This window comes from Mixophyes fleayi, chromosome 2, assembly GCF_038048845.1.
Source record: "Mixophyes fleayi isolate aMixFle1 chromosome 2, aMixFle1.hap1, whole genome shotgun sequence".
NCBI lineage: Eukaryota > Metazoa > Chordata > Amphibia > Anura > Limnodynastidae > Mixophyes > Mixophyes fleayi.
In genome coordinates, this window is record NC_134403.1 from 7,161,066 (window position 1) to 7,223,233 (window position 62,168).

Here is a 62,168-nt window from a genome sequence, read left to right on the forward strand (position 1 = left end):
TAGGAAGTAGAAAAACCATAGCTAAGATGTAGAGATATATAGATAGTAAGTAGCAATATATACATAGGAAGTAGAAACACATAGATAGTATGTAGAAGTATATAGATTGTAAGTAAAGATATACAGAAAAGGAGAAGAGATATATAGAAAGAAAGAAGAGATATATATAGATAGGAAGTATAGATATATAGATAGAAATTTGAGGTATATTGATAGAAAGTAAAAATACATATAGAGGAAAGTAGAAATACACATAAAAGAAGCAGAGATATATGGAATATGATATATGGAATAGGCTATATAGATAGGAAATAGAGCCACATAGATAGGAAGTATAGTTATATAGAGAGGAAGTAGAAATATATAGATAGGAAGTAGAGATATATAAACGTATAGGAAGTTGAGATGCATAGATAAGAAGTAGAAATACATAGATTGCAAGTGGAGTTAAATAGATAGGAATTAGAAACACATAGAAAAGAAACAGAAGTATACAGATGGGAAGTATAAATACATAGGAAGTAGAGATATATGGACAAGAACTGGAGGTATATGGATTGGAGACAGATACACATAGATAGGAATAATATATATATATATATATATATATATATATATATATTTATAAAGAGAGAGAGAGAAAGTAGAGGTATATAGATAGAAAGTAGAACTATGTAGATAGGAAGTAGAGAAACATAGGTAGGAGGTAGCAAAATACATATATATGGAGTAAAGATTTATATATATAAGATTTAATATACAGACACAGACAGACAGAGACTAGGGTCAATTTGATAGCAGCCAATTAACCTACCAGTATGTTTTTGGAATGTGGGAGGAAACCGGAGCACCCGGGGGAAACCCATGCAAACACAAGGAGAACATACAAACTCCACACAGATATGGCCATGGTTGGGAATCGAACTCATGACCCCAATGCTGTGAGGCAGTAGTGCTAACCACTGAGCCACCGTGCTGCCCATGCCCATACAATCTGTTAAAATATAGACAAACTGCATGAGTAATGCTAACAGAAAGTTTTAGGAAATCACAGACTTATGTGAAATTTGTTAAATTGCGTTAACTTCATGTCATCATCATCATTTATTTATATAGCGCCACTAATTCCGCAGCGCTGTACAGAGAACTCATTACAGTCTAAATTCCCTGATATAGACACACACTCAGACACAGACAGACAGAGAGGGAGAGACTAGGGTCAATTTTGATAGCAGCCAAACCTACCAGTATGTTTTTGGAGTGGGGGAGGAAACCAGAGCACCCGGAGGAAACCCACACAAACACAAGGAGAACATACAAACTCCACACAGATAAGGCCATGGTTGGGAATCAAACTCATGACCCTAGTGCTGTGAGGCATAAGTGCTAACCATTAGGCCACTGTGATGTCTAGAGAAATATCACATCCTGATGTTCAATCATCTACTGTGATATCAGACCTGTTGGTGCCAGCTAGAATCAGGGGGACTGGATTACCTCCTGTCAGCATGTGTGTGTACATCTGTATAAAAGGAGCACTGTCTTACCATGTTATCATTCCATCTGTAACTCTTGATAGACCGCTAGTACCACAGACTGGCGTTTAACTGTCCTTATTAGGATACTTGAGCTAATAAACCACTGCTTCAAGATCCTGCTTTGATGACTACTTGCCTGCTGCAATTCCTGTGACCACAGATTAGACCAACTCTAATCCATTCTCCGGCTGTTCTGAGGTTAGGACCCAGCATCCAGTACCAATGCTCTGCCCGCCACCTGCAGCTCTGGCCAGTGTGATAGGCCAGGTGGGAACTATCCACAGCACCCTGATCTGAAGGCAAGAGGTCAGGGGTACCAGCCCAGGTGCCCGGCGAGAGTTACCCAGAGGAACGTGGTTCTGGATGCCGCTAAGGAGTCCAGTGGTGGCAGCAGCTTAAGCCCCTTCTACTACGGTTAGAGTGCATAATTTGCGAGAAAGAAAGGGACAGTGGCAAGTTAAGCTCAGCTGGTCCCCAGCAACAACAGACAGGATGGCTTGGTATATTCTTCCTAATTGCTGTTACTTAGTAATACATGTCACACACTGCAAATGAACAATAAATATAATATAGAAACAATAATAGAAAATAAATGTCATAAGGAAAACTATAGTGCAACAATCATTTAAAGTTAAAACTCAAACTATAAAGATTTATTTAATCCGGAGCAGACATACTATACCAGAGACATTGGCACCTGACATATGAATTGATGCCTTTGATATATCTCTATGGTGAGCAATAAAAGGCTCACCTAGATAACAGTGATACCACTTTCCTTCATCACAGATCTCAATGGCAAAACTCCACCATAAACTAGAGACTCATATTACCTGTAGCTCTGGACCCAAAATGGACCTGTTTTTGGGACCCTTGTTGGTTTGATATGTTAAGCAGATTATTGCAAACTGCATCTATTGTGTCCCCAGAAGTGTGATACACTGACACCGGGGTCCCAGAAAAGTGACACACTGACACTGGGGTCCTAGAACACTGACACTGGGGTCCCAGAACACTGACACTGACACTGGGGGTCCCAGAACAATGACACACTGACACTAGGGGTCCCAGAACAATGACACACTGACACTGGGGGTCCCAGAACAATGACACACTGACACTAGGGGTCCCAGAACAATGACACACTGACAATGGGGTCCCCAGAAGAGTGACACACTGACACTGGGGTCCCAGAACAATGACACACTGACACTGGGGTACCCAGAACACTGACACACTGACACTGGGGTACCCAGAACACTGACACACTGACACTGGGGTCCCCAGAACACTGACACACTGACACTGGGGTCCCAGAACACTGACACACTGACACCGGGGTCCCAGAACACTGACACACTGACACTGGGGTCCCAGAACACTGACACACTGACACTGGGGTCCCAGAACACTGACACACTGACACTGGGGTCCCAGAACACTGACACACTGACACTGGGGTCCCCAGAACACTGACACACTGACATTGGGGTCCCAGAACACTGACACACTGACACTGGGGTCCCAGAACAATGACACACTGACACTGGGGTCCCCAGAACACTGACACACTGACATTGGGGTCCCAGAACACTGGCACACTGACACTGGGGGTCCCAGAACAATGACACACTGACACTAGGGGTCCCAGAACAATGACACACTGACACTGGGGGTCCCCAGAACACTGACACACTGACACTGGGGTCCCAGAACACTGACACACTGACACTGGGGTCCAAGAACACTGACACACTGACACTGGGGTCCCCAGAACACTGACACACTGACACTGGGGTCCCCAGAACACTGACACACTGACACTGGGGTCCCCAGAACACTGACACACTGACACCGGGGTCCCAGAACACTGACACACTGACACTGGGGTCCAAGAACACTGACACACTGACACTGGGGTCCCCAGAACACTGACACACTGACACTGGGGTCCCAGAACACTGACACACTGACACTGGGGTCCCCAGAACACTGACACACTGACACTGGGGTCCCAGAACACTGACACACTGACACTGGGGTCCCAGAACAATGACACACTGACACTGGCGTCCTCAGAACACTGACACACTGACATTGGGGTCCCAGATCACTGACACACTGACACTGGGGTCCCAGAACAATGACACACTGACACTGGGGTCCCAGAACACTGACACACTGACACTGGGGTCCCAGAACACTGACACACTGACACTGGGGTACCCAGAACACTGGCACACTGACACTGGGGTCCCAGAACACTGGCACACTGACACTGGGGTCCCAGAACACTGACACACTGACACCGGGGTCCCAGAACACTGACACACTGACACTGGGGTCCCAGAACACTGACACACTGACACTGGGATCCCAGAACACTGACACACTGACACTTGGGGTCCCAGAACACTGACACACTGACACTGGGATCCCAGAACACTGACACACTGACACTGGGGTCCCAGAACACTGGCACACTGACACTGGGATCCCAGAACACTGACACACTGACACTGGGATCCCAGAACACTGACACACTGACACTTGGGGTCCCAGAACACTGACACACTGACACTGGGATCCCAGAACACTGACACACTGACACTTGGGGTCCCAGAACACTGACACACTGACACTGGGGTACCCAGAACACTGGCACACTGACACTGGGGTCCCAGAACACTGACACACTGACACTGGGATCCCAGAACACTGACACACTGACACTTGGGGTCCCAGAACACTGACACACTGACACTGGGATCCCAGAACACTGACACACTGACACTGGGGTCCCAGAACACTGGCACACTGACACTGGGATCCCAGAACACTGACACACTGACACTTGGGGTCCCAGAACACTGACACACTGACACTGGGATCCCAGAACACTGACACACTGACACTGGGATCCCAGAACACTGACACACTGACACCGGGGTCCCAGAACACTGACACACTGACACTGGGGTACCCAGAACACTGGCACACTGACACTGGGGTCCCCAGAACACTGACACACTGACACTGGGGTCCCAGAACACTGACACACTGACACCGGGGTCCCAGAACACTGACACACTGACACTGGGGTCCCCAGAACACTGACACACTGACACTGGGGTCCCAGAACACTGACACACTGACACTGGGGTCCCCAGAACACTGACACACTGACACTGGGGTCCCAGAACACTGACACACTGACACTGGGGTCCCCAGAACACTGACACACTGACATTGGGGTCCCAGAACACTGACACACTGACACTGGGGTCCCAGAACAATGACACACTGACACTGGGGTCCCAGAACAATGACACACTGACACTGGGGGTCCCAGAACAATGACACACTGACACTAGGGGTCCCAGAACAATGACACACTGACACTGGGGGTCCCCAGAACACTGACACACTGACACTGGGGTCCCAGAACACTGACACACTGACACTGGGGTCCAAGAACACTGACACACTGACACTGGCGTCCTCAGAACACTGACACACTGACACTGGGGTCCCAGAACACTGGCACACTGACACTGGGGTCCCAGAACACTGACACACTGACACCGGGGTCCCAGAACAATGACACACTGACACTGGGGTCCCCAGAACACTGACACACTGACACTGGGGTCCCAGAACACTGACACACTGACACTGGGGTCCCAGAACACTGACACACTGACACTGGGATCCCAGAACACTGACACACTGACACTGGGGTCCCAGAACACTGACACACTGACACTGGGATCCCAGAACAATGACACACTGACACCGGGGTCCCAGAACAATGACACACTGACACTGGGGTCCCAGAACACTGACACACTGACACTGGGATCCCAGAACACTGACACACTGACATTTGGACAGCAACAACACACTGACGCAACTGGAAACAAGGACCATATAAATATAGATTATATGAATAAAACAGATACATTTATTCTACTAGTAATTTAAATGATCATTGCTTATTCCTACATGTGGAATAAAGAGATAAGATGAGTACACAAGCAGTTCACCTCCTCTGCATTCTGCTACAATATGTGTAAGTCTGATAACTGTATCATATTGAATTAGTGAATGTTGTATTTTATACTCTCTACAGAATATGTTTTCCTAGAGAGTCTAATTTAAAAATAACCATAACACATTTTGTTTTCAGTTTTTATGAAGTCAAACATGAGCATTATAATCATCATTAATTAAAACATGTAGCATTTTATAATGACATTTTCTGTAGCAATTCACCTAGCAATGGTAATAATTTAATATGTGTGAAACCATAGTTAATAACGGGTTTGAAAAGTGGAGATGTTGCCTATAGCAACCAATCAGATTCTAGGTAGCATTTTTTAGAATGTAGTAAAGAAATTATAGCTAGAATCTGATTGGCTTTTCAAACCCGCCGGAAAACTCTCAGCTTGATACATTTACTTCCAGGGATAATTTATGAACCGTTTGAAGTCATGACCCACAAGAATACTTAATGCACACAGTTCGCCCAACTGTAACACGATGCAAATGTTTGCATTCCTACAGATGTTGCCATCTTGGCCTACAAATTGAGGCCCCTACCTGTAAACTTGGGGCATATGTGTAAAAGTAGTCGTATTATATCACAAATTACCATTTGTACTCCAAGTTTTCCTATAAATAAGCTTTGATGAACCTGTACACTAGATTTTACAATCATCATCCTTGTCTTTATAGGTGAACGATCAGCGGGTTCAGTTGGGAATGTACGAGGATTCCTTTGACGATCAATATGTCGGATGCCTTGACAAAATGGAGGCACAAGCGCCAGATATACTGAGAAAAGAAAGACAGAAGAACATGGAATTCGACAATGCTTGGAAAAATGCATCTGAAACATGGCTGGGGAAAAAGTCCTTCATGAAAACTCTTCCTAAAGGCTTTAATGATGAACACGGGATTGCACTATTTGTGTACAGTAATATGGACATCCCCGTGTACAAACAATTAAACCGAGCTATTCGGGAATATGGCATGGCTCCCCAATCATTCATGTACTATTCATTACATTTTTATCTTACAAGAGCCCTGACTTTGCTTCGAGCTGGGTGTGATGGAAAACCATGGTCCACCTATCGAGGGGCCAACAGGATTCTGTTCGAGCCACCTCCTGAACCCCAGCACCATATCAGACTGAGCCAATTTGCTTCTTCATCTACTGACATCAAACAGGCGGAACAGTTCGGTAACGCATCTTTCTTCAACATCACCACCTGCTTTGGGGCGGAAATACACAATTTCTCATACTTTCCAGCTCAAAAAGAGGTGCTGATTCCAGTGGATGAGGTCTTTCATGTTACCAAATACATCAAGGAGGGGAACAGATACAACCTACAGAGCACCAATAAGAGATGTAGTTTTTACAACTGTGTCTACCTTGGGGGTACGTTAATAAGGTTTAAAACTCGTAATGCTGGATGAGATACATGAGAGTATGATGTTAGTGTGAAGGGATGGACTTACTCTGCCGCCCCGATGGTCCACCACGATTTATGGAACTTTACTTGTTTCAGCAACTTGTAATTGCTGACTGCTCCTAGGGGCTTCGCTGAACCAAACCGGCCCCTCATTAACTTATGAGCATCAACTGCCCACCACCATCTGATGTCAGTTGTATGCGCTTGTTGCTGCCATACAGAGTGGTAGTACAAACAGGGTATATATAATTACATAAACTATAGTAAAATACTACAGTATAATACAAGAAGAATAACAAAAGTCACTTACATGGATAAATTAGTAGCGATAGAAGAAAGGAAACATGGTGCAAGTAAAATGTACAGAAGGCAATTACAAAGATATCAAGGGAACCGAAGGAGGGTCATACATGTTAGAGCTTATATTCTAAAGGGGAGAGATTGGAGTGGGTGTACAAGGGGGGTAACAAAAAGAGGGCAAGAATATGGTGGGAGCAGGCAGTGGTCTGGTAGGATTTTGTGAATAAGTGAGTTTTGAGGCTAGAGGGTATGGAAGGGAGAGTGGAGGGAGGTGAGTTTGGAGATGTAGGGGGAGAGGAGAGGGAAAGAACTTTTGGATTCTGTAGGATGTAAGGAGAGATTGAGGAGGAGAGGCAGATGAGTGGGAGGCCAGGTAGGAGAAGGTTGCTATGAGCACCAGAATTTTGGTGGCATCAAGGGAGAGGAAAAGTTGAAGCCTGATGATGTTCCAGAGATGGAAATTGCAGGAGTGGGTGATGGATGTGAGAAGTGACTGAGAAAGAAGAGTCAAGAGTGACTCCCAGGCAGTGGACTTTAGCATCTGATGATATAATGGTATTATTGAAAGGGAAAAGTGAGGAGAGGTGGAGACTCAAGAAGGATGGAAGACAATAAGCTCAGTCTTGGACACATTTAGCTTGAGAAAGCGTGGTGACGTCCATGAGGAGATGTCAGGGAGGCAGTTTTAAATTCAAAAGAATCACCATGTGCAAATGTGTAAAATGAAGAGAGCAGGGGGCCAAGGATGGAGCCTCGGAGCCCTAACAGGAAGTGAAAGAGGGGAAGAGGAGGAGGCGGATGTAGAGACTGAGAAGGATCAGTTGGAGAGATAGGAGGAGAACCAAGAGAGGACAGTGTCATGTGAAGAAAGTGCAGTATGATCCTTGGATTTAGCGGTAAGGAGAGCATGGGGGCCTTTGGTCAAAGCTGTTTCTGCTGACTGGATGCCAGACAGGATAGGAAGTTTTGAGAGAGGAAGGGGGTACGGCTGGTGTAGACAAGCTACTCAAGTATTTTGAAAGCAAAGGGGAGGAGAGAGACTAACGTTATGTATCACCTTGCGGAAGGTTAACATTCTCAGGGAGAGTTGCTTGTTATCTGTGAAGTGCTAGGAAGTCTCTCCCTGATTGGGATTCTCTCGGACATTTTGGTAGAATAGACAACTGTGCTTTTCCCTAGTCTCAATGTTGCGTTCATCACAACTTTACTATTTCTTATCATTTTTAAGCAACTATCTTTGGATAAAAATGGGAAAACTGAACTTCTCCCCAATTCTTCACATAATTACAAAATAATTTTTAAACCAACCATATTTTTATTAATGATTATACTGCTTAGGGACACTCATCTTTGCTGGGCCCCCTCTACCTCTGGGTACCATAGCGGCTCTCCTGTCTGCAGTGGCGGTAGTTCCGGTAGTCCCATTGGTACAACCTTGGTTTAGGTGTGCGTGGTGTAGAACGTATTACTGTCCTGATTATGGGCAGTCTTCTGCAGTGCGGGATACTTGAGTCACTGATCGCTGATCAGATTATATATTACGTTTTTTATAAATAGTTTCCAATTGTATCATTGCATGTGATACTTGCTTTATTCTGCTGCAGGACAATGATAGGCCATATATTATAACATATAATGGTCTATATATCTATGGGTGAAGAGCCCCAGATCTGGCAAAAATGGGAGCATTTCGCCATATTTAGGGCTTCTCCCTATTTACCAAAGCTGCCAGTCGGTGGAGACTATAGCTGGGTATCAAAGTGCTATCATCAGATACAACACTTGCCAGCCACATCTGACTAGTATTCAATGCAGACACTATTCTAATGACAGATATGCAATACATAGAGCACTCTAGTGACAGATATACAATACAGAGAGCATTCTAGTGACAGATATACAATATAGTGAGCACTCTAATGACAGATGTACCATACGGAGAGTACTCTAATGACAGATAAAGAATATAGAGATCACTCAAGTGACAGATATACAATACAGAGAGCACTCTAGTGACATATACAATACAGAGAGCACTCTAGTGACAGATATACAATACAGAGAGTACTCTAGTGACAGATAGACAATGCAGAGAACATTCTAGTGACAGATATACAATACAAAGAACACTCTAGTAACAGATATAATACAGAGAGCACTCTAATGGCAGATATACAATACAGAGAGCACTCTAGTGACAGATACAATACAAATAGCACTGTAGTGACATATACAATATAGAGAACAATCTAACAACAGATATACAATATAGAGTGCATTCTAGTGACATATATACATTACTGAGAGCACTATAATGGCAGAATTACAATACATTGAGCACTCTAGTGACAGATATACAATACAGAGAGCATTCATTGACCTCTATATAATACAGAGAGTATTGTAGAGACTAATATAAAATACAGAGAGCCATCATACCCAGTATTTATTCAGTCATACCTGGCAAAAAAAAAAGTCAGAGGATGCTGCTGACCGCTCTGATTCTGTTTATAATAAAATACAATTGTAACATCTGACCAGCTTCCTCTTCCTGTCTCTCGGCTGCCGTGTCAGACATGCCCTGTACGGTCCATAACTGTATGGGCTCAGGTTCAGGCCACACCTCTTAAGAGGGTTACTGCATATAATAAGTCTCTCACCGGAAAATGCCTCTCTATAGGGGAGAATATTTATCATATATCATGGTAGTAGTTATTCCGACTTCATGCCTGTTTTCATTTATTTATTTGTTGTAATGGCTCAAACTGAGCTTCTACTTCAATAAATGCGTTGGGCCCCAATACATGCTCATTGAGGCTGATAGGGGAATTCCAGAGCCAAGATAAGTGTAATTATAATGAATAGGCTTCTTATTATTAGAAAATATGCTGACTCTGTAAGGTGATAAGAAAAATATGTATGATTAATATTATGGAAGGAAAAATGTAATTGTCCCCCATGTGGCTGAATGTAAAACTGAGCCACTGGTAAAGCCTGGACTACAAAGATATGTAGAATAAAGAGCTCCTGTGAAAGTAACTGATCTATAAAATAAAGTTGCTCCTGTGAAAGTAACTGGTCTATAAAATAAAGTTGCTCCTGTGAAAGTAACTAGTGAACGAAATTGCATCCAAATCATGCCCAAATGCAAATGATACTTCCTACGACTTGAAGGGTGGACCAGGGGCAGGAAGAAGCGGATGCACATAGACAATGTACAGTAAGGACGCGCTCAACTCAAGCGCACGCAAATTTGGTGGATTCCATTTCAGGGCATTTGGTACGTGAATTTTAACCTTATCTCTTGCACCAGCTACAGGTCGGGTGTAGGTGCCGACTCATAGTGATGACTGACACGTATGTGCCAGTTCATGTGTATGTAACTGAGAGAAACTATAAAAACTTATTATATGTACAGTACACATTAAGTGTATTCTGATTTATGTATTTCATGTAAAAAAATATAAATTCAAAATAATTTTTAATATGTATTTTATTAATTATTATAGTATTAAGACATTTATCTTATAAAATATTTTTTTTCTGCATGTTTTGATGGGACTTTATATGTCATATATGCATGTGCCTGTCCTGCTCTGTATACTATCTGGATACATACAGAACGTACCATATAACCAGAGCGCACCGATACCAGTATTCAAATGGAGACGTTTCTCGAGATCCGCCTGTATTAGTATAAGGGCGGACGTGTGTGCGGTTTTTTAAATGCAAGTTACATTCACTTTGAGTTTGAAGATGAATCAGGGCTTTGAATTTCTAGACTGAATACGATTGTTAATTCTGTTTCTTTTGTGCTTCCAGGAACTAAAAGAGAGATCTGCACATATAACTCAGGTGATAATATATTATAATATGGAATGATCCCTGTTGTCGTTATGTCTGTTTCGAAATGTTAGATATATATTTTATGAAATTTTTGAGGATGTCACATGATCCTCTCAAATTTTTCCTTTAATACCTGTTGTCTGGGGCTCTGTATAGTAAACCAAACATTGGGGTTCTCCAAGAAACCCTGTCACCTTGAAGAGAGCATTACATCCAGCGAGCTATGCTCTCTCCTGGGCAGACCCCTTCTATCCTGCCTATCGGTAGAGCTGTGAGGTGTAGAGGAAGCCAACTTGGAGATCAGCGCACTATTCCGATAGTTAGACTCCGCTTTAAAGTCCAGTTGTCAGATATCACTACAGGCAGGTTCCTCCACACATCATCAAAACCCCATTTTTTGGCTTACTACATAGTACCAACCATACCTCCCAATATTCAAGTTGACTAAATCTGGAAATGGCTGTGCACGTTCCACTAGGGGGCATGGTCATGTCACATGGGGAGCATGTTTGCAGCACATTTGGAGGAGTGGCTGCCCACCCCAGACAGCTCTCCACTGCTACCCTCCTCCATTCACCACCACTCTGAATGGGATGTACCTCTCAACATTCCCAGCAAGTCGGAACAAACGTCCTAAATCGGGACAGATGGTTGGTATGTACACTGATAGAGGACCCGGTCCCTGCTCTGCTTATAGAACAGTGATGGGCAACCTGAAACACTTCGGAGGCCACACAGCCGGCCCTCTAACCTAATACTGCCCATTACCCTTAACCTCAGTAATCTAAACAATACATTTAATGAAAGAGACACCGATCTGTAATAATACATCAGCAGGCATTTTATACAAGTGTTACACACCATAACAAGCATATCTGATAATAAAGCAGGAAGGACCCAGGGGCCACAGGTGAAGGCTTGGGGGCCACCTGTTTTCCATCACTGTTTTAGAAGGGGTTGGGTACGCTTGAACGATTAGCACAAATCTGACACCGAGGAGGCTGAAAAATAAAATCCGAATTTACCAAAAAGCGATTGAAATATAAACAGACTTACCTGAAAAACTATGCTGCAGATCTCTGATCGCACCAGCATGCTGACAGCAGCTTATTCCAAATGGACAGCTCTCTGGCAGTATACTTTGACGTCATCGCGACCTCTATCAATGTTAATTTAAAGCGGCAATGTTGGGACCACCCGGGTTAAGTGTTTAAAGACTTAACCTAGTTGGTCCCGACATTGGTAAATTCGGATTTTATTTGTCGGCCTCCTCTGTATCATATTTGTGGTAATCGTTAAAAGGCTCAACGGCTTCAAGCGTGCCCTTAAGACTCATTTCTTTATTCGAGTCTATCAGTCCTCCTAACTACCTTGTCCCGGCTCTCTCCCCCAGTTAGTACCACCCTATCTGTGTCTCCCCCTTCCCTTTAGGATGTAAGCTCTCAGGAGCAGGGTCCTCTTTCCTTGTGTGCTCCTTCTACTACTCCATCACCCTCTGTAGCTCTTGGCCGGCCTCCCTAGCCCTGATTTCTTAAGCTTCGGCCTACTTCTCTCTGATTTCTACCATCACTTTCACTCATTGTCCCAGTAACAATTTGATTTGCACCATGTTACCTGTGTGTATGTGTGTGTGTGTGTGTGTTTATATATATTTATATATTTTTGTTCTTCATATTTTGTTCTTTCTGTATCATGTTGTGTCATTGGTCACTGTTTTCTGTATATGTCATGTACGGTGCTGCGGACCCTTTGTGGTGCCTTATAAATTAAAGATAATAATAATAAAATAATAATTACCACCGTTTAGAAGCTCTATATCTAAACAGTTTGATACAATATGTTTCCCACTTGTAAAGTGATGTGAAGTACAATGGAGCTATATAAATACATTTAATGGTTATAATACCAATGTATTGGATCATATAAGTGGACTATACTGCTACAAGGACTGGCAATATATTTGCACAACTAGCCCAATAGTCACATTGCTGGTGCTCTAACTTCCCCGTAACACAAACAGGGTTATTTTGAAAGATGACAGAACATGAGAAACTGAGCCTCATACATCCTGACAACAACTTCACGTGTTTATCGGGCATGTGAGACATGTAAGCAGAACCCAGTGTTGTAAGAGGATGTCAAATAAAATAATCCAACATATCTCTTTATGTCGATAAGGGTGGGGGGGGGGGGGGACACAGCAAGATCTGAGCCAGATTCCAGGGTATAAATATTTACTAGAACTGCTGTTTCTGATGCTATGTAAGATTCCCTGTCTACTGATATTAATGTATACATATTTTAATATATATTGTACCTTTCAGCTCCAATAACACTGACGTTCAGTGAAGCAGTGACTGCGCCTCTACTGGTTGGTTTGGGTATTGCCGTCAGTTCCATCACAATGTTCCTGAATAGGTGAAGAAATGATTGTGGTTCCAGGTCCAACTGGGAAAGGATTTAGGTGCCTTCTTCTGGCATCGTGCAGGAATAATCCACGGAGAGGGAGCTGTCAGTCTGTCTATAAATAAAAGTGGTCTACTCAGAACTCATGTGTGAGAATACATTAACTCCTCTTTCCCACAGTTGTAAATATCAGTTATAAAATAACTGTGTGATAAGAATACATGGTCCATCTGCCTGTATTAGTCAGTGTATATGTATGTGATTTCTGACCAGGGTTTGCATATTATCTGTTATATGTGCTATAAATTGTGTGAACCAGAGTATAAACTCTCCAATGGGGTAAATGTATCAAGCTGAGAGTTTTCCGGCAGGTTTGAAAAGTGGAGATGTTGCCTTTAACAATCAATCAGATTCTAGCTGTCATTTTGTAGAATGTACTAAATAAATAAAAGCTAGAATCTGATTGGTTTTTCAAACATGCCAAAAAACTCTCAGCTTGATACATGTACCCCAAGATCTCTTCCTGAAAATGCGGCTTCTATCTGTCATTTTATTTTCACCTGCCCTACAAATATTGCTAACTCGGGTCCGATTAATCAAGGAATACAAAACAAGCATACTGTGCGCTTTTTTTTAAAATGCACATATATCAGACTTACGCACATCCGTAATCAGCAAGGAGCAGATCTGAAGATAGGTCTGGTGAATACGGGTCTAGGTCCGCTCTGGACACTGCAGGATACGTCCAATAAATATGGGGAATATCAAGTCCCAAAAGATTGCAGCGAAAAAAATAACTATTCAATTAATGTCACCTGTTAATAAATAATATAGTCATTAATGACAAAACATTAAAAAATAATAAAAAAAAAAATCGCCGATAAAACACATTTATTAGGATGTAATTCATCATCAACATTTATTTATATAGCGCCAGCAAATTCCGTAGAGGTTTTGTAACTAATTTTACAACACATGTTCTAGCAGTATACACAGCCGTCATCACTAGTAATCAGCACTTACACCTGACCTGTAGCTGTATACACAGCCGTCATCACTAGTAATCACCACTTACACCTGCCCTGTAGCTGCTGATACAGACACATGTTCTAGCTGTATACACAGCCGTCATCACTAGTAATCAGCACTTACACCTGACCTGTAGCTGTATACACAGCCGTCATCACTAGTAATCAGCACTTACACCTGACCTGTAGCTGTATACACAGCCGTCATCACTAGTAATCACCACTTACACCTGCCCTGTAGCTGCTGATACAGACACATGTTCTAGCTGTATACACAGCCGTCATCACTAGTAATCAGCACTTACACCTGACCTGTAGCTGTATACACAGCCGTCATCACTAGTAATCAGCGCTTACACCTGACCTGTAGCTGTATACACAGCCGTCATCACTAGTAATCAGCACTTACACCTGACCTGTAGCTGCTGATACAGACACATGTTCTAGCTGTATACACAGCCGTCATCACTAGTAATCAGCACTTACACCTGACCTGTAGCTGTATACACAGCCGTCATCACTAGTAATCAGCACTTACACCTGACCTGTAGCTGTATACACAGCCGTCATCACTAGTAATCAGCACTTACACCTGACCTGTAGCTGTATACACAGCCGTCATCACTAGTAATCACCACTTACACCTGCCCTGTAGCTGCTGATACAGACACATGTTCTAGCTGTATACACAGCCGTCATCACTAGTAATCAGCACTTACACCTGACCTGTAGCTGTATACACAGCCGTCATCACTAGTAATCAGCGCTTACACCTGACCTGTAGCTGTATACACAGCCGTCATCACTAGTAATCAGCACTTACACCTGACCTGTAGCTGTATACACAGCCGTCATCACTAGTAATCAGCACTTACACCTGACCTGTAGCTGTATACACAGCCGTCATCACTAGTAATCAGCACTTACACCTGACCTGTAGCTGTATACACAGCCGTCATCACTAGTAATCAGCACTTACACCTGACCTGTAGCTGTATACACAGCCGTCATCACTAGTAATCAGCACTTACACCTGACCTGTAGCTGTATCCACAGCCGTCATCACTAGTAATCAGCACTTACACCTGACCTGTAGCTGTATACACAGCCGTCATCACTAGTAATCAGCACTTACACCTGACCTGTAGCTGTATACACAGCTGTCACCACTAGTATTCAGCACTTACACCTGACCTGTAGCTGTATACACAGCCGTCATCACTAGTAATCAGCACTTACACCTGACCTGTAGCTGTATACACAGCCGTCATCACTAGTAATCAGCACTTACACCTGACCTGTAGCTGTATACACAGCCGTCATCACTAGTAATCAGCACTTACACCTGACCTGTAGCTGTATACACAGCCGTCATCACTAGTAATCAGCACTTACACCTGACCTGTAGCTGTATACACAGCCGTCATCACTAGTAATCAGCACTTACACCTGCCCTGTAGCTGTATACACAGCCGTCATCACTAGTAATCAGCACTTACACCTGCCCTGTAGCTGTATACACAGCCGTCATCACTAGTAATCAGCACTTACACCTGACCTGTAGCTGTATACACAGCCATCATCACTAGTAATCAGCACTTACACCTGACCTGTAGCTGTATACACAGCCGTCATCACTAGTAATCAGCACTTACACCGGACCTGTAGCTGTATACACAGCCGTCATCACTAGTAATCAGCACTTACACCTGACCTGTAGCTGTATACACAGCCGTCATCACTAGTAATCAGCACTTACACCTGACCTGTAGCTGTATACACAGCCATCATCACTAGTAATCAGCACTTACACCTGACCTGTAGCTGTATACACAGCCGTCATCACTAGTAATCAGCACTTACACCTGACCTGTAGCTGTATACACAGCTGTCATCACTAGTAATCAGCACTTACACCTGACCTGTAGCTGTATACACAGCCGTCATCACTAGTAATCAGCACTTACACCTGACCTGTAGCTGTATACACAGCCGTCATCACTAGTAATCAGCACTTACACCTGACCTGTAGCTGTATACACAGCCGTCATCACTAGTAATCAGCACTTACACCTGACCTGTAGCTGTATACACAGCCGTCATCACTAGTAATCAGCACTTACACCTGACCTGTAGCTGTATACACAGCCGTCATCACTAGTAATCAGCACTTACACCTGACCTGTAGCTGTATACACAGCCGTCATCACTAGTAATCAGCACTTACACCTGACCTGTAGCTGTATACACAGCCGTCATCACTAGTAATCAGCACTTACACCGGACCTGTAGCTGTATACACAGCCGTCATCACTAGTAATCAGCACTTACACCTGACCTGTAGCTGTATACACAGCCATCATCACTAGTAATCAGCACTTACACCTGACCTGTAGCTGTATACACAGCCGTCATCACTAGTAATCAGCACTTACACCTGACCTGTAGCTGTATACACAGCCGTCATCACTAGTAATCAGCACTTACACCTGACCTGTAGCTGTATACACAGCTGTCATCACTAGTAATCAGCACTTACACCTGACCTGTAGCTGTATACACAGCCGTCATCACTAGTAATCAGCACTTACACCTGACCTGTAGCTGTATACACAGCCGTCATCACTAGTAATCAGCACTTACACCTGACCTGTAGCTGTATACACAGCTGTCATCACTAGTAATCAGCACTTACACCTGACCTGTAGCTGTATACACAGCCGTCATCACTAGTAATCAGCACTTACACCTGACCTGTAGCTGTATACACAGCCGTCATCACTAGTAATCAGCACTTACACCTGACCTGTAGCTGTATACACAGCCGTCATCACTAGTAATCAGCACTTACACCTGACCTGTAGCTGTATACACAGCCGTCATCACTAGTAATCAGCACTTACACCTGACCTGTAGCTGTATACACAGCCGTCATCACTAGTAATCAGCACTTACACCTGACCTGTAGCTGTATACACAGCCGTCATCACTAGTAATCAGCACTTACACCTGACCTGTAGCTGTATACACAGCCGTCATCACTAGTAATCAGCACTTACACCGGACCTGTAGCTGTATACACAGCCGTCATCACTAGTAATCAGCACTTACACCTGACCTGTAGCTGTATACACAGCCGTCATCACTAGTAATCAGCACTTACACCTGACCTGTAGCTGTATACACAGCCATCATCACTAGTAATCAGCACTTACACCTGACCTGTAGCTGTATACACAGCCGTCATCACTAGTAATCAGCACTTACACCTGACCTGTAGCTGTATACACAGCTGTCATCACTAGTAATCAGCACTTACACCTGACCTGTAGCTGTATACACAGCCGTCATCACTAGTAATCAGCACTTACACCTGACCTGTAGCTGTATACACAGCCGTCATCACTAGTAATCAGCACTTACACCTGACCTGTAGCTGGTACACAGCCGTCATCACTAGTAATCAGCACTTACACCTGACCTGTAGCTGTATACACAGCCATCATCACTAGTAATCAGCACTTACACCTGACCTGTAGCTGTATACACAGCCGTCATCACTAGTAATCACCACTTACACCTGACCTGTAGCTGTATACACAGCCGCCATCACTAGTAATCAGCACTTACACCTGACCTGTAGCTGTATACACAGCCGTCATCACTAGTAATCAGCACTTACACCTGACCTGTAGCTGTATACACAGCCGTCATCACTAGTAATCAGCACTTACACCTGACCTGTAGCTGTATACACAGCCGTCATCACTAGTAATCAGCACTTACACCTGACCTGTAGCTGTATACACAGCCGTCATCACTAGTAATCAGCACTTACACCTGACCTGTAGCTGTATACACAGCCGTCATCACTAGTAATCAGCACTTACACCTGACCTGTAGCTGTATACACAGCCGTCATCACTAGTAATCAGCACTTACACCTGACCTGTAGCTGTATACACAGCCGTCATCACTAGTAATCAGCACTTACACCTGACCTGTAGCTGTATACACAGCCGTCATCACTAGTAATCAGCACTTACACCTGACCTGTAGCTGTATACACAGCCGTCATCACTAGTAATCAGCACTTACACCTGACCTGTAGCTGTATACACAGCCGTCATCACTAGTAATCAGCACTTACACCTGACCTGTAGCTGTATACACAGCCGTCATCACTAGTAATCAGCACTTACACCTGACCTGTAGCTGTATACACAGCCGTCATCACTAGTAATCAGCACTTACACCTGACCTGTAGCTGTATACACAGCCATCATCACTAGTAATCAGCACTTACACCTGACCTGTAGTTGTATACACAGCCGTCATCACTAGTAATCAGCACTTACACCTGACCTGTAGCTGTATACACAGCTGTCATCACTAGTAATCAGCACTTACACCTGACCTGTAGCTGTATACACAGCCGTCATCACTAGTAATCAGCACTTACACCTGACCTGTAGCTGTATACACAGCCGTCATCACTAGTAATCAGCACTTACACCTGACCTGTAGCTGTATACACAGCCGCCATCACTAGTAATCAGCACTTACACCTGACCTGTAGCTGTATACACAGCCGTCATCACTAGTAATCAGCACTTACACCTGACCTGTAATTGAAGCAAGTGATACGACAGAGAATCATGTACCTTTGAGATGCCCAGAGCTTGAATCGGATGAAGATGTGTGCGCTCGAGCTTGTCACGCCCTTACTGTACATTGACTATATGCATACGCCCCTTCCCCTCCCCCGTTCCGACACTGAAATCGTAGGCTGTAGTAGGGGTCCCTTGTGCGCGATGATGAATTGGATGATGCTGTGTTCTCTGGCGCATGGTTTATTTCTGGGCATCCACAGTGCGATTTTACACAAAATACTGCGCATATTTGCGCACTTTAGTGAATCAGGCCCAATGTTGCTATTAACTCTCATGAACCTCAAACAGTTTATATTTTCGGGATTTCTTTAATCATGTAGAGGTGACTTAGGGGTCTGTTTAACTAGCAACAGCTCCCCAGCGAAAATGGTTGGCAGTGATAAGAACACTGTTACCGCTTTGCCAGCCAATGCGTTATCCCTCTTCGCATGCCTGACCCGGCAATTCTGGCTCATGAATGTGCACTGAATCCAGAAGCCTTGACTTGGGCTTCCAGTTCCAGATCTTCCAAATTAATAATAATAATAATAATAATAACAATAATAATAATATATAAATGTTAAAAAATATTTGAAACGTTTATTAAAAAAGAATCAAAAATTAAGCCAGACAGAGAAAATTCTTTATTGAATTAAATAAAGTATTTTCTCTAGGTAAAGACACGCTACCACTGCTGTCCTTGTACAGGGGCTTCTCTATGTTTTCACCGGAGAAAAGGGGGTTCTCCCTATAATGAATTGGCCCCTTAGTCTACTTGGCTGGGTCAGACAGAAATCCTGGAAACATGAACTGTTCGGGGGGTTGGAGGGGTGGCCTGGAGCTATATAAATAGGAATGAGGTGTCCCAGTGTTTTCTGAACTTTGCCTCCTTTTTCACTTACAAAATTGAGGTAATCAGACACGAAATCTCCTCCCATCGCTCTTCTGCTGCTCCTACCACTCCGCCCTCCAGCCAATGCCTCTTGAGCTCCTTCCACCCCACAACGGGTGATGAAGTCACCATAAGAGCAATTATCTCTTATATTATCCTCTCCATCCTCAACCTGTTCCCTGGATCCCATCCCCTATTACCTCTTTTGCTCCCTCTCCCCCACTGCCTGCTCCCACCTAGCTCACCTCTTCATTCTGTCCCTCTCCAGTGCCATCTTCCACTCATCCTTTAAACATGCTCTTCTTTCACCCATTCTTAAGAACAATCTTGACCCCACCTCACTCTCTAACTACCGCCCCATTTCTTTTCTTCCTTTTGAATCCAAAATACTTGAGCGGCTTATCTACAACCGGCTCACCATCTACCTCTGTGACAACTCTCTTCTTGATCCTCTCTAGTCTGGCTTCCGCCCTCTCCACTCAAGAGAAACTGTCTTGACCAAAGTCACCAATGATCTTATCTTGGCCAAGTCCAGCGGTCACTTCTCCTCCAGGATCTCTCTGCAGCCTTTGTCACCTGGGATCACCCTCTCCTACTGCACATCCTTCACACCATTGACCATTTTGATGCTCCTTTTGTGGTTCACATTCAACCTCGCCAACCGCTCCTTTTCTGTTTCTAACGCTAGTTTCTCCTCCTCCCATCCATCCCATATGACTTCCACAGGGTTCTGTTCTTGGCCCTCTGCTTTTTTCTCTGTAAACCCTTCTCCCTGGGCAAACTAATCAGTTCGTTCAACTTCCAGTACCACTTCTATGCCAACAATACCCAACTATACCTCTCGTCTCCTGATCTCTCCCCTTCCCTCCTCTCTCAGGTGTGCAGTTGCCTCTCCGCCATCTCCTCCTTGATGTATTTACACTTTTTCAAACTGAATATGGCCAAAGCTGAATTCATTGGACCTAAGTCATTAAGGAGAGCAAGGCAATAAAAGGAGTAAACGTTCTTCCGGACAAACCATGTTACAATACAAGGGGTGCAGTTTATTAATTTACAAGTTAAATACTGGCTGTTTTTTTCATGTAGCACACAAATAATTGATAGCTTTATTTGTACACTGAAATATAAAGTTGATCTAGGACATGCCCGACCCCAACTATAAATCTGTCCCCACATCATAAATTTACCGCCCCCTCCAATGCAACATGGTTTTGCCAAGGTTCAAAGTTAGTCCTTATTTATGCTTTACTCTCCTTAATGACTCCCATCCCGTCCTCTCTATCACTGTCAACAGTACCAATATCTCCTCTGTTCCCCAACTCCATTGCCTGGGTGTCATTCTTGACTCCTCCCTCTCCCTTCACCCCCCACAATCAATCTTTTGCCCAATCCTGTCACTTCCACCTCCGCAACATTGCTCGCATCATACCCTTCCTCTTCCAGGATGCCACCAAAACTCTTGTCTACTCGCTAATCCTTTCTCATCTCAACAACTGCAACCTTTTCCTAACTAACCTTCCCCGCTCCCATCTTGCTGCTCTTTGATCTGTACTAAATGCTGCAGCTAGACTTATCTTCCTCTCTCGCCGCTCAACATCTGCCTCCCCTCTCTGCCACACCTTAAACTTGCACCCCTTTCCCTACAGAATCCTCTCTAAACTCCTCACCCTCACATACAAGGCCCTGTCCAACTGCTCTGCTCCCTACATCTCCAAACTCATCTCCATACATACTCCCTCCAACTTTCAGCTTGCTCTGAATATACCCCTTGCACCCCATTACCCACTCAGACAATCAGTAGCTGTGTTGAGAGTTGTAGTGTTACCTGTTTACTGTATTGTACTGTTATACCATGTACTGCCTGGTGGTTTACCCTCTGTATGGTACTGCGGACCACATGTGACGCCGAATAAATGAATAAAGATTATTAATAATAGTAATAAACACTGTTCCTGTTCCTTGGAGTGGTCTTAAAAAATGTAGTATGTACTTTTTCTGAGAAACATCTTATAGATACATCTTAAGGAAATGGTCTATAGCATGGTTGTCCAACCCGCGGCCCGCTGGCCGCATGCGGCCCAGCATGCCTGTAAATGTGGCCCAGCAGGAGTTTTGGTTGCGGAAAGGGGGCAGCGCTGAAAAAAAAAATCCTGCAAAAAAAAAAAAGAAAATACTTACCTTGCGATCACGTCAGCTGGCGCTCCGGCTCTCTCCCTGGTCTCCTCCTCCGTGCGTCGCTCACAGTGAATGTCAGGGGTGACGTCATCACACTTGACATCCATTGCGTAGCGCAGCACAGAGGAGTCACCCGCGCAAACTATCAGCAGCAGTGAAAGATTATCCAGTATCTTATTGTTGTTACTCTGAATTAGGACTTTCTGCACCATGCAATTATGAACTAGCTGTGTTCTCTGTATGTATCTAATATAAATATTAAGAGATAATTGTATTTTTAATATTTTAAACCATTTTAAATGTGCAGTGCTGAGTAGGGTGAAAATATCACCCACTGTTACCCTCATCGGAGGCTGCTCCATGAGCCATTTTTCCAGCCACCCTATCTTTAAATCTCTGTAGATTTCTATTAGTCCTCCTGATGCTACCTATATCGGTGACCATTTCAAACTGGTCAATAAAAAAAATGATTCATGGGTGCAGAAAGAGAGCAAAAAAAAGTTTTTGGCATTTAATTCCCCAAACCCCACTAAGGGGCAGATGCAGGTAAGTTAAATTGCAGCTGGTAATGGGACTACTGCTTTAATCATGATTCTGCAACAGGTTTCCTAACTCTTACTAACTTCATTTCCAAGTAAGTTTAATATGTTAACTATGTTTTCTATGGTTTTTTGGATGATCAGCAATCGTTAGTGTTAGTGTGTTTTATGTGCGGCCCAAACCAACTCGTCGTCTTCCAATGTGGCCCAGGGAAGCTAAAAGGTTGGACACCCCTGGTCTATAGAAACATTTATAAATATATATGTAAAGGAATCAGGAATATTTTAGAACTAGATATTAGAATTAAGGCTTTAATTATGGTGGGCTATACACTACAGTCAATATCTTATTGAAGGACATGGTCCCTAAGAGAATGCAATAAACAATAACAGAGGTGCAGAGCTTGCAATCAGCTGCATAACAAATGTGCATAAGATGGGCAATATCTTTAGTTATGTCAGGGTAATACAAGTGCACGTAGGGGCGGTATATGCCGATATGACATAATGGTACTTCTTCACCTCACTTCCTTATTAGCAGCCAGAGCCGATGGAACGGGTGTTAAGCAAGGTGGGGGAGTGCCATGCCTGAGAGGAGCTCCGCCTGCCTTCCCCGCTTGTCCACCGGTGCTGCATCTCCATTATCGCTGACTCTCGGGACGTGTGGACGTGCAGTTACTGAGGAACCACACATGATAGCGAGATGGTTAGTGGTCGAGAAAAATCTTCCCATGATATTGAAATGCCCACTCCTCTAACAATTTGCAATTATAACCGTTACCCAATCTATGCACCCAGTCCTCTCAGGGTTTCCACTTCTGTTGGATCACAAACACAATGTAATTATATTTTATCTGAGTAGTGTGAATATATAATTGCTCTACTGTGTGGAAGTCTGATGACGAATTGGTGGAGGGGGGCAGCCTGAGACAGAGAACTCACTACGTCTAACCCACAAAGATTGCAGTTCATTCAGGGAGGTAAACACTGTATATATATATATATATATATATATATATATATATATATCTGCCTCATTCCGCAAGTGACTGTGACATTTTGCGTTCTTCTGTGTAGAATTTTATTTACGTTAGACTACTCACTTATTATACCCCAACTACACAATAGAGCAGAATGAATTGCCACCTTCATCGTCTTGCCACTATAGACAATAAAATCTGTGAAATTATGCTGTTCAGCTAGTAAAACTTGCTCTAGTAAAAGTTGTTCTCTTAGGCAATTATCACACTATGGGGTCTATGCATCAAACTGCTATAGCCCAAAAACATTAGTTTTCTCCAGAGATTGCCTATCGCAGGTCTTCTCCTAATGCATCAAAGGGTTAAGCAGAAGAATTTGGGGATTTCTCCTGCCTTAACCCATTCATCGCAGTCGCCATAGACTCTCAGGATGGCGTTAGTAAGCTTTAAGGAGGGCTGGAGTGGGGCAAAAAGATCCCTGAATGCTAGTTGGAGAGGTCTCCTAGCAAAATAAATTACAAAAATGAAATAAATTAAAATAAAGCATGTATTTACACGTGTGGGAAGCCGCACTGTCCCCAAACATCTTCTGATGATTTATCATTCCCCATGGAGGTGTCCAGGTTCTGGCAGAGCTGGCGACATAATGGCTATCACATGCGGGTAGCTATCGCAGGGGCCTTCTGCGATGCTTTGCAAAGGGAAGCCAATTGAACAAGGACAGCAAGCATTTTTTCTGATTTTTGCTTAAATTTAGTAATGTTTTATTTTTTATTTTTAACTTTTGTCACTCACCTGAGTCTGTGTGATGTGTATGTGACAAAGGGTTAATCATAAACAAGTACCTGCTCTGTTTAAAAATGATTAAAACTTTCCCTGTCTATGCCACACACCACCAAGGTTTTTGTAAAGTGCTGACACTCCTACACAGGAATCCTTCAGTTCTCCCTTAAAAGTTAAAACAAATCTATCATCATTTACTTTCCTGAGTTATCATAGACAAAAATGATCTTCCCTGTTTCAACTATGTAGCATTTTTAAAACCAAGCTGTCTGACAAGTGAATTCGTAAGAACACAGAAAGCTGAACTTATTAAGTGTAATTTAATATGGAAAATAAATCCACAATGCTTAAGATAAAACAGTTAACAAATGACATACGATATGATGCAATAGTTTCTTTTAAAAATAAAAAGGGATGAGACAACAGAAATGATAAACTTACAAATAACCCGTTTCCTGTAAAGTGACAGCTTGGTTACAATTACAGAACATTTTAACCCTGATGCAGGGCCCAAAGCCGCCGTTCCTGTTATGTCAAAACTAGAAAGTCTGTGTAAAAGCAAATTAGTTCTTTATGACCTCTGTTCCACACACCTTTCAAGTCAGGTTTTCTTTACGCTGGCCTAACTTTGCACCAGAACGTCCAACAAAGATGATTTTACATCCACACAACAGGCCATACGTTTCATTTGCATACCAAACATGGCTCCTGTAAGGACAATATTTCAGAAAATATAATACGATATTTTACTGTGTCCTTATCTCCCTTTTCACACACTCACCCTGCCACTCTGGTTCTGCAGTGGAAATGTCTGTTGGCCACATATCACTGTCCTTTGGTATCACACATGTTATTGCCTCACCCTTAAAGAGAGACAAAGACCTCAAAATTTGCGATCCATGCCATAAATGGTATTGGGCACCGATCTGTAGCACTCTTATTTAAAAACACCTCCTTGGGAGAACCTTTGATGAGATTAACGCAGTCAAAGGGATACATTAATTTAGATTAATGTATTCAGGTTTTAACCCCTGGCTGGGAACAGAGCTCCTCTAAGCCATATCAAGCTATTACTATTAATCAATTCACAAACCCATATTTGCAGTTGTACATGACTAGTAACTAGCTTGCATGTGACAACTTTAATATTTTTTTAATTGAATCTGGAACTGGAAGCTTCTAGTTCCAGTTCGTATGCCCAAGCCGGAATGTTGGCTCAAGTCTGGACTGGTGTCACAAGTGGTTAGTGGTAAGATTACTCTGTGTTATGAGTTAACAATAAATGTTTTTCAGTATAAAGCTATAATTAAAATAAAAGGAACTAGTCATCTTCATATATACTGTACATTGTCGCAAGAGCAGGTTAGGGATGCTGTTTCCTGGGGTAAACAGCTGCACTTCCTATGCATCAGCCAAACAATATCACGCCAGTTCAGTGCCTTGGTTCAAGTAGCTGCAGCTAGTTTTATTCAGCATTTCCTAAATAAACAAGACATAAACAAAAGTCCTAACTTGTCCAGCTGCTAACTAATACAACAAGGAGCACCCTCTTTAGAGTCAAGGACCTGATGTCCCACACCTACAAAGTAACAGCATTTACTGGTAACAAATTGCAGTGTCTCTCAACAGGCATTTGACCTGCTCCCCAGGTATTGAGAGACTGAGGGAACTGCCAAGCAGCTTTTTCCCAGCACCACACATGTGCAACTCCTGATTACCATCAGAGTTGAAAGCCCTGGAATGGGCCTGATGTATGGAGCCCACCCTTTTCACTCCATTCATAACCTCAAGGACCTCAATACGGGCATTTCCTATAGTCAAAAACAATCTTTGGGAATCTCCTTGCAAAACACTGGGCAGAAAAAATGCAGCAAAATTCTCTTTGAGGTTTTTTTCTACCCCTAGATGCTCTGCAATCATAAAACCATGAGTCAGGTCGAACACGGCTCTTATGCAGTATATGCTTTAGGAACTATCAACTGGTCCAAAATGTCTTCACTATTTGATACAGTAACCCCCGACTTATTGCCATACAAGGGTATGACTAATATCAGGCTTTATTAGATTTACATTAGCCACTTTCACATTCTCTCTAGCCTTTACCATAGTAGGGTCTTTTATCTGTTCGAATCAAAAATATCTTTGCTCACTTAAAGACCAGACACACACAGTCAACAGGTTCAACAACATTTCCTAGTTCAGTAGGAGGTACATTATCCTGCGCTCCACTGCTGTCCTTGTCATTTTCTGACTTCCCAATCACGCTTGAAAGAGGGAACACCTTGGACATGGGGAACACTACCACTGTATCAGTAACATTATAAAACAGCCTGGGTTATTTACATGTGTAACCAACTGGGTGCACTAAAGCTTCCAGAAGTGGGAAAAATCTATCCCCAATATAACATCAAACACCAAACAAGCAACTAATCCCACAGTGACTATGAAGGGATCACACTGTGTCACTATGTTCACTTTAGAGGTAACATAATGCAGAGTATACCCATGTATACAGGTTACCCCGATAGTTTTCCCTTCACGCTTTAAAGGACTCACCAAGGGTACAAGAGTAACCATACTACCAGAATTTAGCAGTGCTTTTACCCGTTTGCATTCCACAGTAATTTCACACATTTGTTTGTCTGGCTCAACCTGTCGGTCTGCTATGCAGGCTATCTGGGCAAAGAAAGATTCTCTGCAATGTACATAAGCAGTATCACATTGCATAAGGTCAGAGGTAAGTGGACAATTAGCATAATATGGCCTAAGCCACAACATCTAAAACATCTGCTCACATTTTTATTACATCTCATATGAGGCTGGAATCTTCTTGGCATAACTGGCCAATCTCCAGCTTCTGAGCCTACAGTCTCTGTATATTTGAGTTCATTCCACTGCCCAGCACCCTTTACCCCTGGAACAGTCTTACCAGAAGTCATTGGAGATCACTGTTGCAGAACTAGGGGCTGGTGAGGTACATTTCCTCGGCCACCACATACTTGGTCTGCACCACTCTCAGCTCAACAATAGATGAGGACAACTTGATCTGGCAGTTTGGTAATATTCATGGTCTGTGCCATTGTTTGGAGAAAATTACTAGCTCGTATAGTGCTGGAACTAGTTGTTACCTCTGGGGAAGCATCTCATGACAAGGCAGCAAGAGAACGCACCACCTCTATAGAGCTTTGTGGTCTTGGTGCTGTTGCCTCCAATCGGCCTCAATATCCATTTGCTGTTGACTCCGGGCCTCCTCAAGGGCTAATTATAACAACTTGGTAGCTTCTAGCAGTGCTTTAACTACGACCTCCATCTTAGGGCTCTGTAACACAGTTTTTTCCCTAATCCCCAAAAAATGGGTATCTGGTTCTGTAAATTTTTTATGCAAATTTTATGACTGCAATTGAAGTGCAGATACTCACATTCTCCACCATGTGTTGCCAGATCAGGTTAGGGGTGTCATTTCCTGGGGTAAACAGCTGCACTTCCTATGCATCAATCAAACAATATCACACCAGTTCAGTGCCTTGGTTCTAATAGCTAGTTTAATTCAACAGCTTCAACATATGCAAAACAGAACAAAAGTCCTAGCCTGTCTGACTTCTAACTAGTACAACAAGGAGCCCTCTTTCTGAAGTGAAGGCCCTAATGTCCCCCACACACACAAAACAACAACAACAGTTACTGGTTACAAATTGCAGTGCTTCTCAACAGGCATCTGGCCTGCGCCCCAGGTACTGAGAAACTGAGGGAACTGCCTAGCAGATTTTTACCAGTGCCACACAGGTGCAACTCCTGATTACCAGCAGTGTGTCTTATTGGTTGGAAGCCCTGGAGTGCGCCTAATGAATGGAGCCCGTCCTTCTCTCTCCGTAATAACCCCTGGGACCCTTATACTGGAATTTCCTACAGCTGAGAACTGGGCTTGACTCACCAACTGGCTCTTCTGGCAAATGCCAGAAGGGCCGATGGCCAGATGGGCCGGTCCGGGTAATCAATGCACTGTGCGTGCACGTACACTGACAACCTGTCAGTGACAGAATTCCTGGTGGCTGGCACCTCCCCAGGAACCAGCCATCAGATCACATGACAGCTTGCAGCCGGCTCCTGCTGCTAGCTGTCAGAGGAGCAAACAGGAGAAGAAGGCAGAAGACAGAAGCAAGAAGAGAGAAGAAGCTGAGAAGGTAAGTACATTAAAACGGGGGGGGGGGAGGATGCCACACAGAAAAATGGGGTGGGCGGAGAAAGGATGCCACACAGAAAAACAGGGGGGGAGGATACCACACAGAAAAACGGTGGTGGAGGGAGAGAAAGGAAGCCACACAAAAAAAGGGGGGGGGGGGGGGTCGGCAGAGGGAAAGGATACCACACAGAAAAACAGGGGGGGAGGCGGGGGGTTGGGGGGAAAGGATGCCACACAGAAAAACAGGGAGGGGGAAGAAAGGATGCCACACAGAAAAACAGGGGGGGGGGGAAAGAAAGGATACCACACAGAAAAACGGGGGTGGGGAGAGAGAAAGGATGCCACGCAGCAAAACCGGTGGTGGGTTGGGGTATGAAAGGATGCCACACAAAAAAATAGGTAAGGGGGAAGAGAAAGGATGCCACACAGAAAAATGGGGGGGACGGGGGGACGGAAAGAAAGCATGCCACACAGAAAAACAAGCGGGGGAGAGACAGAGTGCCACACAGAAAAACGGGGGGAGGCAGAAAGGATGCACACAGAAAAACAGTGGGGGAAAGAGAAAAAACACCACACAGAAAAACGGGGCGGGGGGAGAGAAAGGATGCCACGCAAATAAACGGGGAGGGGAGTAAGAATGCCACACAGAAAAATGGGGGTGGGGAGAGAGAAGGGATGCCGCACAGCAAAAACGGTGGTGGGTGGGGGTATGAAAGGATTCCACACAGAAAAATAGGTAAGGGGGAAGAGAAAGGATGCCACACAGAAAATAGGTAAGGGGGAAGAGAAAGGATGCCACACAGAAAAATAGGTAAGGGGGAAGAGAAAGGATGCCACACAGAAAAATAGGTAAGGGGGAAGAGAAAGGATGCCACACAGAAAAACAGGGGGGGTGCTGTATAGTCCATAATTGTTTCTAATGAATATTTATTTAAACTCACAGTTTATGCAAATATAATTTAGTGGTGTTAATATGTTCACTCTGTGGCATAATATGATTTGGGGGCACTTTTGTGGCATAATATGAACTGGAGAACTATTGTGGCATAATATGATGTGGGGGCACAACTGTATGGCATAATATGATTTGTGGACTCTATGGTGGCCTAATATCAATTGGGGACACGTACTCAGGCATGGGGGAAGTGGTAGAGTGTTAATATAATGTGGGAGGTAGGCTATTAATTTAATGTTGGAGTTTAGGTGGGGGCTAATCTAATTATTTAATTGGTGCTATTTTTTTTATGGGGTGATGTGGATCACTTTAATATAATATTGGGGCCTAGCAATTTAAGAAGGGGTGATTGGACCTTTAATTTAATACTGGAGTGGTTTGGGGGCTATTAATTGAAAGTTGGGCTGTTTGGGAAAAAAATTACGTCTATTTATTAAATGTGAATATGATTTATTTAAGGGCAGTGATGGTTGTGGGAAATAGATATATTTCTTAAACGTAAATGCTATTTAATTTATTGCTTGGGTTTTTTGGAGGCAGGGAAATACATTTATTTATTAAATGTAAATACTAGTACTTTAATGTTGAGGCTGGAGGGAGGCCTAATGACAAAACATGGGTTGTATTGATTAAACACCAGGGGGTAAATGTATCAGACTCCCGTTTCTTCAACTCGTGGGAGTTCGGCGAGATGCCCGCTAAAATTTAAAGCGGCGCTGCCTTGTAAAGGCAAGTTTCCCTTTACAAGGCAGCGTCGCTTTAAATTTTAGCTGTCATCTCGCCGAACTCCCGCGAGTTGAAGAAACCGAAGTATGATACATTTACCACCAGGGCTGGTTGGAGTTTTTTAAATTACATTTACCCATGTTTTTTCCAAATAGGGTCTTCAACATTCCAGGATCCAGACAAGCAGCAACTAAAGACACCAGCAGCCACAGGTGGTGAAAGTGACAAGAACAGGTAGGAGAGAGCATTACAGTGTGCCAACTGTCCCGAATTTTGGTGACTGTCTCGTTTAGTAAGATTTGGTCCGACTAAAAGGAAGTAAGCCTCACTTCACACTATACTGCTTCTGAAGGCAGAGCTGCGTGCAACTAACAGTATTGCACATAGTATCGCCTGTGTATTTGTGTAACATTTGTCTAAAATGATAACCATGTTACATAATAGGGGCCCCCTGTCTTAAATACCTTGTGTCCCCCGAGCGTTAATCCAGCTCTGGTTAGCTGGAGGGAGCAGATAGTCCCTGTATAGGACACAGCCTGCAGAGCAAGCCGAGGATCTCTAAGTCTCACAAGATTTGGTAATCTCGTGAGACAAAGAGCTTCTCTGCTCACTCTACAGGAAGTTCCCACCTTAATGGGTGTCGGCAGCACCAGAAGCATAGATAAGTACAGTGGACTGGGGGTGTCATAATGTGGCTGGGAGGGCGTGATAAATGTAATGTTTTGTTATAATGTAGGTATCAATGGCCACACTCACAATGTGGTCACGCCCTTTTCGGCACCGACGCTACGGGGTGGCACACGGTTACTTTCCTGCTGAAATTAAGGTGGGCCTGTGTACTTTATATGCCAGGGCTGATTTTTAGTCCTAGTCCGGCCCTGGCTGAGAATAATCATTGGGAAGCACTTTCCCAAACACAAGCAATCTCCCTCTGATTTTTAAAGCACATAAGACAGAGGGCCTGATTAATTAAGGCACGTATATGCCGATTTTGAGCATATTGTACGCAAAATCACTCTGTACATACCCAGAACCAGGACATGCGCCAGTAAACTCAACTCTGTCCTCTCCATTTTCGAACGTCAGCCTACGATTAGAGGAGTGAACGGGACATTTTGCTGTAGTGAATATACAGTAGGGGTGTGCCAAACTCAGGCGCACGCAACCATGTCTGAATCCAGCTCTGGGCATAGTAAAGTTACTGATAGAGCACTCAGAAAGCAATAAGTGTTGAAATCGCAAAGTTCTTTTATTCTTCCTTAATGCAATGCATGAGTCCCAAAACCTATATCCTTAAGATCAAGGGGCATATGTGACCTTTTACATTCCTAGGCTTATGCCTACTTAACGCATCTGGCATCATTTGGACCATCCTGTGTACAATGAGACCCCCTCTTCTTTCTTAAGGCACATAGAAAGAATTTAACCCTTGCACAGAATACTTAGAAATACAAACAGTTCAACTATTCCATTTGAACACATATAATACACTAACAATATTTTATCCAACTTATATTTGAAACATAATTTATTCTATTACAGTTACTTGTTTTTCTGACGTATTTTTTCTCCAGCTACAGGTCTAGTATAAGTCCTAATCAGTAGTAATGACAGTCTGGTATGTATGCTATAACATGTGTTTGCAATCAGGAGCAACTGTATAAATGTATTTTATGCTCAGTAGACATTAACAACCTTTTTTGTATATTTTTTTTCCATACGTTCTTTTGCAAATTTATAACCCATATAGGCTTTGCATATATCCTGCATGGTCTTGAGTAGTAGAGCAGAGCAGACCTAACCCCTCATTCAGCAGTGCACGTATCTTCCGATCCATGCCTAGATGAATTTGGGCATGCGCAGAGCCGAAAGACGTGCGTTTTAAACAAATGCAGGTTGCAGGTTGCATTTACTACGTGTACCTTGATGAATCAGGCCCAAGAAGTCTGGGACATATATATCTGCCTTTTACCATTTCCCCAGTGCTTCTGTCACAAATTATATACAAGTGAAAGTGAAAGAAAGTGAAAGGAAATAGTCCTCGACTTATATACAGTACATAAGATCAGAGAGACAAAGAAGACGGCGTAGCTGAACTACAGACAGGTAAGAGACAACTATGCTATTAATTCAACTGAAGGTGAATATTGGGAGCACTAATAACATGAGACAATTTATACTGTGTGAAATAATTGTACTGAAAATATAATTATAATCATTTAATTTGATTCAAAGTGCTGAAGATATGTTAGTAAGACATAATGAAAACTTTTCTATTTATACATATGAGGTGCACAGAGTTCAGATTACAATTAGGTTCAGACCAGGGACGGACTTATTACTTACAGAGAGGGGAACCACTGACAGCCCCCTAATGAGGAAATCTGTTTTTGGTGATTGATTGTCAAATAGGTGATGCTTGGCAGAACAAAGGCACCCATGGGGTCTACGAGGAATAGCACACTGACACATGGGGTCTACGAGGAATAGCACACTGACTCATGGGGTCTACGAGGAATAGCACACTGACTCATGGGGTCTACGAGGAATAGCACACTGACACATGGGGTCTACGAGGAATAGCACACTGACACATGGGTTCTACGAGGAATAGCACACTGACACATGGGTTCTATGAGGAATGGCACACTGACACATGGGGTCTACGAGGAATAGCACACTGACACATGGGGTCTACGAGCAATAGCACACTGACACATGGGGTCTACGAGGAATAGCACACTGACACATGGGGTCTACGAGGAATAGCACACTGACACATGGGGTCTATGAGGAATGGCACACTGACACATGGGATCTACGAGCAATAGCACACTGACACATGGGGTCTATGAGGAATAGCACACTGACACATTGGGACTACGAGGAATAGTACACTGACACATGGGGAGTACAAGCAATAGCACACTGACACATGGGGACTACGAGGAATAGCATACTGACACATGGGGTCTACGAGCAATAGCACACTTACACATGGGGTGTTCGCGGGAATAGCACACTGACACATGGGGTCTATGAGGAATAGCACACTGACACATGGGGTCTATGAGGAATAGCACACTGACACATGGGGTCTACGAGGAGTAGCACACTGACTCATGTGGACGATGAGGAATAGTACACTGACACATGGGGAGTATGAGCAATAGCACACTGACACATTGGGTCTACGAGAAATAGCACACTGACACATGGGGTCTACGAGGAATAGCACACTGACACATGGGGACTACGAGGAATAACACACTGACACATGGGGTCTATGAGCAATAGCACACTGACACATGGGGTCTATGAGGAATAGCACACTGACAACATGGGGGCTAGGAGGAATAACACACTGACACATGGGGTCTACGAGGAATAGCACACTGACAACATGGGGGCTATGAGGAATTGCACACTGACACATGAGGTCTACGAGGAATTGCACACTGACACATGAGGTCTACGAGGAATAGCACACTGACACATGGGGTCTGCGAGCAATAGCACACTGACACATGGGGTCTACGAGAAATAGCACAATGACACATGTGGTCTACGAGGAATAGCACACTGACACATGAGGTCTACGAGGAATAGCACACTGACACATGGGGACTACGAGGAATAGCACACTGACACATGGGGTCTACGAGGAATAGCACACTGACAACATGGGGGCTATGAGGAATAGCACACTGACACATGAGGTCTACGAGGAATAGCACACTGACACATGGGGTCTACGAGGAATAGCACACTGACACATGGGGTCTATGAGGAATAGCACACTGACACATGGGGTCTATGAGGAATAGTACACTGACACATGGGGTCTACGAGGAATGGCACACTGACACATGGGGTCTACGAGGAATAGCACACTGACACATGGGGTCTATGAGGAATAGCACATTGACACATGGGGTCTACGAGGAATAGCACACTGACAACATGGGGTCTACGAGGAATAGCACACTGACACATGGGGTCTATGAGGAATAGCACACTGACTCATGTGGACGACGAGGAATAGTACACTGACACATGGGGAGTACGAGCAATAGCACACTGACACATGGGGTCTATGAGGAATAGCACACTGACAACATGGGGGCTAGGAGGAATAACACACTGACACATGGGGTCTACGAGGAATAGCACACTGACAACATGGGGGCTATGAGGAATAGCACACTGACACATGAGGTCTACGAGGAATAGCACACTGACACATGGGGTCTGCGAGCAATAGCACACTGACACATGAGGTCTACGAGGAATAGTACACTGACACATGGGGAGTACGAGCAATAGCGCACTGACACATGGGGTCTACGAGAAATAGCACACTGACACATGGGGTCTACGAGGAATAGCACACTGACACATGGGGACTACGAGGAATAGCACACTGACACATGGGGTCTATGAGGAATAGCACACTGACACATGGGGTCTACGAGGAATAGCACACTGACACATGGGGTCTACGAGGAATAGCACACTGACAACATGGGGGCTATGAGGAATTGCACACTGACACATGAGGTCTACGAGGAATAGCACACTGACACAGTGTTTTTTTTTTTTTTTTTTTCCCTTCTCTCTGTTAGAGCTAGTGGGTGTGGTTTAATTGCATAGTTGATACAGCTGGTTAGTGCAAGCTCTATTTAACAGGAGGTAGCAAGCGATTTCATTGAGCTTGTGATTTCACTGCTTTTTTGATTTCAAGTGCTGTTTTTGTTTAAAGTGTGGAGTTGGTTCCATTAAGGAGTTGAATCCAGGAAGGGGTTTAATCTGGTAAGTGGCTAGGAAAGGCTAGTACTAAAGTTCACTGTAGGCTATAAGAAGTTAGGTTAGCCATAATAAGATGAGTAGTAGCAGGCTTGATGATCTCACTCAATGCATATCTTGTCATATGTATGCACACTTGGAGCAAGTGTTCCAAGGTTTATACCTCTGTGAGAAATGTGAGCAATTGGTCTCTTTGGAAGCCCAGGTAACTGATCTAAAGCAGACCATTGCAACATTGAGAGACATTGCCAACCTGGAGCAGAGTTTACAGCTCACCGTTGATGCGTTATCTGAGCAGGGTGGAGCAGAGACAGAGGAGGATGCACAGGTAGGCAGCTGGGTAACAGTTACTAGGGGTAGCAGAGGGAGGAAGAGGCAGGCCAGTTCTGAGCTAGGCAATCCCAGCAGATTTGCCAGATTGGATGAAGATACTGTGGAAGGCAGTTCAGAATTGGTAGAGTTGGATGACACTGCTTCCTCTAGCAACCAGGGGAATGGTCTCTCCAGCATAGAGGGGACCAAAGTTACTCAGGGACCCAGGCAGATTGTGGTGGTAGGGGATTCAATTATTAGGAAGGTAGATAGGGCAATCTGTTACCGGGACCGTGCATGCCGAACAGTGTGTTGTCTCCCGGGTGCTCGGGCTCGGCATATTGCGGATCGGGTGGACAGATTGTTGGGAGGGGCTGGGAATGACCCAGCGATTTTGGTGCATGTTGGCACCAATGACCGAGTTAGAGGAAGAAGGGGTGTCCTAAAGAAAGATTTCAGGGACATAGGTCGCAAACTTAAGGCAAGGACATCCAAGGTAGTATTTTCGGAAATACTACCTGTGCCACGCGCTAGTCCAGGGAGGCAGCGGGAGATTAGGGAGGTTAATGCGTGGCTAAAAGATTGGTGTAGGAAGGAGGGTTTTGGATTCTTAGAGCACTGGGCTGATTTCTCGGTCAGTTGCCATCTTTATTGTCGTGATGGATTGCACCTGAATGAGGAGGGGGCTGCAGTGCTAGGGGAGAGGATGGTTAGAAGGTTGGAGGAGATTTTAAACTAGGCTCCGGGGGGGAGGGGCAAGCAAGTATTTATGGGATAGACATTGAGAGTAGTAAGGAGGAATTTAACAAGAGTAAAGGGGGTGGAGAGGGGGGAAAGGGAAGCATAGCCGATAAGGAGCGGCCCTTTTTAAAGCTAAAAGAAATACCTAAGGGAGGCAATAGACTTAAGTGTATGCTTGCAAATGCAAGAAGCCTGACAGGTAAAATGGGGGAGTTAGAACTAGTAGCAATGAATGAGCAGTATGATATTATAGGTATTACTGAGACCTGGTGGGATGATACACATGACTGGGCAGTCAACTTGGAAGGCTATTCTCTCTTCAGGAGGGATAGGGTAAATAAAAGGGGAGGAGGAGTATGTCTTTATATTAAGCCAGAATTAAAACCAAGTATTCAGGAAGTTATATACGAGAATATTGGTGATAATATAGAGGCATTGTGGGTGGAAATATCCAGCGGAGGAAAAAGTTCAGAGAAGTTTCTGATAGGGATATGCTATAAACCGCCAGATATTAGTACGATTGAGGAAGCCCAACTTCTACAGCAAATTGAAAAGGCTACACAACTAGGTCAAATTTTAATTATGGGGGATTTTAATTATCCGGACATTGATTGGAGTACTGAGACCTGCGGTACAGCTAGGGGAAATAGGTTTCTGAGCACGCTAAAAGACCATTACATGTCCCAATTAGTTGAGGAACCAACTAGGAACCGGACTATACTGGACCTAGTAATAACAAACAATGTAGACGTAATATCAAATATTCAAGTAAAGGAGCACTTGGGAAACAGTGATCATAATATGGTCTCATTTGAAATTAGTTTCCAGAAACAACAGTATAAGGGATCAACTAGGACTTTAAACTTTAAAAAGGCAAATTTTAATATGCTAAAGGAGTCTATAAAGAGCATAGACTGGGACAAAGCCTTTGAAGGAAAAAATACGGAAGAAATGTGGGCTGTCTTTAAAATGTTGTTGGAAACATACACGTATAAGTTCATTCCTATAGGAAATAAATGTAAAAGAATTAAGTCTAAACCAATGTGGCTAAATAAAAAGGTAAGGGAAGAAATGCAAAGGAAGAAGCGTGCATTTAAATTGTTTAAGTCTAAAGGGTCAGAGGAGTCCTTCCATAGGTACAAGGAATGTAATAAAACATGCAAAAAGGAAATTAGATTGGCTAAATTAGAAAATGAAAGGCACGTTGCAAAAGAAAGTAAGACAAACCCCAAAAAGTTTTTTAAGTATATAAATGGCAAAAGGATTAAAAAAGATAATATAGGACCACTAAGAAGTGAGATGGGTGAATTGATAAATGATACTAAGGAAAAAGCAGAGATATTAAACACGTTCTTTTCTTCAGTATTTACCAGAGAGGAACAAATGGCAGGAGTAATACATAAAAATGGAAATGAAACCATGCCATTAATTAATACTTGGTTGTCAGAGGAAGAAGTCCAAAGGCGACTGAAGAATATTAAGATAAATAAAGCTCCAGGTCCAGATGGCATACACCCAAGGGTCCTTATGGAATTAAACTCGGAAATAGCTAGACCGCTATTCTTAATTTTCAGAGATTCAATCTCATCAGGCTCAGTACCAAGGGATTGGCGAATAGCAGATGTGGTGCCGTTGTTTAAAAAGGGGACGAGATCACAACCAGAGAATTATAGACCTGTAAGCCTGACATCGATAGTGGGGAAACTACTGGAAGGTATTTTAAGGGACAGTATTCAGGATTACTTGGTACGCAATAAAATTATTAGTGGGAATCAACATGGATTTGTGAGGGATAGGTCATGTCAAACTAATCTAATTAGTTTCTACGAGGAAGTTAGTGGGAACTTAGACCAGGGCAGGACAGTAGATGTGGTCTACTTAGATTTTGCAAAGGCCTTTGATACAGTGCCACACAAGAGGTTGGTTTACAAAATAAGGGAACTGGGTCTAGAAATCAAAATTTGTACTTGGATCGAAAACTGGTTAGAGAATAGGGAACAGAGAGTTGTGATAAATGGAACATTTTCTAATTGGTCAAAGGTCTTAAGTGGAGTTCCTCAAGGTTCCGTGCTGGGACCACTCCTTTTTAATATATTTATTAATGACCTTGGTGATGGTTTAGAGAGTAAAGTTTCTATTTTTGCAGATGACACTAAACTCTGTAAGGTAATAAAATCAGAGCAAGATGTAGCTTCTCTACAGAGAGACTTAAATAAACTGGAGGATTGGGCGGCTAAATGGAATATGAGGTTTAACACAGATAAATGTAAGGTTATGCATTCAGGGATCAAAAACAAGAACGCAATCTATAAATTAAATGGAATTAATTTGGGAGAATCTATAATGGAAAAGGATTTGGGAGTGCTCGTAGACAGTAGACTTAGCAATAGTGCTCAATGTCAAGCAGCAGCTGCAAGGGCAAACAAAGTATTGGCATGCATAAAAAGGGGCATAGATGCAAGGGAAGACAGTGTAATTTTGCCACTGTATAAATCATTGGTAAGACCTCATCTTGAATATGCAGTACAGTTCTGGGCACCACTCTATAAAAAAGATAATTTGGAACTAGAAAGGGTTCAGAGAAGGGCGACAAAATTGATAAAGTGTATGGAGTCATTAAGTTATGAGGAAAGGTTAGCCAGTTTAGGCATGTTTACTTTAGAAAAGAGGCGTCTAAGGGGAGATATGATTACTATGTACAAATACATTAGGGGTCAATACAGAGAGCTTTCATGGGAACTTTTTACCCCAAGGACCATACACAGGACACGTGGTCATCCCCTAAGGTTAGAGGAGAGGAAATTTCACAACCAGCAAAGGAAGGGGTTCTTTACAGTAAGGGCAGTCAAGATATGGAATTCATTGCCAGGGAAGGTTGTGATGGCAGATTCAATAGATATGTTTAAGAAAGGTTTAGACAAATTTTTAGCGGAAAGGTGTATCCAGGGATACGACCGTTAATTTAAAATAAAGGATAGTAGTGGATATAGGGTAAAAATTGGATTGCAATATTGAGTCTGGGGGGGATTTTCAAAATTGAAACAGATGGGCGGTTGCCTACTCTGGATTAATTACAAATATAAGTGCAGGATCGCAGGAGATCCAAAATAGGTTGAACTTGATGGACTGGTGTCTTTTTTCAACCTCATCAACTATGTAACTATGTAACATGGGGTCTGCGAGCAATAGCACACTGACACATGAGGTCTACGAGGAATAGCACACTGACACATGGGGTCTATGAGAAATAGCACACTGACACATGGGGTCTACGAGGAATAGCACACTGACACATGGGGTCTATGAGGAATAGCACATTGACTCATGGGGTCTACGAGGAATAGCACACTGACACATGGGGTCTATGAGGAATAGCACATTGACTCATGGGGTCTACGAGGAATAGCACACTGACACATGGGGACTACGAGGAATAGCACACTGACACATGGGGTCTATGAGGAATAGCACATTGACTCATAGGGTCTACGAGGAATAGCACACTGACACAGGGGGTCTATGAGGAATAGCACAATGACACATGGGATCTATGAGCAATAGCACACTGACACATGGGGCCTACGAGGAATAGCACACTGGCACATGGGGGCTACGAGGAATAGCACACTGGCACATGGGGTCTACGAGGAATAGCACATTGACTCATGGGGTCTACGAGGAATAGCACACTGACACATGGGGTCTACGAGGAATAGCACACTGGCACATGGGGTCTACGAGGAATAGCACATTGACTCATGGGGTCTACGAGGAATAGCACACTGGCACATGGGGTCTACGAGGAATAGCACATTGACTCATGGGGTCTACGAGGAATAGCACACTGACACAGGGGGTCTATGAGGAATAGCACACTGATACATGGGGGCTACGAGGAATAGCACACTGACACATGGGGTCTACGAGGAATAGCACACTGGCACATGGGGGCTACGAGGAATAGCACATTGACTCATGGGGTCTACGAGGAATAGCACACTGACACAGGGGGTCTATGAGGAATAGCACACTGATACATGGGGTCTATGAGCAATGACACAGACACATGGGGTCCCAGGACATATTAACACTTGGAGTCTCAGTGGCTTTCTGGTTTTTAGAAAGTATCTTGTTCTATTTACATGTGTTTACTGTGGTTAAATGATTCGTGGAAGCTGAATGTGAGCTCCAATTTCTAGTAATAATGCAAGTAACATGTGTTTTCAGTAACTGTTTTGCTAATGATAAATAATAGCTGAGACAACATCAGGGGGAACCTGGCCTGGTAATTAAAGAGTCTTTTAGTGAATTTGTTAGTAACATATAACTTTTTCTCAGCTTTATGGGAGGGGATAAAACCATATGTGTAGGATAAACTTTGGTGGAGATGGTTAATCAGTAACATATGTGCACAGTTAATGTTCGATATGACAACAATAGATTTGTTATTTATTTTCTAACTGACAATGCTGTAATTCAGGAAGTCCGTATATGATATTATATTACTCCCTGATCCTTTTATTTTCACCCACACTAATGGGAAAAGATTTCAGCTTGTGCTAAATATACCCCTTGCACCAGTTGTAGCTGTGTTGAGAGTTTAATGTTATATGCTAACTGTATTATACTGTTATACACCTCATGTGGCGCCCTGTAAATAAAGGATAATAATAATAATATTAATAATAATAGTTTTTATTAATTTCCTATTGTTATGGGGGAGAGATAAGATTGACCCAATCACATTATCATCATCATCCTCATCATCATCATCATTTATTTGTATATACCAAGATCCTGATTTCTACCCCTTACCCCAGCAGTCACAGTAGCCCTTACACTAAACGGATGATGTGAGGGGAGCTATATAAATCAACAAGCAAATTCAAAAATAGATTTTAACTTAAATGACACTTAGGTAACAAGAGATTTGTCCATATATGACAATATATAAATCTCAATGGAATAGATAGGCGCACCCACTAAAAATAATGGAATCTGAAAGGTGATATTATTTTCCTACAGGAGACCCACTTCAAGGCCGGCGGCCACCCCTCCTTGTCCTCTAGAAGACACTCCACGGCTTACTACTCATCTCATACTACAAAGAAAAACGGAGTGGCCATTTTACTCCGCAGCTCTGTTCCCTTCGTTAAGTCAGAGATCAAGGACGACCCTGAGGGAAGATTTTTGATCTTAACGGGAAGGATTGGGCATCTAGACATCACCCTTGCTAACATCTATGCTCCTAACACAGGTCAGGCGGCTTTTTTTACACACTTCTTCACAGAATTACACCGCTCACATAAAGGTTTGGTCCTCCTGGGGAGTGACTTTAACACAGTTATGTCCCCTTCAATAGACAGATCAACACCTAGACGCCCCTTTTCCCTAACTTCGCATACCAAAAACTTGCTAAAGCAAACAACCGAGGCCGGCCTTTTTGACATTTGGCGAGCACTTTATCCCTCCTCTAGGGACTACACATTCTATTCATTTCCCTATCAATCCTACTCCCGAATAGACATGTTCATGAGCTGTACTAATCTTTTCCAACATATAAAGAAAGCTGACATAATCCCTAACACTTGGTCTGACCACTCTATACTCTGCCTCTCGGTCGACCTTTTTCAGAACCCCCAGGGCAGAACTTCATGGAGACTAAACGAGACTTTACTTAAGCTCCCGCACTTTAAAGAGCAAATAGCAGAAGCAATAACAGGGTATTTTGACATCAACAATAACCCAGAAGTTTCGACCCCTACAATTTGGGAAGCTCACAAAGCAGTAATCCGAGCAAACATTATACAGTTCGCTTCCCACAGGAAGAAAGAGCGCATTGAGACATACAATAAGCTATCCTTCCAACTTAAAATCTTAGAATCACAACACAAACAATCTAACTCCCGCTCTCTCGGGCAGCAGATTCAAAAAGTTAGAGGGGAAATTCAAGCTATATTGGCGGAGAAGACTGAGCGTCAACTCCGGTGGCTCAACCAATCCTTCTACGAGAAGGGGGATAAGGCTGACACACTCTTGGCCAACAGAATTAGAGCTAAAAGGGCATCCCAAACAATCACTTCTATTAGAAACAAGAAGGAGAATATATCCTACGACCCCAGGATCATTAATGACACTTTTCATGAATACTATGAAAACCTTTATAATCTGCACAAAGGCCAGCACACCCCAGAAGCCCCTCCCCACACCATCAAATCATACCTAGACAAATGCTCACTGCCCACTCTGTACCATCACCAGATCACATCCTTGAACCAGGAAATTACTGGTGAGGAAGTTACCTTGGCCCTGAAATCATGAAAAAAAAATTCCAAAGCCCCTGGCCTATGGCTTTATGATGTTTTATTATAAAACATTCTCTAAAGAGCTTGTCCCCCAACTGACCCACTTATTTAATAATATATTACACGGCGGTAAATTTCACGAAGAGTCTACCCGCTCTACAATAGTGGTCATCCCCAAACCAAACAAAGACATGTCCCGTTGCTCTAATTATCGCCCCATCTCATTAATTAACGCAGATGTAAAACTATTTGCTAAAGTACTGGCAAACAGATTAAACAACTACATGTCGACCCTGGTATTCCCAGGCCAAGTAGGCTTTATCCCTTCTAGACAGGCCCTGGACAACACTAGACGCACCATAGATATTATGACCTATGTCAATCAGCACAAAATTCCCACAGTGGTCCTAGCCCTTGATGCCGAAAAGGCATTCGACAGGCTTTCCTGGCCCTTTATGTTCAGCACCCTCAATCAATTTGGTCTGAAGGGGGAATTCATGTCGGCCATCCAGGCCCTATACCACCGCCTGTCCTCGTCAGTCTTGACGAATGGATTACTGTCCCCCACCTTCTCCCTGGGTAACGGCACAAGACAAGGGTGCCCTTTGTCACCCCTACTGTACGCACTATGTATCGAACCCCTAGCTGCCGCCATAAGGCGAAACCCAGACATCTCTGGGATTCTCTGGGATTCGGATCGGCCCCCGACACTTCAAAATCTCACTATTCGCTGACGATGTCCTTCTGACACTTTCCAACCCCCTAATTTCGCTCCCAAATTTACTTGAGGAACTAAAGATATACGGTTCCCTGTCAGATTATAAAATAAACAACTCCAAATTAGAGGCTCTTTCGCTCCAAACATCTGACACGTTAAAATGAATCTTAAAGTCATCATTTAAATTCCAATGGCGACCTAAAGCGGTTCGCTATCTTAGGGTCCAGATAACCAAAAAATACAGTCAACTGTTCAACGCTAATTACACCCCCCTTCTAAATTCCATTAAAGGTGACCTCACAAGATGGGATCCGCTGTTCATCTCCTGGTTTGGTAGAATAAATGTAATAAAAATGAACGTCTAACCCCGAATTTTGTATTTGTTTCAGACACTACCTATACCAGTCCTAGGGACAAATTTAGCGAATCTCCAACTAATTTGTAGTAGATTTATTTGGCAGGGGAAAAAAATCAAGACTCAAAAGATCCTCTCTAGCCAAACACTCACAATTGGGAGGATGTGGATTACCGCTCTTTGACCAATACTACCACACAGTCAACCTAAGCCATATTATCTCTTGGCAGACGCCCCCGGGGTTCAAGAGATGGGTCGACCTCGAAAATGCACTCACTCCAGAACACACTCTCAGCTTCTTACCCTGGCTTCCCCGCAGTCAGAGACCGGCCTCGGTTTACTCTCACCCCACCATACAGCTCACGCTTGATCTATGGGACAAACTACACAAGAGATGGAAACTCACCTCGTATCCCTCCCCTCTCACGCCACTCTGGCACAACCCAGATTTCCCTCCCGGTAACACCAAATCTTACGCAGCTCCCTGGCAAAAAGCGGGGATTACTCAATTTACCCATATTTTAGGGACATACGCCCCCCAATCCTTCTCGGATCTGAGAGAAAAGTCTAAACTCCCGTCGTCCTTGTTTTTTGCTTACATCCAAATAAGAAGCTTTATACAATCAAACTGTAGATTGACCAAACTACGTAGCCCCACGCCCTTTGAGAGATGCTGTACCAACCGAGTTGGAGCCCAGGGACTGATATCCCTGGTATATCATGTATAACTTAAGCCAGAAAGCAGTCCCATCGAATTGTTCTGTCACTCACCGGACCGTGAGTGCCTCTTCCCGGACATTTAGGAACCGTGGTCGTCCACCATCCTGAGGGTCTGCGCATGCGCAGCCCTTTTCTATACTTCAGTGTATACCCCTTTAACTCAATTGGCAGATCAGGCAACCTCCCTATATTAAGCACCTGTGGTCAACACCACGTTGCCTGATCTTGGAGTCTCATTCCTCATGAGTCTCTGAAGGTGTTCCTGTATTCCTCGTGTATTCAGCGCTGCTGATTCCTGTGGTTTCCAAACCACTTCTATTCCTGTGGTTTCCATACCACTTCTACCATCAACTATATCATCAGGACTGTTTGCTGATTCCTATCCGCTGCCTCCGTGCACTACAGTCTTCTAAACCACTTCTACCATCAACTGTATCATCAGGACTGTTTGCTGATTCCTATCCGCTGCCTCCGTGCTCTACAGTCTTCTAAACCACTTCAACGTTATTTTATATCAATGTGACTGTTTGCTCATTGCTATCCGCTGCCTCCGTGCACTCCAGCTTTTATTTCACTCACCTGCTTCTCATCAAGTCTGTTTGCTGATTCCTATCCGCTGCCTCTGTGCACTACAGTCTCCTGCTTGCAACTCGCCTGTGTTCATCATCGTGACTGCCAGCTGACTACTATCCGCTGCCTCTGTGCACTACAGTCTCCTGCTTGCAACTCGCCTGTGTTCATCATCGTGAATGCCAGCTGACTACTATCCGCTGCCTCCGTGCACTACAGTCTCCTGCTTGCAACTCGCCTGTGTTCAACATCGTGACTGCCAGCTGATTACTATCCGCTGCCTCCGTGCACTACAGTCTCATCTCATCTTTGCTGTGTCTTCCTCGAGACTGCCGCTTTCATGACCATCTGCTACACTTCGTGATCTACAGCTCCTGCCCTGCGCTGCACTCCTGTTTCCCATCGCTGTTGGTTCCTGTGGTTGCTACTGGTTACCTCCGTGTGCCGCTGAGCCCTGCTGCTGTGGTCAGCGCTATCGTCCATCTCCTGCTGATCCACTCTCCACGCCTTCACGTGTTCCACTGGTCTCTACCCTCCTGTCAGCACTGGATTTGTATCTCATCTACTACCCTCTGCTGGATCATCTCCATTCTCCTGGGTCTCCTATGAGTCCAGTTCCACGTGTTGCTGACTCCTGTGGATTCGTGTCCCTGCTGGTCTACTCACCTGTGCGCTGCACCTGCTAGACCTCTGCCTCACCTGTCCAGGGACTTTCTATCTAGTCGGCCTCTAGCCGCTCAGGTACCGCTACTATCCCATCTGACTGCTACTGCTGAACCACGGTATGCATACTTCTCATTGACTGTGCTGTGTATTGCATATCTTGCTGGACTGTGTTTGGTTTTCTCTGGAGTCTGCTATCTGCTGAGTCTATTGCCATCATTGACTGTGTTATCATTGTGCTGGACTACTTCAAGAGACTTTCTGATTGCAGACCTGCTCAGTCATTTATATATATATATATCTATATTGTGCATATTACTGTGGATCGTGTATAAGGTGCCTGTGTATATCCTGTGTTGCAGTCTTCCCCCGTGCACCTCCTCACATATATATTCAGTGGTACAACTTGCTGATGTCAGACCACTGATCCCTGTTTCCGGTATCACCTGTTCCATCCTCCTCTCACATAGCAGTGGTACAACTTGCTACCGCAGACCACTGACTACCTGGATACCTCCACTTGGATTCCATTCCTTCACTCAGACAGCGGTACAACTTGCTATCCGCAGACCGCTGACTCTCATCACCGCCTTGTTTCTGTTGGACATTCCTCCTCACTATAGCAGTGGTACAACTTGCTACCGCAGACCACTGACTATCTTCACGTGTCCTTGTCCATACAGTTCCTTGTGTATTATTATCTCATTATTACCAGTGTTGCTAGTCATAGACTTTCCTGAGCATCTCATCGGCCATCATTTCATGTTCCGTGATCACCCAGCTACCAGAGTACCCTATTACCATCTACATTGCTCTGGTAAGCCTACCATCTGGTGATCCCTGGGTAAAGACTCCTAGTGCCCGTGACAGTAAGATCAGGCCATGACAGACCCAGATGCGGAACCTACCGCCAAAGAGATGCTGCAACATCTGGTTAGCCGTGTGGAACAACAGGATGCCCGCCAACAGCTGTTACTTCAGTGTTATCAGTCATTAACCTCCCAAGGAACATCTGGACAGACTGTGACAGCTACTACTGAAGCTCCTGTGTTTTCCTCCGTTTCCCCATTGCCATCCCAGGTGTCTACAGCTTCCACGCTTCACCTGCCTACTCCGTCAAAGTACGATGGAGACCCCAAAACTTGTAGGGGTTTCCTTAACCAATGTTCAGTCCATTTTGAGCTCCAACCTCAAAATTTTTCTACCCATCGTTCCAGAGTGGCCTATCTTATCTCTTTGTTTTCAGGACAAGCCCTGGCTTGGGCCTCCCCTCTGTGGGAGAGGAACGATCCAATATTACAAGATAGTGCCAAATTCATTTCTACATTCCGAAGTGTGTTCGATGAACCAGGTCGTGTGACCTCCGCTGCTTCCAGCATCCTCCGTCTGCGACAAGGATCTCATACTGTAGGCCAGTACGTCATTCAATTTAGGATCTTAGCCTCTGAACTTCAGTGGAACACTGAAGCCCTAGTTGCCGCCTTCTGGCAGGGGCTTTCCGATAAAATTAAAGATGCACTGACTACTCAAGAGCTTCCTTCGTCCCTTGAAGATTTGATCTCTCTATGCCATCGTGTTGATATGAGATTTCGTGAAAGAGAGGCTGAGAAAACGACTTCTGCTAAAGCACCTTTTCGCTCTAACCCTCAATTTCGTCCAGTGTCACCCGCTGTGATTCCCATGGAGATAGGACGTTCCAAGTTATCTTCTGAGGAGAGGAAACGAAGAGTCAAGAATAGACTCTGTATCTATTGTGCTGATTCCACTCATGTCCTCAGCTCCTGCCCTAAGAGATCGGGAAATGCCAGGCCCTAACTAGTTCTGGAGAGGTGAAGTTAGGGTCCCTGGAGTCCTCTCCATCGTCTATGAAATCTAAAGTCTGCGCTTTTGATGTGACTATTTCCGTTGCTACCAAAACCTTTGAGTCACAGGCATTGATTGATTCCGGAGCAGCAGGAAATTTTATTTCCAAATCGTTAGTAAATCAATGGTCTCTACCAGTGATTACCTTAAAAACTCCCATTACTGTGACGGCTATCGATGGATCACGGCTCATCAACGGTCTCATCACCCAGAGTACGTCTCCAGTAACCCTTCAGATTGGTGCTCTGCATCATGAAGAGATATCGTTTTTAATTCTCCCTGTGACGACAAGTCCGATTGTCCTAGGCCTTCCATGGCTTCAGTGTCACTCTCCCCAGATTGACTGGCGCACCCCTCAAGTCACGTCTTGGGGGTCTGAATGTCACCATCATTGCCTTTCCCAAGTCATTCCTCTCAAGGTACAGCAAGCTTCCATCTCAGCTATTTCACCGGGACTCCCTCCTCAATATGCTTCATTTACCGATGTTTTTGATAAAGCTCAGTCTGAACGTCTTCCTCCTCATCGTTCTTGGGATTGTCCGATTGATCTTCTTCCTGGCAAGACTCCTCCCAGGGGCCGGGTCTATCCACTCTCGTTACCTGAAACTCAAGCTACATCTGAATATATACGGGAGAACCTCCAGCGTGGGTTCATTCGACCTTCCACCTCGCCCGCTGGAGCTGGGTTCTTCTTTGTCAAAAAGAAGGATGGATCATTACGCCCTTGTATAGATTTTCGTGGACTCAATGCCATTACTATTAAGAATCGGTATCCCATTCCGTTGATCACTGAGCTATTTGACCGCATCAAGGGAGCCCGTATTTTTACTAAGTTGGATCTTCGTGGTGCCTACAATTTAATCAGAATCCGTTCCGGTGACGAATGGAAGACAGCGTTTAACACCAGAGACGGGCATTACGAATATCTGGTAATGCCTTTCGGGCTATGTAATGCCCCCGCTGTTTTTCAGGGCTTCATCAATGAGATTTTTCGGGACTTATTATATGTATGTGTCGTCGTCTACCTGGACGACATATTGATTTTTTCACAGGACCTGCCTTCTCACCACCAACATGTGGCAGAAGTCCTCTCCAGTCTACGGAAAAATTCATTGTTCTGTAAATTAGAAAAATGTTCATTCGAATTACCCCAGATTCCATTCTTGGGGTATATTGTTTCCGGAGTTGGTCTGAAGATGGATCCTGACAAAGTAAATGCTGTACTACATTGGCCCCAGCCAACTACTCTTCGTGCGATCCAGCGTTTTTTAGGTTTTGCCAATTACTATAGACGCTTCATTCAAGACTTTTCTTCCATTGCATCTCCTATTGTGGCCCTGACTCGAAAAGGGGCTAATCCTAAGCAATGGTCAACTGAGGCTATTCAAGCCTTTCAAACATTAAAAGAGTCCTTCTCTTCGGCTCCAATCCTTCGTCAGCCTGATGTGACACTCCCCTTCTTCCTAGAAGTAGATGCCTCTAATGTGGGCTTAGGAGCTATTCTCTCCCAACGCTCGGAACAGCAAAAATTCCACCCTTGTGCCTTCTATTCTCGGGGTCTCCTACCCGCAGAGAAGAATTATACCATCGGAGACAAGGAATTACTGGCTATCAAAGCCGCATTAGAGGAATGGAGATACTTGTTGGAGGGGGCTCGCCATCCGGTGACGATCTTCACGGATCATAAGAACTTGTCATATCTCCAGTCTGCCCAATGCTTGAACCCTCGTCAAGCAAGATGGTCTCTTTTCTTTTCCCGTTTTGAATTAATAATTACCTTCAAACCAGCTGCCAAGAACAAAAAAGCTGATGCCTTATCTAGAGCCTTTGTTACGTCCTCTGATATAGAAGAGGTTCCCAACCATACCATTCTAGACCCCAAATGTATCTCACTGGCTGCTTCATCCACCAAAACGCTACCATTTGGGAAGACCCTCGTGCCTCCTACTCTAAGGAGGAAAATCCTTTCGTGGTTCCATGCCTCTCGTTTTTCTGGACTGTCAATCAAGATCTTGAGACTTTTATAAGGATATTTTCATCAGCCAATCAAGACAACTGGGTAGAGTTACTCCCTTGGGCTGAGTTCGCCCATAACAACATGTACCATGAGTCATCATCCAAAACTCCATTCTTTGTGGTCTACGGTCACCATCCGTCTTTTCCGGAATTTCCTGCCCTCCCGCCCACCCAAGTTCCTGCGGTGGAAACTGTTTGTCAGACCTTTAAAAATATCTGGTCTCAGGTCAGAACCTGTTTAAAGAAGACATCTGTCAAATATAAATCTTTCGCTGATAAGAAGAGGCGGGCTATTCCACCACTAAAAATTGGAGATCGTGTCTGGTTATCCACAAAAAATATTCGTTTGAAGGTTCCATCCATGAAATTCGCCCCTCGTTTTATTGGTCCATATAGGATCATTCAAGTTATCAATCCAGTATGTGTGAAACTCCTTCTTCCTAAGAGTCTTCGGATTTCTAATGCCTTCCATGTATCTTTGCTCAAACCTCTTATTATCAACCGTTTTTCAACTCCTCCCTCAGCTCCGCAGCCAGTTCAAGTTCATCAGGAGGAGGATTTTGAGATTACCGAGGTACTAGATGCAAAAATTTCGCGAGGAGTCCTCCACTTCCTCGTTCATTGGAAGGGCTTTGGTCCTGAGGAGCGCTCTTGGATCAAAGCTGAAGATCTTAATGCTCCTGCCCTTTTGAAGAAGTTTTACTCCAAAAATCCGGACAAGCCCGGTTCCAGGCGTTCTGTGCCCACCTTTAAAAGGGGGGGTACTGTCACTCACCGGACCGTGAGTGCCTCTTCCCGGACATTTAGGAACCGTGGTCGTCCACCATCCTGAGGGTCTGCGCATGCGCAGCCCTTTTCTATACTTCAGTGTATACCCCTTTAACTCAATTGGCAGATCAGGCAACCTCCCTATATTAAGCACCTGTGGTCAACACCACGTTGCCTGATCTTGGAGTCTCATTCCTCATGAGTCTCTGAAGGTGTTCCTGTATTCCTCGTGTATTCAGCGCTGCTGATTCCTGTGGTTTCCAAACCACTTCTATTCCTGTGGTTTCCATACCACTTCTACCATCAACTATATCATCAGGACTGTTTGCTGATTCCTATCCGCTGCCTCCGTGCACTACAGTCTTCTAAACCACTTCTACCATCAACTGTATCATCAGGACTGTTTGCTGATTCCTATCCGCTGCCTCCGTGCTCTACAGTCTTCTAAACCACTTCAACGTTATTTTATATCAATGTGACTGTTTGCTCATTGCTATCCGCTGCCTCCGTGCACTCCAGCTTTTATTTCACTCACCTGCTTCTCATCAAGTCTGTTTGCTGATTCCTATCCGCTGCCTCTGTGCACTACAGTCTCCTGCTTGCAACTCGCCTGTGTTCATCATCGTGACTGCCAGCTGACTACTATCCGCTGCCTCTGTGCACTACAGTCTCCTGCTTGCAACTCGCCTGTGTTCATCATCGTGAATGCCAGCTGACTACTATCCGCTGCCTCCGTGCACTACAGTCTCCTGCTTGCAACTCGCCTGTGTTCAACATCGTGACTGCCAGCTGATTACTATCCGCTGCCTCCGTGCACTACAGTCTCATCTCATCTTTGCTGTGTCTTCCTCGAGACTGCCGCTTTCATGACCATCTGCTACACTTCGTGATCTACAGCTCCTGCCCTGCGCTGCACTCCTGTTTCCCATCGCTGTTGGTTCCTGTGGTTGCTACTGGTTACCTCCGTGTGCCGCTGAGCCCTGCTGCTGTGGTCAGCGCTATCGTCCATCTCCTGCTGATCCACTCTCCACGCCTTCACGTGTTCCACTGGTCTCTACCCTCCTGTCAGCACTGGATTTGTATCTCATCTACTACCCTCTGCTGGATCATCTCCATTCTCCTGGGTCTCCTATGAGTCCAGTTCCACGTGTTGCTGACTCCTGTGGATTCGTGTCCCTGCTGGTCTACTCACCTGTGCGCTGCACCTGCTAGACCTCTGCCTCACCTGTCCAGGGACTTTCTATCTAGTCGGCCTCTAGCCGCTCAGGTACCGCTACTATCCCATCTGACTGCTACTGCTGAACCACGGTATGCATACTTCTCATTGACTGTGCTGTGTATTGCATATCTTGCTGGACTGTGTTTGGTTTTCTCTGGAGTCTGCTATCTGCTGAGTCTATTGCCATCATTGACTGTGTTATCATTGTGCTGGACTACTTCAAGAGACTTTCTGATTGCAGACCTGCTCAGTCATTTATATATATATATATCTATATTGTGCATATTACTGTGGATCGTGTATAAGGTGCCTGTGTATATCCTGTGTTGCAGTCTTCCCCCGTGCACCTCCTCACATATATATTCAGTGGTACAACTTGCTGATGTCAGACCACTGATCCCTGTTTCCGGTATCACCTGTTCCATCCTCCTCTCACATAGCAGTGGTACAACTTGCTACCGCAGACCACTGACTACCTGGATACCTCCACTTGGATTCCATTCCTTCACTCAGACAGCGGTACAACTTGCTATCCGCAGACCGCTGACTCTCATCACCGCCTTGTTTCTGTTGGACATTCCTCCTCACTATAGCAGTGGTACAACTTGCTATCGCAGACCACTGACTATCTTCACGTGTCCTTGTCCATACAGTTCCTTGTGTATTATTATCTCATTATTACCAGTGTTGCTAGTCATAGACTTTCCTGAGCATCTCATCGGCCATCATTTCATGTTCCGTGATCACCCAGCTACCAGAGTACCCTATTACCATCTACATTGCTCTGGTAAGCCTACCATCTGGTGATCCCTGGGTAAAGACTCCTAGTGCCCGTGACATGTTCGAGACCGCTTGGGAACGCGACATTGGCAAAACTCTGGATCAGGAGGGATGGTCCCGGCTCAGAACCAGGATCTCCAAGATATCCATTAACACATCGATCAAAAAAAACACATGTAAGGTCTACACAAGATGGTACCTAGTTCCCATGAGACTTCACAAAATTTACCCAGGTACATCAGACCTCTGCTGGAGGTCCTGTGGTGGGGTGGGATCTTTTTATCACATTTGGTGGACATGCCCCCTCATATCCAACCTATGGGCCCAGGTTTCCGACTTTATTTCTAAAATTCTGAAGGTCGTGGTTTCCCCGGACCCATTGGTCATGCTACTATGCTCTCGAGACAAATCACTCAATAAGTTCAGCAACAAGCTGGCACAAAATATATGTGCCGCAACACGCCTTCAAATAGCTAAGAATTGGAAGTCATCGTGCCTACCGAACCTCCAAAGCATAACCTCCCGAATATGGTACATATCCTCAATGGAATATATCACAAGTCTCCTACATGATAAAGTCACCAATTTTCATAAGATTTGGGATCCCTGGTACTCTTTTCGCCAGTCCCCTATGCCTGCCACTCAGTAACTTGTCCCACCTCCACATTGTGGTCTTTTAATCCCCAGTATCATCACTCCTTTAAGTAATGGTCTTTCTCTGTTATTAACGTACCTCTAGTCCATCACGAAGGTGGACACCAATTTTCTCCTCAACCTACTCACTAGCTTCTCTTGTGAGACACGTTGCTCCCTGAAGGTGGGTTGCGCGGGTCGCTCCCTCCTAGGGGAACCCATTGAACCCTTCTTTTTTCTCTTTTCTCCCCCTCCTTTTTTTCACTCATTTTCTTTCTCTTTCTCTTTCTCCTTCTCTCTCCCCCCCCCTTCTATTTTAACCAAAAAAAATAAATAAAAAAAAACAACAACAAAAGAGACTCTAGGAAAATGAAGGAAAGAAAATGCACAATTAACATCGCAGCAAAGGATAAACTTCCCTGTACTTTCAGATTATGTACTGTATTGTATACTCTGGGAATTTTTTCTCCTCCTCCCTTTCCTGTTTCCCAATTATGTTACTATATTTGTATTGTTGTCAAAAATAAAGAGTTTAAAAATAAAATAAAATAATGGAATCTATTAATCTATAAACAGAAATCTATAACCAGATGTACAGTGTATATTGTACAGTTGCGGTTCTTACGTGTATTCACTTAAATATTATGTTTATAATTGTGCTGGTAATAATTCCCTTTTAAAGAACATACATGTATAATAATTCTTTACAAAAATGACCTTGCTGCCTTCGATTTCAATGTAGTAAAATGACCGCTATGAGTTTTTCCACCTATAACATATACGTAGCCCTCCGTAATGTACTGTTTATATAATATCTACTACAGAATCTTGGAAGTAGAATATACACAATGTTACTCACAAAACATAGTGCCATAGTTCGATAACTGTATCAATGATATATACCAATCAGAAATAAATGTCATTTATCCTGTGTCAGTTTGTTTTAAAAGATTTAATCACCATCCGTTTCAATGAAGTAATTGACGGCCATTCCACCTGGTTAAGCACACGATTAGTGGAACGAACTATGTGATGTCCACAGACCCCGTAGGTAAAAAGTTCCAGTGATGAGGAATTAATAATTGACAATGCACATCATTCTGATCGGCAGGGGCAGGCTTTGCTGGGAGGCAGGGGGCATCAGCTCTCACCTGCTGATCGGTATGTTTGCATAAAGAAAAGAAAAGAGGAACAGACGCACTTTCATAGTGCATTAACTTTTAATGATAACATTTATAAAACAACCCACAGAAACATTTCTTTTTCAGATGTTGCAAGTATAATTACCTTAGACAATGATAAATAATATAAATATATAATAATATAAATGATAAAAGGCGGGACAGATGAGAAATGGGTGCCAAAAACTGCTCATAATACGCTGAATGAATTAATGACAGGTGGGTGGAATCCAGCGTAAGTTTCAAACACCTCTCACCGACGCGTTTCAACCCAAAGTGCGGGTCTTTTCAAGGTAGGAGGTGTGGACTATCCTTAAATAACATTCCAATTAAAAATATACAGCAGGTGATTTTGGACTTTAGTTAAAACATATATTCGAGGGAAACATATAGAATAAATTTTTTTTAAATTATCTGTATGTGTCACTATAAAAATACAGTTGGATTGAAATGATCACATTTTAATCCGGATTATAAACATAATAAATAAAAATAAAGCCTAAAATATAGACTTTAATTTAAATACAACATCTCGAAACATATTCATTCTCAATTAGTTAAATGAACAGATTTCTGTTTAAATTGCAAACAAAACTTTATCAAACACAAAAACCACAATCAGAATGTGTAATTTTAAATCTAAGAATTAGGTTCAGAGAAACTATTTCTAAACTTAAACTTGATAGAATTGCTTTATATTATTCCTAAATGCTTTACATATAGATTAATATATAATACAATAGTTTTTCCTCATGTATCTTTATATTTTACTTATCAACAAGGGAAATCACTTGGCATTTATACAGCATAATTTAAATACAACTAATTCATATTATTAAATACCAAAACATGTGTACGATATTAATTTGTAATAAATATAATATATAAATGTTTCAAATAAACCATTTTAATTAAAGTCTTCATTAAGACCAGGTGGTTGTAATGTTTTCAATTTGAATACCCAAGTCATTTCCCTTTTTGCCAAATCACTGGTGTTGTTCAGTTTCCTCCAATTTTCATTTACTACATTATAATACTCACAAATTACACTAAAGATTTTGTAGAGCATTTGTGTGATTTTTGAAAAATGTTCAGAAACTGAGTGCTTTTAATATTTTTTTAATATTTTGTATATATTCTGCTATTCTTTTTTTCAAAGAGTGGGTTGCTTTGCCCACATCCTGATTTACACACTGACATTTTAACAAATAAATTAATTTTTTTTGTATTATTTAGTGAATTTAGTAATTTTAAACATTTTTTTACTTCTGAAGATATGAATTCTTTAATCTTATTGGTAGAATTAGAGCATGTCTTACAGACAATACATAATCCACATCGATAAAAACCTCTATTTTTTATTGCGTTTTCTTTAGATTCATCCCTGTATGTATTTCTGACCAGATGATTTTTTAGATTTTTAGAATCGGAGCTCTACGGTACACAATTCTTGGGTATTGCGATAAGTGTTCTTTTAAAATATGGCCCTTTTTTGTCTTCCCGTTTTCTTAATGCTCTTTTCTATATATTTATGCTGTTGATTAACTTGGCAATAAACATTAAACCATGATGTTCATTCTTATTTTTTACTTTGGGTTTAATAATGTACCACTGTCTAGTTTTTCAATTGTTTCTAAAGAATCTGTATTTTTTTTGTTATAACATTTATTAGTAAACTATTCTGTCATATCTAAAACTTGTTTTTGAAAGACAATTTTTTTGGAACAATTTCGTCGTAATCTTCTGAACTGACTATTAGGTACACTTTCCAACCAATTCTTATGATGGTGACTTTTCATTGGGATATATGAATTAGAATCAATTGGTTTACAATACTTTTTGGTGTTAATTTTCCCATCAGTTATATAGATTGTTAAATCCAAAACAACATTTCTTTTTCACTAATAATATAAGAAAGTTCTATATTCTGAGTGCTACTGTTAAAATGTTCACAAGATAAATTCAGATCATTCCGACTCCCTTTCCACACAAAAATATCATCTATATAGCGGTTCCAAGAGACCAGGTTCGCCCCAAAGTCATAGCCACTCCAGACACACAGGTCCTTCCAATGTGCCATAAAGAGATTGGCATAACTCGGGGCGAACCTGGTCCCCATTGCAGTCCCCACCAATTGAAGATAGACGACATTCTTGAATAAAAAAATTTTTTTAGTGAGAATGAAAGTTATACTGGCTTCAATAAATTCTTCATTTACAGTAGTTTTCTTTGGAAAATAATCAATTGCTTGTAAGCCCTGAAGGTGTTGTAGGATAGCATATAGAGACTTTACATCTGCAGTTACCATAATCTCACTCTCTTTCCATATCAAAGTATCTAAAATATCTAATACTTGCATGGTATCATTAAGCTATCATCATTATTAAATCTGCAGATAATGGGGGGTTGATTGTTGTCATTTCTTCCCACCTGTCCCAACATATAAAGTTGAGTTTATTAAATAATCCTCAGTTAGAAGCTGTGAGGATATCACCATGAGATGTGGGGCTGCAGTATTATAATTATGTGATAAATCTCTTTACAGATTGAGTTTTGACAATCAAGATGGTGGTGAAATTAGTGGCAGCGCTGTGTCTCCTCCACCTGTTCTCATCAGCGCAGGTAACTACCTTTCTCTCCGTCTCCCGCTGTCTCTCTGGGGCCACTTATGATGCCAGTAAATAGCACAGATCAGCACAAAAGCATTTTCTCTCTTGTGACAACGTGAGACTGATTTTACATCTGTTGTATTGGACATTATACCCCTTCATGCAGCGATGGACAGTACTATAGCTACTGCACTGATTTCTTGAGTAGTTTCCTAAACAGTATAGATGAACTTATATTTCAAACTTTTAGTTAATCCTGTTTGGTGAAATTTTATTATTATGATGTTTGCAAATCCTAAAATTTATTTTTTAATTTTCTTGCTGAAACAGCATTCTCTACATGAATGAATAACCTGTTTTGCTACTTCCACCCTTCCCTCTTCTTTCTCTCTGGGAAGCAGCAAATGTGTGAAACCACAGAGTGAATTATCTTATGCAATGTTGCACATTTACTTGTGCGCAACTACACCCATTTTTATGGAGAAATCCACCGACTTGAGGCTCAAGGAAGAGGCATTGTGAAAAGTGCACAGGTTAATGGGAGGAGGTGGTGTCACAAACCTCCTGTGACTGGTAGATTGTAAACTTAATCTACTCTTTAAAGCTTCTACGACTATATCGATCTGTAGATTGTGCCCACAATGGAATATATGGTTCCTTCCAGCAGGGCTTATGGAAACATCTGAGATTTCCGCTCTTCCTTCATCCTGTAAGGCAAGTTGCAATAAGTCAACCAGCTTTGCTTATCTCTTTCCCTCCAGGTTCAATCCTCAGCTCTGATACCATTTCCACAGGGGGGCAGTATCTGGAAACAGAGCAGGACAGACATATAGGGGTTAATGCTGGATAATGGTTATATTATCAGGTCAATATATTTATGTTGGACATAATGGAAATCTACCGACATGTCCTTAATCTTCTTTGGTTGCCAAGGAGATGATTGTGTACAATGCTGCTACGAATCTTTCCTGCCCCTATTTACCTCCAATAAATAGGGGCAAGGACCAAAGCTGAGGATGGTGATAGAGAAATTAGATAATCGATACACTACAGCGCTCTGCCAACTGGTATATATATAGAGAAATTAGGACTGGCCCTGTTTAGGGTTAAAAGCCATAGCATGTCTCACTAAAATCTCCAATCAGCCCCACTGCTAGACAGCCTGGGCTGCTCCACTATAATAGGGAGATTACATGCCATGGTGAAAAACATCCATAGGCTGGTTAATGTATATATATATATATATATATATATATATATATATGTAGTGCTCCCTCCAGCACTAGGGCATTAGGGCAGTGGGTCTGTGTGGCCGGCAGCCACGTGGGCCATTATGCTGATAGAGGAAGCATCCCCTGCAATGAGAGAGAAATGAGAAAATAATAAAAAGGAAGTGAGGAGTGGTAATAAATGGTATACAAACCGAGTGAGAAGATGGTAGAGATGACGAACATAAGGAACCATTGCTGAGCAACAAATGGGTTGGATCAGCTGATCACACCAGAAGCAGTTGAGACTGGCAGTGGAGTGACGGTGTGCAAAGAGACATTTGGGAGAAGCGGCTATTGAAGTATTGAAGAACCGATAGACAGGGGAGTGATTTAGTTAGCACCACAGTAATGAGAGAACTGAAGTATATTTGATAGGACTGATGATGCCTCACTGGTAGGAGGGAGGTTGCATATAAATGTATATAAAAAAATGTAAAAAAGATTCCCACACTCTAGAATGCAGCTAAATGAACAATTCTGGGAGTCCCTGGGACCGCCTTTCACTGACTAGCCAATCACAAGCATTTACCCATGCTGGTGAGTGATGGTGAGTCCCGCAAACTCTAAGGTTTAAGCATTTTACACCAGTCTATGGCAAGAGATTCATTGGTGAATTGCTGAAATTTGTGAATCAATCTGATTCATTTATGCATCAATTGTACACAAACCCGGGAATGGATAAAGTGAATGGATAACAGTAAAAAATAATATAAGGTATGTAATTTATGTAATCCCTGCTTGCATGGATGTGTTGGGATAGTGTGTCCTCCATGACATCATATCCTAAGTCAACGTCTCTCTTATCAAAGGGTAATGCGGGTTAAGGTGGGCAAACCACACCCTCCGCACAAGTGATTAAGGTGAGGCAGGTGAATCGATGCACAAACACAAATGATCAGATTAATGGGTGCCAGGTCATCTTCTCTGGTGAATAAATAATGAAGCATTTATTTCCAAATAATAATGTACTTGATGAACACAACTGCCCACGAAAAAGTCTCTCAACTAGACCAGGTGATCACATTAACTAGGATACCTGAGTTCTCCCTTGTAGATCTCTCAAATTTATCTCAGAGCATGAACTCATGATCTTCACATCCAACTCTCACATAGGTCAGGTCTTACAGCTCTCCTGGTCTGGAAGTTGGCCTATGCTCCCGATGTCACTTGACTTCCCTATTTCAACTCGTCTCTCATTCCTCTCCTGTACTCGGATCAGCACCTCCACACCCTCTCGCCCGAGAAGGACTCATGTTCCTACACCTCAAGGGGGTGTTACGTTTATAAAACATGCATTAGCATAACATTGTTCATGCTTCCATATCTGTGTATTTGTGGACATAGATAAATGTCTACCTCAAGTAAGTGGTATTTTGGACATTGATGACAGTCAGATATTTTCAATGTGAATAATCTTTGTGGAGACACAACTGTGAAAAAGGTTAAAATGTGACTAAGATTTATTTATAATGATTTCCCGAATATCTTTTACAGTTGAAGTGTCAGGCTGTGGATTTGAATATGATGCCAGATACGTTTGATGATCAGTATCTCTGCTGCGTAGAGGAAATGGAGCGTGAAGTCCTGAAGATACTGGAGCAGGAAAAGGCATATAATCAGTTCACAACAATGTGGAATAAAGCAAACGAACACTGGAAGCAGAAGAAACCAAATTTAGTGCTTCCTGATAAATTTAAGGATGAGTAGCTGTTGTACTGTACACAATGGAAGCTCCATACCCCATCTACAAACAGCTAAATAGAAATGTGTCTATCGCTGGGAGCTCTAGAGATTATTACATGGACAATTTCCATTTCAAAGCCCTTCACTTCTACCTGACGAGAGCGTTACAAGTTCTGGAGGAAGGTTGTGCTGAGAGGTTCGAGGTTTATAGGGGAACAAATCTGGGTAACATTAATGTGTCTCCAGAATTTAGATTCGGACAGTTTACATCATCATCTAGAAGATCTGCAATAGCTGCAATATTTGGAATGAATCCATATTTTCATATATAAACCTGCTTTGGAGTGGATATAAAGGAATTATCAGATTATGAGGAAGAAGAAGTCTTAATTCCTGTTGCAGAAAAATTTGACAATATAAAGAAAACTGGAAACACAGGTGAAGAGCACCGGCCAACTGTGCAGCTACTATAACTGTGCTTATCTAGGAGGTGAGTGTAATATCACTGAGTGTACCTAGGAGGTGAGTGTAATATCACTGAGTGTACCTAGGAGGTGAGTGTAATATCACTGAGTGTATCTAGGAGGTGAGTGTAATATCACTGAGTGTACCTAGGAGGTGAGTGTAATATCACTGTGTGTACCTAGGAGGTGAGTGTAATATCACTGTGTGTACCTAGGAGGTGAGTGTAATATCACTGTGTGTACCTAGGAGGTGAGTGTAATATCACTGTGTGTACCTAGGAGGTGAGTGTAATATCACTGAGTGTACCTAGGAGGTGAGTGTAATATCACTGAGTGTACCTAGGAGGTGAGTGTAATATCACTGAGTGTATCTAGGAGGTGAGTGTAATATCACTGAGTGTACCTAGGAGGTGAGTGTAATATCACTGTGTGTACCTAGGAGGTGAGTGTAATATCACTGTGTGTACCTAGGAGGTGAGTGTAATATCACTGTGTGTACCTAGGAGGTGAGTGTAATATCACTGTGTGTACCTAGGAGGTGAGTGTAATATCACTGAGTGTACCTAGGAGGTGAGTGTAATATCACTGTGTGTACCTAGGAGGTGAGTGTAATATCACTGTGTGTACCTAGGAGGTGAGTGTAATATCACTGTGTGTACCTAGGAGGTGAGTGTAATATCACTGTGTGTACCTAGGAGGTGAGTGTAATATCACTGTGTGTACCTAGGAGGTGAGTGTAATATCACTGTGTGTACCTAGGAGGTGAGTGTAATATCACTGTGTGTACCTAGGAGGTGAGTGTAATATCACTGAGTGTACCTAGGAGGTGAGTGTAATATCACTGTGTGTACCTAGGAGGTGAGTGTAATATCACTGAGTGTACCTAGGAGGTGAGTGTAATATCACTGAGTGTATCTAGGAGGTGAGTGTAATATCACTGTGTGTACCTAGGAGGTGAGTGTAATATCACTGTGTGTACCTAGGAGGTGAGTGTAATATCACTGAGTGTACCTAGGAGGTGAGTGTAATATCACTGAGTGTACCTAGGAGGTGAGTGTAATATCACTGTGTGTACCTAGGAGGTGAGTGTAATATCACTGTGTGTACCTAGGAGGTGAGTGTAATATCACTGAGTGTACCTAGGAGGTGAGTGTAATATCACTGAGTGTACCTAAGAGGTGAGTGTAATATCACTGAGTGTACCTAGGAGGTGAGTGTAATATCACTGTGTGTACCTAGGAGGTGAGTGTAATATCACTGTGTGTACCTAGGAGGTGAGTGTAATATCACTGTGTGTACCTAGGAGGTGAGTGTAATATCACTGAGTGTACCTAGGAGGTGAGTGTAATATCACTGAGTGTACCTAGGAGGTGAGTGTAATATCACTGTGTGTACCTAGGAGGTGAGTGTAATATCACTGTGTGTACCTAGGAGGTGAGTGTAATATCACTGTGTGTACCTAGGAGGTGAGTGTAATATCACTGTGTGTACCTAGGAGGTGAGTGTAATATCACTGAGTGTACCTAGGAGGTGAGTGTAATATCACTGTGTGTACCTAGGAGGTGAGTGTAATATCACTGTGTGTACCTAGGAGGTGAGTGTAATATCACTGTGTGTACCTAGGAGGTGAGTGTAATATCACTGTGTGTACCTAGGAGGTGAGTGTAATATCACTGTGTGTACCTAGGAGGTGAGTGTAATATCACTGTGTGTACCTAGGAGGTGAGTGTAATATCACTGTGTGTACCTAGGAGGTGAGTGTAATATCACTGAGTGTACCTAGGAGGTGAGTGTAATATCACTGTGTGTACCTAGGAGGTGAGTGTAATATCACTGAGTGTACCTAGGAGGTGAGTGTAATATCACTGAGTGTATCTAGGAGGTGAGTGTAATATCACTGTGTGTACCTAGGAGGTGAGTGTAATATCACTGTGTGTACCTAGGAGGTGAGTGTAATATCACTGAGTGTACCTAGGAGGTGAGTGTAATATCACTGAGTGTACCTAGGAGGTGA

The 62,168-nt window shown here is 43.2% G+C and overlaps 1 protein-coding gene and 1 pseudogene across 4 annotated transcripts in view; both read left to right on the plus strand.

Annotated features, from left to right (window-relative positions):
* Positions 1-13,709, plus strand: part of LOC142140646 (ecto-ADP-ribosyltransferase 5-like) — a 20,692-nt gene extending 6,983 nt beyond the window's left edge. For 3 of the 4 annotated variants that reach the window (XM_075198384.1, XM_075198382.1, XM_075198383.1), the window contains 3 exons: positions 6,276-6,981; positions 11,138-11,170; positions 13,486-13,709. In XM_075198384.1, coding sequence (XP_075054485.1) covers positions 6,276-6,981; positions 11,138-11,170; positions 13,486-13,583 — 837 coding nt within the window. In that variant the 3' untranslated portion in view covers positions 13,584-13,709. Of the gene's footprint in view, positions 1-6,275; positions 6,982-11,137; positions 11,171-13,485 lie in introns of those variants that run through there. The other variant, XR_012688551.1, reaches the window with a different exon arrangement.
* A 29,481-nt stretch (positions 13,710-43,190) lies between these two features.
* Positions 43,191-60,209, plus strand: LOC142140561 (ecto-ADP-ribosyltransferase 5-like; annotated as a pseudogene).
* Positions 60,210-62,168: the final 1,959 nt, after the last annotated feature.